Genomic DNA, 72,089 nt, shown 5'->3' on the forward strand with positions numbered 1-72,089 from the left:
TTTAAAACCAAGAACTTTATAAAAATGTCTCTAGATGATAGTAAATTTTATTATATTCATAAATGTAAAACCGCCAAGAAAATGTGGGATACTTTTGAAATGATATATGGAGTTTCTCCAAGTATCAAACAAGAGAAGATGAACAAACGAAACAAAGAAGATTAAGATACTACTTTTAAATGTTTACCAAGTTTTAGAAATGTTATAAATTACATTGGAACCTTCGTCACTAACCAATATCTTAGAGTTAAGAATCAGAAATTTAATCGAATTCTTAAATCAAAAGATGGGAACCTTCATGAGTTTAAGGAAAAATCCAAGAAGAAGGAAATTATAGATAAATTAAACGAACTAGTTCAATTACTTAAAGATGAAGAAGTAAAAACTGAAGAATCACCAACTTCATCATACTCCTATCATACAAATTTAGTGGAATCCTTCGAAAGAACATACTCAGTAGTTGAATGATCTTCAGAAGATTCGAAATCAAATGAAGGAATCTCATGTGTGAGAAAATGCAAAGAAGAAGAAGTATCTTCCAGTGAGATCTTCGAAAGAAGAGATGTATGAGAGACATAAACCTCGGGGAGAAACATGAAATAACCTTCTTCCAACGAAGAAGATGAAGTTGCTTAAAGGAAACCTATGAGGTAGATACTATTTCAAGAATTAAACCAAATTACGAACAATTATTTAGAATGAGCACTTAGTTAGTAGAATAAAATGATAAACTGAGATAACACACCTTAGATCTTAATAAGTCTATAAGATACCTTGAAGGGATTAATATTATACAAAAATAACTAAGATAAAAAATTCAAGAGAAACGTGTGATAGATGCCTCTCACTGAAAAAGGAATTAATTGATTTACGTGAGACCCTAGAGAAATTTACCCATTGGAAATAAAAGCTTGACTTGATCTTAACAAGTCAAAGATCTCCCTTAAATAAAAATGGAATTGAATTTAAAAATAATAATAAACCTAGAAAAGGTGTAGCTCACAAGGAAAAGAAGTGTCCAGTTTATAAATGTACACATTGTAAAAGGTTAGGTCATTTAGAACCATTTTGTATTGATAAACTAAAAAGATCTAAAGGTAGAAACCTTGGATATTTTAAAACTAATGCACCTGGGGCCAAGAAGATATGGGCATAAAAGGTGAATCCTTTATGTTTTGCAGGTATGCTTTGAATCTCGGAGCTTTGGCGATTATTAATGAAGTTGTGCAAAGCAAGAGTATACTTTTAAAGTATACAACTTTTGTAAAGTCTATGACCCATGGATAGACGATGATGGAAAATATCAACTATTATGATCAAAGCAAGTGTTCTTAAGAATATCTCAAGGTTTATGATCCTTAGTGATGAGTTGAATGATTTTGTTCATTTTGTTATCTATACCAACTCTCCCACCCAACAATGTGTAAAGAAGAATACATCATAACATGATTGGTGTTCCCCTTTAAATTTTTATCAAGAATTCTTGATAAAAAAGGTATAGACCATTTTAAGAGTAAATTAATCGCAAAAATCTAATTAATCCTTTAAAATGGAGAATTTAATTTTTCTCATATTAATAAAATTTCTAACTCAAAAGATGAGATTTTCAAATATTTTTAGAAAAATGAGTGCAAACTAAAGCGTCGCAAAAAATACAGAGTCGCCACCGGATTTTATTTATTCCAAAGGAAAGGGAAAATAGCAATAAAATCTCAAATGAGAGAAACGGTCTCGCAACCAAGAGCGGATTCGGAAGTCAGTTATGCAAGGGGAAGGTATTAGCACCCCTCACATCCATGGTACTCCATGGGAACCACTTGCTCGTATCAATGCGTATGGATGCTTATTTATCTGTAAATTGCTTGCTATCGGGAATGAGATGAAGGAATAAGATGGGGGGAGAAAATAAGTTGTAAGTTAGTGTGCTCGCCAAGGATTTGGGTCCTCGTGCCTACGCATCCCCATACGTGCAATAGGGAAGTCAGAACTTTGGTTCCTTAATTTTGACGACTTTTGGATTTTTGTTGGCCCTATTCACTTTTGCATAGATGACAATGATGACTAGGATTTAAAAATTATTTTTAATTACGTGGAATCACGGACTAGGATTTAATTTTTTTTACATCATTAATTAATAATTTTAATTAAATCTTTTTAGAAATTAATTAATTAAGTTTTTTTTTTAAATTAGTTAATTAAAATTTTGAAATGTACTATGGGTCTTAAACCCATCTCATTTCAACACCATACTAATATTCAAGTTTGTAAATAGTAGTATTAATGAGATATATAAACACTAACTACATTTATTAAAAAAATAAATATGGGACTTTAATGAGAAACAATTATATGACTTGGATTGGACTATCATTTGTTTTCTATTTTCTGGATTGAAGAATTTGACAACAATTGTTATACAAGCTTCCTTACAAGCTGAACAAATGTGAACATTAACTCTCATTTGTAAGATTTTTTCATCACATAATTGTTGGTGAAGGAACACCTTCATATTATGGTGATAATAGTATAGATATTGAACTTGGAGATATGAATGACTCGATTTCTTTACTCTTTTGAGGAGTTGGAGCTGATGCAGAAGGTGATAATGGCCCTGGAAAAGTGATTTTCTTTTGCAAATCAAAACCGTTTCATTAACATCAACAAAGAAATGTGAAGATTAAGGAAGCACCTACCTATGGATCCTTGGGTTGCCAATACAAAACCTATGATAATGATGATGCAGAGCTTCAATAGTTGTAACATCAGTGCCAAAACCACTCCCATCTCATTCCAATATCCTCAAGAGTGATTCAAATCAAATGATTCTCAAGTTGGTAACTAGAAATAGCATAGAGCAAAAGAATATGTTACATTGAAAAAGGTACACAACCACATATATAGCAAGACTGTCACATTGAGACCAAAACAATGATAAGACATTTTATGAAGAACAACCCATAATTGGTTTTGTTGTGAAGGACAAAACCCAAAAGGCCAAAACAATATGTCTCTAGCGAAAATCAACACTGGCATCGGTAGTGTTTAGAAATTTCCATGTGAAAGCTAAAATATGAAGTCTTTTTCCATAAGGTTATTTTAATGAACAGAAATACAACACGTAAATTCACAGTCTAAAAGCACTCTTAAGAATCTCAAAAGAATTTAAAAATGGTGAGTAGAAATTACATATGAGAGTTAATGTCCACATTTGAGATGCTTTTTCTCTAATGCTTATTGTCAAATGATAGTTCATTCCAAATCATACAATTATTTTTTCATTAAAGTCCCACATTGATTTTTAAATAAATATAGTTAATGTTTATATATCTCATTAATACCATTATTTATGAACCTGATTGGGCTAGTGCTAAAATGAGATGAACTTAAGGCCTAACTTAACTTTTCAAAATTTTAATTAACTAACTTCTAAAAAAACTATTTAATTAATTTTTAAAAAGATTTAATTAAAATTAGAGATTAATTACTATACACTGTCAGTGTAAAAAGTTTTACACCGATTCATCACCATCATCCGTTTGTATTACTTTATAGATTTTTAAAATAAAAGTCAAACTTCTTTTAATATCTGACGTCTATGATTAACTGACGGTGTAAAATCCTTTTACACTGTCAGTGTATTTCAATTAAACTCTTAAAATTATTAATTAATTATGTAAAAAAAAAAAAAATTATCCTAATTAGGCATGACAATATAACCCGTACCCGCGGGTACCATTTTAAAATATGGGGACGGGTCGCTGCCCCGTTTATTTTACTATGTACATTATTATTTATTTTCGATAATTTAAAATATTAAATATGTGGTGAATGTTTTGATATTTTAATTTTAATTTATTATTTAAAATATTTGAAATGTATGTATGAAATTTTTTTAGATTGTTTTATTTTATTATTTGTAATGTAATTTTACCCGTTTATTTTACTATGTACATTATTATTTATTTTTGATAATTTAAAATATTAAATATGTGGTGAATGTTTTGATATTTTAATTTTAATTTATTATTTAAAATATTTGAAATGTATGTATGAAATTTTTTTAGATTGTTTTATTTTATTATTTGTAATGTAATTTTATTTTGGAAAAATAAATATTTCTATTAAAAAATTGATTTTACTAAATGAATGGTGACGGGACGGGGATATCCGAACCCAATCCGAACCCGTTTGGGACGGGTTTGGGTTTGGGAGAGGTAAAAACCGTCCCCGACCCGCCCCGTTGTCATGCCTAATCCTAATTAGTGATTCCATGTAATTAAAAATGATTTTTAAATCTTAGTCATTTCACCTACGTAAAAGTGGAGGGGACCACAAAAACTCAAATACCATCAAAATTAAGGGACAAAAATAACTAGTTTTGTAATAGGGGATCAATTATTTAAAACGGGGATCAAAAGTGCATTTAAGCCTAATTTTTTTTATCAATATTCTAACTTGATGTCACTTGATATTATGATTTGTTTTTTTTAAAATAACCATAATCTTCAAAATAAATTCCGAAATAATCATTTTTTCAAAAAAAAATCAAAAATAATCACCTCCATAGGCATTGGTGCCTCCTATGCAGGTGGCATATGCATTTGCGCCTCCACTTGAGGCACAATGCAGATGTCATATGCATTGGTGCCTCCTCATGAGGCTTCTAATGCATGCGCCTTAGGCCTTGGCGCCTCCTCCTGATGGAAAGTGGATGCGTCAGTTCATCTGGCGCATCTTTTTTTAAAGGTGATTATTTCTGAATTTTTTTTGAAAAAATGATTATTTCGGAATTTATTTTAAAAATTATGGTTATTTTAAAAAAACAAATCATAATATCAAGTGACATCAAGTTAGAATACCTCACACTGTATGCAATATTTTTACACAAAATCTTCCCCTACTACCATATTTTCTTTCATTCAACTCCACTCTCTTTCAAGTTTTCTCCTTCAAGTTTTTGAGTTTTAACCATGTCTGAATACATTCATAAGCGAAATGTTGATTTAATATTTCCCGCCGTTGCGTCTCCGATAAAGATTCGACTTTGGAATATAGATTCGTTTGAACGTCTTAATCGGACATTGAACAGTTGGTTAGATGAAGAAATTGGAGATGGTGAAAGGATTAGAAGAATCCAATGGCTTGTGTCCACGTTCAACCAAAATGGAGAAGTGCGTGAATGAGTGGATATTAAGACTGACTGAGACGTTCATAGGATGATGCATTACATGTTCAAACTCTATCTAGTTCGACTCTATACTGTCCCTTTGAACATGCCGCAATGACATGGGAGCAAGGCATACGAAAGACTTGGAACTTTCCGCAGTCGCACCAACCTCTATCTAGTTCGATTCTGTACTGTCCCATCGGCATGCCCTCATTGTGATCCATGCACTCGTCAACACTATACCAACCTTTAGTGCGGTCAAACACCGTGACCACATGTGTGTTTGCTTTGGCAACTTCATGTATAATGAATTTCATTGAAGCATCACTGAACAACTGCCCAAATTGCAATACTGAACTCCATTTGGAACGTCTGGTCTCAAATAGCGCCCCTAGTCTGAAATATGTTGCTTGCACTAAAGCGATTATTTATCATCTAATTGTGTCGTATTGTTGTACAAATTATATGAAGGCCATATTTTGGTCTTGATCATCATGTGAACCATGACGATGCTGTAGTTTGGACAACAAAGACACCAATTATCCAGTTCACTACTGTGGAAATGCACTAGAGTGACCGGGTAAAACTGCAATTCGACATGCAACAACAGATTCCAGAACCTCCGACGTGTTTGGGGAATTGGCATCAAAAAAGAGTTGATGCCCAATGAGATTATTCCGACTGGAGAGACTTTGCGAAAGAGACGTATCGTCAATGGAGGAATCGACGACAACATATCTTAAACGAATCAGTCATCCATGGTGCAAGACCAACTCAACAATATATGACATGGTTTAGGTCGGTAACAACGCAATAATTTGTGTCTGAGTCGTGGTATTTGATAGATCCACGCCAACTAGCTTCGTCATCGTACGCCCAACAACAATGTCAAACCACACAAACCCAACAACCAACCTCACACCATCAACCTACCACATACACCCAACAACCAAACACCCAACTTCGTAACTCATTCATGTCATCCACCCCGACAACCAAACACCCAACGTTGCAATCCATTCATGTCACCCACCCAACCATAAAACCAAGAATCAAACCCTACACACCAATAACCATACGCTTCAACCAAAACCGTTTATAGCCCAGATGATTCATATGGGCCACTTCATCGTGGCCCCCCCACCAATGACCACCAAAACATACAACCATTGTTTAACTATAGTACGCCCTAAGAACCATTGCTTCGTTTTCAAAATGATTCAATATCCTAATTTGAGCAACTATACCGTCCACAATCCACTCAATCCCATCGACCTAACTACGATGACATGGGCACCGAACTCCATTACGGATGCACCGTTGTCCAGAGCCCCCCGGATATTGGGAACAAATGATGACACATCTGTCAAATACCGCTGGAACTTCTGCCGGACCTCCACACCAACCATCATTCAATCAGGTCAACACGCAAAGACCCCAAACACCTCAGAAAAATCGTTGGAGATCCCAGAGACAAACTAACGCACCTGGATGTGGAACAGGGGGACGTTTCGATCGGGCAGGTCATTAAATTTTTGTCAATCCCATGTAACATTTATTATATCATGAATAAATTGTTTTTTTAGATTATTTTTTATTATTTCATAAATAAAAAAAATTTAAAAAAAATTTAAAATAAAAAAAAGTACAATGGTGTATACGCTAGATGAATTGGCTCATACACCACATGCAATAAGCAGGCGCCATAAGCATTGACGTCTCCTCATGAGGCACAATGTAGACGCTATAGGCATTGACGCCTCCTCATAAGACTTCCAATGCAGGCGCCTTAGGCCTTGACGTTTCCTCTTGATGGAAAATGGATGCGCCAGTTCATCTGACGCATCTGTTTTTAAAGGTGGTTATTTTGAATTTTTTAAAAAAATATATTTAGTTTAGAATTTATTTTGAAAATTATGATTATTTTAAAAAAAAAATTGATATCATAATTGACTTTTAAACCAAATTATTCGATCTAATAGATAGATTCTGGTGATTAAAAAAAAACAATTTGATTTTACATTAGAAGTAACTACACTAAATTAAATTGTTAATGAATTTCAATTTACTCCATAAAATTTAAAATAGAATCATAATAAATTAATCATGTTAAATTAGGTTATTATTATTATTTTTTTAAAATAGAATCATAATAAACAATAGAATAATTAAGTTATTATTATTATTTTTGTAATTAGTGTGGCTGAAAAAAAACTATGTTAAATTAGTTAAAGAAACAAGTATGCTACAATAATGCAAAAGTACAAACAAAAATATGAGCATGATGGAAGCATGAGGATCCAAATCCAAAAATATACAAGGTCGGTAATCTCATCCATAAGAAGAAGCATAGACTGCTCCTTTATGTAACTTTCATTCATATCGCCTTTTATTAAATACAAATAAATAAATAAATAAATAAATAAATAAAATTTCCACAACATTCTTCTTCTTTTCTTCTTCACCCGTTTTCCCGTAATCCTTTACTTTCCCATTCAGAGTTTGTTGAGCCATTTTCTCCTTCTTCAAAAATAGCTTCACCATTCCAATTCTCTCTCTCTCTCTCTCTCTCTCTCTCTCTCTCTCTCTCAATTTTCTTCCCTCTTTTTTTCTTTCGCTTGCAGCTTTTTACATCCATTTTCTTAACCCGATCAATTCTTTCTGAGTCATGATGGAAAATTCCTCTTTCTATTGCATGAATCAATCTCTTTTCCTTTCTCGTTTTCCTCGTTCTAGCTCTTGTTGTAGAATTCCGAATTTCTAGGTTTCCCGTGATCCCCAAATTTCAATTCGGGACAATCCAATTTCTCTTTTGTTCCTCTGCTTCTGTAATTTTTTTGTTATTATTTTGGTTATTGCAATAGGACCGTGGGTTGGATACGTGAAGGGGGTGTTGATAACTGGTTACAATTTGTGAATTAGGTTATTGTAAATTGTAATTGTTGATCTGATTTGGAAGATAGTTATGCGTATAGAGGAATTGAAAGGAGGCGAGGTTGAAGAAGGTGGAGAGGAAGGGAAATGGAGCTTTGTTGGTTCCGATACGAAGAGGGTTTTGGTTGGAGCAGGCGCTCGAGCGCTATTCTATCCCACGCTTGTTTATAATGTCGTTAGGAATAGGCTTCAGGCTGAGTTTCGATGGTGGGATAAGGTTGACGAGGTATGGTTTCATATTGGGTTGCTAATTTGCTATTGCTTTTTGTAATTTTTTGAATATTGTATGTTGTTATCGTGTGCTGGCTAGTGTTGTTGTTTCTCTTTGTTTTTTATTAAGAATTTTCAGACCCAGCTTGTGTTAGTTTAGAACACTAGATGCTGGCAATAGTATTGAAAGTAATTTCTCTTTGGATGAAAGGATTTGCAAATTCCATTGTAGATTTTCAATCTACCAAAATATGTTTTTTTTGATGAATTCAATTCTTATATTAGTATAATTCAAACAAGTTCCATATACTATATCTTATTTTTAAAGAAATGAATTGTTCTAGTTTTGAAATTCCAAAGGCTCTTGATAAAATTACAAGATTTACTTAGGTTTTAAATGGAAATAGAAACGGAGACTCTAATTTACACTGTGGCTTGGTTATCTGTTTTAAAATATAATAATATACTGATTTTTTTTACCTTTCTGTATTTTTCTATAACAATGAATTTGCTGCATGATCTTCTAATAGTTTATTTTAAATTCATTTATTTGTACACATGCTTCATTAATGAAAGAATGCTTGGTTCGTTTTGTTGCTATCATCTACTGCTTATCCATGGCCATGGATGGTTTATTTTCTGTCCCTAGTGACATAATCAAGTCATCACTTATCATGGTTTAATGGTGTCTCCTTCATGCATGTTTTTATTTGATTATATGTGAAAAATGTCTTCTATTGGTTGGGAATAAGGATGTTCCGAATCTGATGCACTTAATTTTCAGTTTGTATTGTTAGGTGCGGTTCCATTTCCTATTGATGTTCCTCGCTTGAAAGATCTTGGTGTTCGTGGCGTCATCACATTGAATGAGTCATACGAGACTTTAGTTCCAACCACATTATATTATGTGAGTATTCCTGGTTTTGGCTGTTTTAGTTTTTTTGAGGGGTTGATTTAGATTAATTTTTTTCACTTGCTTCCTAGCTTGATACTTTTGAGTACTAGATTTATTTTATTTCCTAATAATGGGTGGTGTTATATGTTCTCCCTCTCTCTGCTGAGAATCTGGGATGCTCTTGTGCTTCAGGAAAAGAGATGGAAGGAAGGAGTAATACTTGTTTGTGCAGATAATTAGGAATATTGGGTTTCTATAGTTGTTATGCATGCATATTCTTGCTACACAGGCATTATGGCCTGGGGTTGTTATAGCATCTTGGGTGTTTTCATGATAAATTTCACGTGTTCTTAAATATACTCAATGTTTTAATTTCTTGTTTAAATTTGGCAGGCTCATGGGATTGATCATCTGGTGATTCCTACTAGAGATTACTGTTTTGCTCCACCACTAAATGACATATGCCGCGCTGTTGATTTCATACATAGTAAGTAATATACAATTTGGTTCATGATAATATCAGAATGATTGCATGTACAAGTTTTTTTCTGTCATGGGGAAAATGATAATTGATGATTAGACTTAACTGTAAATGTTGTGTAGTTCTTAACCTGATTAGATATTATGTGTTGGATGCTTCTTTGTATACTTTGTGCAATGTATTTTATACTCTTGAGCTCTACTTCTTTCCACCATCCTCCTCCCGGGTAAAACTAATTATAATAATAATAATAGAAGTCAAAAAAAGTTCATATGTATGTAGAAGTTGTAAAATGCATCTACCGGTAGGCTTATAATAGCAATGTTTCTCGTTTTAACTTTAGTAATTATGCTCATTTGTAACTGTATTTTTCTACCCTTGAAGTCTTTTCACCTCTCACCTCCGGGTAAAACTAAATAGAACTCAGTAGTTATAAAATTCATCTAATTGTAGGCTTGTAATAACTATGCTCCTCATTACAATTTAGTTATTATACACTTGTTTGTTATTGTTTTTGACGTTTTCCCCTGATTTGGTTCTTTTGATAAAGAAAATGCATTGTCTGGACGTACTACCTATGTCCACTGCAAAGCTGGACGGGGTCGCAGCACAACTATTGTTATTTGTTATCTGGTTAGTTCTCAATCATATAAGAGAGTAGAAAAATCATAGTATGAGAGGTTAGTGCTGTTATTTTCTTACATTGTGATCTTTTTTGGTGTAGGTGCACCACAAACTGATGTCACCTGATGCTGCATATGAATATGTAAAGTCAATTCGGCCAAGGGTGCTTTTAGCTTCCTCTCAGTGGCAAGTAAGTGTGAAGCTTGTATTTCTCTTTATCATTAGTACTATTGAAGTTTTGTAGATTATGAAGCTCTAATTTTACATATCATAGTTTTGGGCAAGTTTGTTGCGGAAAATGAACAAAATTTATATTTACTATGAATGGGAATACTATTTTTCCGAATGGGATCCCCAATTTAAAAAACTAATCAATATTATTATTTTTGAATCCATTTTTTATTTCAATAATTTCTTTTTGTGTTGGCAAAACAACAAGGAATTGTGATGGTTAATCATCATTCATTTAATTTTTGAAATTTCAGGCTGTCCAGGACTACTACCGCCACCTTATTGTGAGGAGGGTTGTTGGATTTTCGCCTGTAGCTGATCTATTAGTAAAGGCTTCTGAGGTCTCAGCAGCTTCACAAGATCTTGTAAAATTTGATGACAATTCTGTAGTTGTGGTAACAGAGAAAGATCTTGAAGGATACGACCCAAATTCTCATTCAGTAACCATGTCAAGTGAAATATGGGCAGATTTGAGTGTTGTTTATCGTGTGCGAGTTGCTGGAGAGGCCGCATTTGCAAGAATATCATGCCTTTGGCTGCGATATGGTACCGACCAGAAGATTTCTGCAGAAAAACTAAGCAGAGAAAGCAGTTGCTCCATCAGAAGGAATCACTTGGGAGGAATTAGTGTTGACATCCATGTGTACTGAAAAATTAGCTTAAGTTTCCTCTAAGTTTGACATGTTTCCCTTGTTGTGCCCAATAATAATTCATGTATATGATGGGCTGAATCAATAACTCGTGTTTTCCTCTGTATATTCTGATACTTTGCTCATTTGAATGCAAATGATGAGTGTCATACGAGTCAATTAATCGACATGCTTCCTTTATATTGTCCTAATAATGGGTTAGTTTTTCTGGGAAGTTGGTAGGTGAAAGTGTTTCCATTGCAAGAATGCTTATGTCTGCTCTCAAAACTTGAGGAGAATTGCTCGAGTTCACTCTTGTGAATATAGGCATGTCGCAGCTTTTAAATTTTTGCTTAACTGCTACAACTGTCAATGCCTGATCCGAGACAGTGTAAAATTTCAGTTTAAGCATGCAATTTGCACTTGTGGAATAATAATTCCAATAAAATGCTCATGACTTTGAGGACCTATTTGGACATAAACTTTGTTAACACAATTTGAGAGCATAAATAGTGCTGTATAAGTTATCAATTAATTATTTATTCAAACAGATGTCAATTAATTATTTATTCAAACAAGTTTTAATATTTGTACTGCTATAATCGTGTTAAGGTTAGTTCGGTTATTTCTGTCAAGGTTAATAGTAGGGATAACAATTGTATGTATCTATTAAGATAAAATTCATTCAATCTATCCATTAAAAAATTCATCAAATTCATCTTTCATATGAAAGTAATTTCTTTTTCATCTCTATACCTTCTTACAAATCATTGGTGAAAATCCAAAAAAGTCTTTATAATTTGGAGATGTATTTTCAGACACATCCATTTTTTATAAAATTGAACACAAACGAGTAAGATATTCTTATTATACTTAATTTTAGTCCGGATTTACTTCTTCGAAAGTTTATTTGATATATTTCAGAGATGCATATTTGAAAGTGATAGTGATACCTCAAACCAAAAATAGACAACTTGACATTAAATTAAAACACTAAACATTACGTAGATAATTGTTAACATAAAAATATTACATATCATTATAAACGGGATAGTTAAGGACATTGCAACATATTGATAATATCTTCGACGAATCTTGTAATCTTCACATTCACTTCAATCAGACCCTTTGATGCATAATGGTAAAAGATCCTCTACATAACCTTTAAATCTTCATCCGTCTTCAATTCAAAGTTGGTGAACCGTATCTTTCTTTCGCTGTCAAATGAGGATAAACGATACTAGAGCTTGACAACTTTGATTTTTTGGATATCACATGAGAGTATTCGGTTTGGATATCAGATCAATGAGAGGCGTGTCTTCGATGACCCTAAATTGAAGTGGCGGCTTCGTGCCATTGATGCACATCCTGACTTAATGTTCATTTTTTCCGCTCAACAACAATATTAATGCAAGCAATGACGGATGAAATGAGTGAACTTTATCTTAAATTGCAGATTCTTTTGTTTCCTATGATGTGATTAAACACAAGAATGATGATTTGGAGTCGAAAAGTTGATTGAGAGTGAAAATTTTCTTTTAAGGGGTTTGGGTTATGGAGGTGATATGAAGTGTAAGAGAGAAGATCATGCAAGATAGTGATATATTCAATTTTCCGCTTGACATCTTTGAACATGCTTCTTCTAAAATATCACTGAATGGTTAAATAATCCAGCTCAATGAAAAACGCGTAGTAAATGAGTTCAGGATTGTTTACAGAGATGCATATCCGAATTCACCTCAGAGTTTCGCAGATGCATCTCCGGATAAATTTTTAGCAAAAATAGGGTGTCTGCTCAATTTAAGGAGGATAAGGAGATTTAAGGCGTCTCCAAAGATGCATCTCCGAAAACATCTTAGAGCAATTTTAGATTTTCAGAAGTGTGAGCCACACCGTAAGGATGAAAAAAGAAATCACGCCACATGAAAAGTAAGTTAATGGATTGGACTCGATCCATCCATTTATATGAGATTTTATTCTCACACCTCCAGTTACATCTAACACCCCCACAATTTTTCATGATGACAAATATCCCTTCTTATTATTTACCTTCTTAATTTTCACATTCTGTAAAAAATTGTCTCTCTGTAAAAATTAGAAGAAACAAAAAATCTGATAATTTTTTTCAAAATCCGGTACGATAAATTTTGCAAGAGGGGGTTTTATGCATTTTACCAAACATTTAAAAATTCGGTATGAGGTTTTATCAGATTTTTTGCAATAATCTGAAAATCTCTTGAAGTTTTATCGGATTTTTGGAAAAATCCAAAAACATTCTAAAGTTTTACTAGATTTGTAGGAAAAATCCGAAACTGACTGGATTCTAACGTTGTTGTTATCGAAGATTTCAAAATTTAAAATAAATAAATTTAATTTAGGAAAAATCATGTATATCAGATTTTAAAGATAAACCTAAAAATTCGGTATAGCACTTTTACATGTATATGATTTATTTCAAAAAATTTGGTGCGTATCAGATTTTTCAAAAAATTAAGTAGGTTTTAAATGTTATCGGTTTTTTTTAAATATTCGACAACTTTGTTCTGGATTTTTCAAATATCCGGTATTTCTTCATATTTTTTCAGAATTCTTTAAATTTTTACCGATAACTTACAAAATTTATGGTATTTCTGCATAGTTTTGCAAAATATCTAGTACATTTGAAAAAAAAAAAAAAATCCATAAGTTCTTTATCCACACAGTAAAATTTACATAAAAATCTGATATCTGCATTAAAAATTTGATATTTACCTAAACTTTTAAAATTCCAGAAATTATTTAGTAAAGGTCTAAGCGTAGTCGCAATCCTCTGATAGGAAAATTTTATTTCATACTCCTACACTCAAATTAATATCCCTACAACTTTTTAAAAATACTAAATTTTAATTGTTTTTAACCAGTTTACCATTTCATTTTTAACCATTTTACCATTTCATTTTTAACCATTCAATTCAATTGATACTTTCGAAAATTACACTTACCCTCGTACCGGAACTCCTTGAAAAAGACATCCGGCATGTATTTTTTTTAAACAGAAAGACTTTGTAAAAGATATCTGGAACAATGCAAACAATATACCGGAAGAGTTATCTAAAAAGTTCCGGTTCTTTTTGAAAAAAACCGTTCCGCAACACTTATCATATGTGTTTCGGTTAACAAAGTGACATAAACCGGAATTCTTCATTGAAGACTTTCGGTATAGTATTTTTGTATTCTAAAAATTGCAGCGAACCGGAATTCTTCTGGAAAGTGTTCTGATATATGTTTTGTGAACCGGAAGACTTACTCTTATTCTGGTTTACACGGCCAAAAACGCTGATCTGGAAGTCTTGAAGCGAAAATGAAAAAAAAATCAATATTTGAAAAATATACCCTATTTATACAAGAGTATTTTGGTCCAAAAAACTAAATAGTAGGGATATGAGTATAATTGTAGGGGTACGAGGTAAAACTTTCCTCTAATGGGGTGTCAGGTCAAAATTTCCTCTGATGGGGTGTCGGGTCAAAATTAAGGAAGTGTAGGATAAAACTTTCATTTATATATATTTATCTAATATATTTTAATGATATTTAACATATTTTAATGATCCAATAAATTATTTATTTTTATCCTATAAATTAGATATATTTTTTAAAAAAATGATAATTTTTTTTTAAATTATAAAAGTCAAATACTTATAATATAAATAATATATTTTTTAAAATAGTTTTTTATTAATAAGATCCCATTGACTTCCTGTTTTAGAGTATGTGCTTTCCACATCTCCATAATTTTGAAATGAAAATAACAATTTTTGGATGGAGGTGTCCACGAAAAAAATGTCAGTTAAATTTTCTATCTTTCCTAATATTTTCGGAAAATTCTCAAGACTTTTACAATAGAGAAGTTTCAATTTTTTTAAAGATGTTAATTTCAAAAACGGACAACCAGAAGCATATAAAATTTCCAACTTATTGAAAAAGAATCATGAACTGTGGACTAAATTCTCACATTTTGGAAATGAAAATTCTTCTAAATTTTGGAGACCAGATACATCAAGTTTTGTGTTAGACATTTAGATTTGTCTAAATTTAACTTTTTCAGATGTAGAAACCTCTGCAACAGAAAAAACAAAAGAAAAGAAACAAAAATTATTAAAGTGATGAATAAGTATATAGAATGAGGGAAATGAAATCAATATATCAAACTTTTTTAATGAGCCACACAACTCAAATGAAGTAAAGCCATTTTAAGGGAGCTTGCATATGAAAAGTTTATATAGAAGATAATAGGTAAAAGTTGTTGTATATAGTGAGAATATAATTATTATAATTAATTCTCTCTTTAATGGAGGATAAAGGTAAATGAATGAGATTTTCTCTTATTAACATAAGAGAATTCTAAATTATGGTAGTGAAAATGAATTTTCTATAATGCATTTCTTTGAAGAGACGAATAGCTTGCATACCTTGATAACAACATTGTGTGAGCTTCGATCTATAGAACACTAGTTGAATATGAGATAAGTATCAAATCAAAACGAAGAGAATTTAGGGATTCTTATCAATTTTGAGATAACAAGTTTTTTTTCTTCTTCATGTTACTGTCTCCTTATATTGTTATATGTCACTTTTAATATAAATTATTTAATTACAAATTATTTTAAAATATTAATAAATTATTGATGCTGTTTTTTTAATTATATTCTTAAGTAAAAGACAATTTATGATTAAAATGTTAGAATTATAACTCAACAAAGTATAACACATAATTTAGTGTGGAAATCAAATAGTTATATATATATATATATATATATATATATATATATATATATATATATATATATATATATATATATATATATATATATATATATATATATATATATATATATATATATATATATATATATAAAAGACTTACTATTAGATTAATTATTTAATTAATCAATTATAAATTGATATAGTCGATTATTAATAAATTGTATTATGGTCAATTATTATTAAACACTAATTATAGATGAATTATTTGATTTAGTTTTGTAGTTGAATGAAAGGGTTGAGAATGTATCAAATGTGAGTAGTATGGATAATAGTCTCACATTGGTTGAAAAAAATATGGAAACTTGAGTATTTATAAGTGAGAGAATCCACCCACCTATCACCTTAAGGTTTTAGGTGAATATGTGGTGTTTCTCTCACAATAATGTTTCTCTAGAAAAAGAAGAAGTTCCACAATATTAAATACTCCATTTCTTTTCTTCACCTAGTATTCCTAATATGTTGTTCTTCTTCACCTAGTATTCCTATACAATTAGCCTTTGTTATGTTACCTATTTTTCCGCTGATCTCTGATGGTTTTTTGAAACATGTCATTAAGTTTGTTTTCATCTCTGTGAGTTCAAAACATGAGGAAAAGATATGGCACAAGATGTCCCACATATTGAGGAACATCCCGCCTCAGATACCAGATGCGCATAAGTGAAATTTCACGCCTGATTTGTTCCCATATTTATTCGAGTGTTTATGCATTTTTTTGAATTATGAAAGATTTCTCAAAAAGATCAAGGATCAAACCGATTAATGGAGATTTGATTTATTAAAGAATGTAAATCAAATTAAAATGGGTTATTGAGTGCTATTTAATTTTACTTCAACCGCAAGTTTGTTAGAAATCCAAATGGGCCATGCAAATGGTTCTTTACTATTTAAGGAGAAGCTCTACATACATAAGTTTCAGACATTGAGATAACAAGTCATGCATGTTTTGTTTTATGAGTCTTTTTGTTTTCTTTGTTAATGTGTGAGAACTCTATTCGCTATAATCTTTCCTTTGTAAAGGGATAGGGTTTGTTTGAGTTGTATTCAGTTTCATCATTCGTTGAACTTTGTAAATGATCTAAACACTTGGAAAATGATTGAGAGAAAGTGAGAGGGATCTCATATTTAGGAGAAGTCATAAATAGAAATTTATGGGTAGTATTAAGAAAAAAACATTAAACTATAAGATTTCAACGAAGACCGATTTGTAATTTTACTATTAAGAATGGATTTCTTTTCTTAGATTAATGCCTTTTAAGCGTATGTGTACTTGCACTGAATTGAATTACCAATTACTTGTGTTCATCTACTTTATTTGCAATTTATTTGTTTCTATATTAAACTTGTCAAACACATTGTTCAACTTATGTTATATCTTTCCATCATACAAACAAAATTTCATATTAGATATTACCAACCCATGTTGATGGAATTGAAATTATACCTAGTGTAAATTGGACGGGAGTTCTGACTCCATTGATGCTAGAGGCTTCATCGGGTTACATAAAGCACCCTTAATAAATGATATCAAAACCATCAACCCTAGTATGTTCTAACTTTCTTTAAAAAAGGATAAACAAACATTAAATCGTAAAAACTCTCAAAAGATAAGCAGTTAAGAGAAAGTAAAGACAATTAACTGTACTTTATTTTACAACATATGAAGTTCTTATACTTGACTGATCATCAATAAATCAGAATATTTGGGGCAATGTTTGAATTCCTTCTCAGTTTTAGTTTTTAAAATTTGTTTTATAAATCTATTTTGCAAATTTGTTTTTGAGAAAAAAAAATTTATTTGGTAATTCAAGTTTTGAAAATTATTTTAAAAATTAAAAAGTAAAAAAATATGTTTGATAGTATAATTTATAAAAACTGTTTTTTATAAATAGAATAATATAACGTGTTTGATAATCTATATTTTAAAAGTCTGTTTTACTAAATAAAAATAATTGTGATATATTTTTTGAAAATATAAAAATTCAGCTAATATATATTTAAGTTCATTAAAATATTTTTAATAATTAATAATAAAATATACAATTCACTTAATGCATAAAAATTATATTTGAGTGTTAGTTTTATATATATATATATATATATATATATATATATATATATATATATATATATATATATATATATATTACTTAAAATTTGATAATATTTTATAATAAAATTTTAAACAATTATATTAATATGTTGATTAATTAGTCAATGTTAGAATTTGGAACCACAAAAACTAATGAATAATGAAAAAAATGAATGTAGAAAGGGAGAAAATTGTAATTAGAGAAAGAGTGTGAGAGAGAGAATTGTAATTAAAGAGAAAGAGTAATTGAGAGTGAGAATTTTAATTTTCATTAACGATTGATGAGGATGCCATCCCACTTACATTTATATACAAAAATATAAAATAATTACTTGTAAAAAATCCTGTTCAAATAAGATCTTTTATATGTATCAGTCACAGTTAAATAATTTTTTGGAATAAATTTATGTTTATTTTTTTAAAACAATTTTTAAAGTAATTATCAAATATAAAAAATTGTAAAGGTTTAATTGCAATTCTGACCCCCTTGTTTTTTTTCCCTATTTTAAAAATCACATTTTTTTATTTTTTTTAAGTTTTTGTATTGGATTTTAGTCTCCAATAAGGGATTAAAATTCAATCCAAAACTTAAAAAAGATCAAAATTATGATTTTTAAAATGGGGATTAAAATTAAAAAAGAAAAAGAAGATAAAATAGGAAGATCAAAATTACAATTAAGTCAATATAATTAATAAAATCAATTTTAAATATTTGTATATTAAAAAAGTTAAAATAATTTCGTTAAACCAGCGCACTTAATAAAAATAAAATTTAAGGCATGATTAATTTCCCATTTCTATTAACATATGTGTAAAGTGATGAGATTAAATAAAAGTCAAAATTATTGAAAATTTGAATTCTGATCTTACCTGATCAGGAGGGCCTTCCAAGGTTTTGGTGAATGGGCCGGAGAATGAAATGAGAGGGGGGTGTACCTGCAAGGTGCTCCAATGCTTAAGTCAGAAAAGGTACAGAATGAGGTTATCAGAGTGTGAGTTAGAATACCTGCCCCTTTGCCATGAAAGGGGTATTTATATTGAGCCCCCAGCGCTGGGCCAAGGCTCCTAATGGGCTGGATTAGCTAGGCCCAAGGAGGAGCTGCCAGGGGACGCGTAAGAAGCGTTAAGACCTAGACCAAGGTCTGCCCCCTGGTCCAACTGCCCCTATCCCTAAGGAGACAATATAGGGGAGTTGGGTGACGTGGTGAGTGAGATGCCGTTATGGCTCTGCCCGACACAACTTAGGTGTCCGCGACGTGGGTTGACGATGAGTGGATGGAGATCATATGAGGAGGACCCGCTCGTTGTCCGACACGTATTTAAGGGGCCGGGGAGACGTTCGTCGGGCGGACGGTCGTTCACCTGACGTGTCCTCGTGGTCGTTTGGACACGGTCGTTTGGACGTGGGCTTGGCGAGCATTGGGCCGTGCCGTGCCTAGTGTCACGGCCCAGTCCGGAACAGGAGCCCCCCAAGTCGAGTCTCTGAGCCAGAGAGATGACTTATGTTTCAACTAAGGGTTCCCCGAGACGATGGGGAAGCTTCATCGTTAGACAGGTGAGGTCGTAACAGACCTGTTCATGACCGACCCTTTCTCCGGGAATGTCGGGGATGGAGGTGATCGGTTGGTCCGCACCTTCCTTGTGGTAAACGTGGGTATGACGCGGGGAGGTGGCGTCTTGGTGAGTCGAGGAGACTGATAGGTGCTCGGGTCGTTTCAGTTTCTTATCTTTGATAGACGTGTCTCAGAATCAGTGGGGTCGCTTCGTTTCGTGTGCAAAGACGGCGTAGGCAGGCTAGGCAATGATGACCTAGCGTGTTGGTCCACGTGCCAAGCCCTATAAAAAAGGGGTTGAGTAACTTCATTTCCACTTTTTTCGCTCACACGTTCACCGGAGTTCTCCACATTCTCCCTCGTTTGCTCGCTCTACCGTCTGGACCGCCGTCTCCGCCCGTCCTCCTATCTGAACCACCGTCTTCTGCTCGGGCACCACCGTACCCCTTTCAACTTAACTATGACAGGTATGATTTTCCACTGTGACCCACTGTTTTTCCTTGCTGTTTTCTGTCAAACGCATGCTATTTTTGTAGAAATGTGGTTAGGTTTAACTTAGGAACAGTGTAGTGGACTGTAGGTGTATATTAGATGGCAGAAAATAGGGTTGGGATCATACTGTACCGGGCATAAATTTCATATGCCGGGCAATACTTGCATAGGCTGTATGAAGTTTATGCCCGGTCTCCATAGAATGCGCGCGTCACCGAGTTGAGCACGGTTAGTGTCCGTCGCCGCTACGCCCTTTCACTTGACCTGCGGTGGAAGGGTGGATTTGATACGACGTCGAATTCACTCTTTCTGTCTGCGTTTCAGGTGCTACCGGGCGCTTACGACCGAGGAGGGAAGATTCTGGGTCCTCCACCGAAGACGCGACAATCGCTCGTCTCCCTGTCGGGGATGGGAGTGCCCGAGATGGTACCGAACACGCCTCCTCTTCCGGGCAGGTCGACTTCTCATGGGTTGCGGACGAGCCCTTGGAGGAGGAATCAGACTTCTGTGACGAGGCCGTCATTGCTTACGCTATGGTCGAGACCATAAGCCGGGAGGATCCACCAAACTGGTATTGCTGCGCCCCCAAGGAAGAGGACCGCATTTGCCATCATTTCCCGGGGAAGCAGTTCACCATGTATGAATTTGCTTTCCGTGAGGCGGGGATTAGACTGCCCTTCAACTCCTTCCAGATGTCGGTCTTCAAGTGGCTCCGGCTGGCGCCGTCCCAACTACATCCTAATGCTCTCGCATTTATGCGGGCATTCGAGTTAGTTTGCCAGTTCCTCGGCATTGGTTGCACCCGGGCTCTCTTCTTCCACGTTTTCCATCTCCAGAGGTCCGGTTCCCGTGGTCGCCACAGTTGGGTTTCTTTCAAGCAGCCCGTGCGTCTGTTCAAGACGTACGAGGATTCTGTTCGCCATTTCAAAAACCGGTGGTACGTGGTGATGCCGATTACCCGGGCTGCCCTTCACTCTCTATACTACTATCAGCGGACACCCAATGGGGAGGAGACGCTGATGTCGAAGATACCGCTGAGGTGGCAGCGTGATCATTTCGATCTCTCCACGGCGCATTACCGAGTCAAGTATGCGATGCTCGGCGAGGAGGATAGGCTCGCGTACAAGAAGCTGGTCGATTACGTGCAGAGCTTCAGCTTGGGGTTCTGGGCGAATCGACAGGGCGTGCCCTACCTGGATGAGGCCGGGGAACTAATCACCGAGGCGCGTTATATCAATACGAAGGCTCTGCTCGAGTGTGATACCGAGGAGGAAGCTCTGGCGTTATTGAGTAGGCAGACTTTGTTTAGCTTTTTATTTCTGTTTATGACTTCGCTCGCTAATGTTGGTGTGTAATTTATTTGCAGGTGCCATGCCCAATGCTCGTGATCGGGTGCTGAAGCTAGCGAATCAGGTCGGCGCTCCTGACCGGGTGCCCAAGAAGAAGAAGAAAACTGTGGCCCGTCCCTTGGAGACTGCTGGCGATGCCGGGGCTAGTCCCTCGCAGGCGGCGAGCGTGATTCCTTCCTCTCCTCCTCGATCTAACCCGATCAACATTCCTGATAGCAGTCCGTCGCCAGCGGCTTCTCCCCTCCATAAACGGAAGCGTCCGGCTGGGGCCCTTACCAGGTCGTCTCCAGGAAGTTCGCATGGACCGGGCAGCTATCTTCTACCTCCCTGCTATGTGGAACGGTCGTTCTTCAAGGCCGAGGAGTCGATTGCTGTGCCTGCGCCTGAGGCCAAGGCTATTCTGGACCAGGATGTTGCTGCCCGGAGGAAAGATCTGGCCAGGGATATTGCTGCTGTCATCCGGGTGATGGAGACGGCCATGGTTTTGTCCGACACTTCGGTCTCCACCGCCTCGCTGGAGGATGCCCTTTTGCAGGTTCGGACGGAGAAGGAAAGACTATCTAAAGATCTGTCGGACTACAAAGAAGAGCATCAGCTGCAGGAAGGGCTGAGCCAGAAGCTGGAGGAGGTGGAAAAGGAGAGGGACCAGTTGAAGGCTGCTAAGGCGAGCTTGGAAGAGCAGGTGGTCGACCATCAGAAGCTGACCGAGGACAACGCTTGCCTACGGGCTCAGGTTGAGTCTCTCGAGGGAAAGGTCCGTCCTCTGGCAGATGAGACCGAGGAGGAACGCGCCCTTGGTTCGCGCGGTGAGCTGCTAGGGCATATTCGGACTCTCAACCAAGATCTCGTGGCCTGCTTCAAAGAGGGTTTCGACAATGCTGTCGAGCAGCTCGGGCTTCTGAACCCTGAGTTGGTGACAGTAGGGTCGGCCTATAACTGCTGCGTCCGGGACGGTGAGATTATCTGCCCGTTTGAAGCGGAGGAGGAGCTGGGGGGAGAAGAAGAAGAAGAGGATGAAGAGGTGCTCCGAGCGGAGTCTTAGTTTATTTGTTTCTCTTTGATTTTAGTTATCATGGCCTGCGTGCCTTATGTATTTGGCCTTCGGGCGTTGTAATATGGCCTTCGGGCGTACTTGGCTTCGGCCGCTCTTATCGTTTTTAATGCATGAATATTTACGTTATCATTCATTGTGCTCGTTTGTGTTTGATACTTGTTTGTATGAATTCGTACTCTGCTCGACTTTGTTAATCTCCTCGGTTTAGGGAACCGACGGAGTGTCGGGCTTTGTGCCCGTGGGTATCGAGGCCCGGGTCCGTTGTTCGAACCCTGGTCCCGAGGCTTGGGCCCTCCCATCGCGAGCTGGGTGCCCTGCCAGTCCTGGTACTTCGACGTTGAGTCTTGGTCAAGATCCCAACCGTCGGGGAGGGTTGTGTTTGTCATGTGACCCCGGATCGTTCCCGGGTCTCGTGGTTCCTCCCTGGGGTTTTGGGGACGAAGAGCGTGGTCGTACCTGCCACGTCTCCCCGTGGTGTATTTAGCTGTAATATTGTCTAAGTTTTTCTGCGTTCCATGGTCGAGCGAGTTGTTCTCCTTGTAGGTTTTCCAGGTAATAGGCCCCGTTGCTCGTTTTGTCGCGGACGCGGTAAGGGCCTTCCCAGTTGGCCGCCAGTTTGCCCTCTCTCGGGTTTTTCTGGTTTCTTCTGAGGACCAGGGTGCCGACCTGGAACTCTCTTTTTATGACTTTCGCGTCATGGCGTAGTGCTATTTTTTGTTTGAGGGTTGTTTCCCTGAGAGCTGCTTCGGAACGTATCTCCTCGACTAGGTCGAGCTCGGCTCTAAGGGTTTCATCGTTCATTTCCTCGTCTAGGGGCTCCTCCGTCCTCCTCGTTGGCGCCCGTATCTCCACCAGGATGACTGCCTCGGTGCCGTAAGTTAGTCGGAACGGGGTTTCCCCGGTGGTAGAATGTGGAGTCGTGCGGTAGGCCCATAGCACGCTATGTAGCTCTTCGACCCATGCCCTCTTTGCCTCACCGAGTCTGCGTTTGAGGCCACGTAAGATTACCCTATTGGCCGCCTCTGCTTGCCCGTTCGTCTGCGGATGCTCGACAGACGTGAAATGCTGTGTGGTGCCCAGGCTGGCGATGAAGTCCTGGAATCCTCCGTCCGTGAATTGTGTCCCGTTGTCTGTGACAAGTGCCTGGGGTATACCGAACCGAGCGAGGATGTTGCGTTTGAAGAACCGGAGAATGTTCTGCGCGGTTATTTTAGCCAGTGCCTCCGCCTCGATCCATTTGGTGAAGTAATCCACCCCGACGATGAGGTATTTATTCTGATATGATCCGGTGACGAAGGGTCCGAGGATGTCCATGCCCCACCACGCGAAGGGCCATGGGGAAGACAGTGATTTGAGGTCGTTCGGGGGTGCGAGGTGCATGTCGGCATGTCGTTGGCATTTGTCACATCTTTTGACGTGCTCTTTCGAATCGTTTTGCATGGTCGGCCAGTAGTAGCCTGCTCGAAGGGCTTTTCGTGCGAGCGATCGTCCGCCGAGGTGTTGAGCGTTAATTCCCCGGTGTATCTCTCCAAGTATGTCGGGGACTTTCTCTTCCTCGACGCATTTGAGTAGTGGGATGGAGAATCCTCTCCGGTAGAGTTTGCCTTCGAGGAGTACGTACGAGCATGCGCGTCGTTTGACAGTGGTCGCCTCTTTCGGGTCAGCCGGGAGTTCGTCTCGTGTGAGGTAATTGTAGATGGGTGTCATCCAACAGCGGGCATCTCCAATAGCGTTGACCTCGAGTGGAGGCGGTAGTTTGTCGATGCTGGGCCGACGGAGAATTTCTTGGATTACTGATTTATTCCCACCCTTTTTCCTCGTGCTGGCTAGTTTCGAGAGAACGTCTGCCCGTGTGTTGTGCTCGCGGGGTATGTGTTGAACTTCCCATTTTTCAAATCTATCAAGTTTTTCTTTGACGAGGGACAAGTACTCGAGGAGGTTGTCGTTCTTGGTTTGGTATTTTCCTCGCACTTGTGAGGCCACGAGCTGGGAGTCGGTGGATATTTTTACCTCTTTTGCTCCCAGGTCCTCGGCTAACCTCAGGCCTGCGAGGAAGGCTTCGTATTCGGCTTGGTTGTTTGATGTTGGGAACGCTAGCGCCAATGATACCTCTATCAGGATCCCTTCCTCATTTTCGAGGATGATCCCGGCCCCGCTGCCTGATGTGCTAGAGGCGCCATCGACGAAGATCGTCCATTTGTGGGCGCTTTCTGCTGGAGTCGGGCAGTGGGTCATCTCCGCGACGAAGTCGGCCAGTGCCTGAGCTTTCAAGGCTTTCCTACTTTCGTATTGTATGTCGAATTCGGAGAGTTCTAGTGACCACTTGAGCATCCTCCCGGCCATATCAGGGCGCCCGAGCAGTTGTTTGATTGGCTGGTCGGTCCTCACCTTTATCGTGTGTGCGAGGAAGTAATATCGTAGTCTCCTCGCTGTGTTGATGAGGGCCAGGGCGACCTTTTCGATTTGCTGATATCGGAGCTCGGGACCTTGGAGTGCTTTACTCGTAAAATAGATGGGCTTTTGTCCTTCGTCGGTTTCTCTTATTAGAACGGCGCTGACGGCCTCGGTTGCCACGGATAGGTATAAGTATAGAGTTTCCTTTTCTGATGGCCGTGATAAGACCGGGGGTTGGGACAGAACCTTCTTTAGATGGAGTAGCGCTTGCTCGCATTCATCGGTCCAGTCGAAGGTGGCCTCTTTGCGAAGGAGTCTGAAGAATGGCAATGCGTGCTGGGCGGACTTGGCGATGAAACGGGAGAGTGAGACGAGCACTCCATTGAGTGACTGGATCGATTTTTTGGTTTTCGGGGTCGGAATTTCCGAGAATGCCCGGCATTTGTCGGGGTTGGCCTCGATTCCTCTTTCGGTGAGATAGAAACCGAGGAACTTGCCTGCCCGGACTCCGAACGTGCATTTTTCGGGGTTGAACCTCATTTTACACTGTCTCGCCTGCTCGAATACCTTCGCAAGGTGTCGAGCATGGGTTATCTCCTCGTGTGATTTGACGATCATGTCGTCCATGTACACTTCGAGCATGTCCCCTATTTCGTCCTTGAAGATTTTGTTCATCATGCGTTGGTATGTAGCGCCAGCGTTCTTGAGCCCGAACGGCATCACGTTGTAATAGTAATTGCCCGTTGGGGTCATGAACGCTGTGTGTTTCTTGTCTGCGGGCGACATAGGGATCTGGTTGTATCCACTATATGCGTCCATGAAGGACAAGAGTTTAAAACCTGCAGAGTTGTCAACGAGCAAGTCTATATTAGGGAGGGGGAAAGCATCTTTCGGGCAAGCCCTATTAAGATCAGTATAATCAACACACATACGCCATTTTCCATTATTTTTCTTAACGAGGACTACATTAGAGAGCCAGGTTGTGTACTGGGCTTCAGAAATAAAGTTTGCCTCTAAGAGGTCTTTTACAGCCCGCTCGGCAGCCTCTGCCTTTTCGGGCGATTGCTTGCGTCTACGCTGTGCTATGGGCTTGGCTGCCCGGTCTAAAGCTAGCTTATGACACGCGATCTCGGGGTCCAGCCCGGGCATTTCTGCGGCATTCCACGCGAAGAGGTCGGAGTTCTCTTTGAGGCATGCTACTAGCTCTTCTCTTGTTTCCTCGGGTAGTCCCTTACCTATCTTCACCGTCCTTTCCGGATCGTCCCCAAGAGGAATGAGTTCGAACTCCCCGTCGGGGATTGGTCGGACCGGGTGTTCGAGAGAGCGTTCCTTGGGGAACCTCCCCTCTTCGGTCTCGTCCAGCCCGATGCGACAGTCGAGGTCGATGGCGTTGACTCCTCGGGCAGGATCCTCGGTCTTGAGTTTTTTGTTGTCGCAGTTGCTCTTCGTGCTGACTACGGCCTGTCCTTTTACTGCGGCGTCGTAGCATCGCCGGGCTGCTTCGATGTCACCATGGATGGTGACCACACGTCCCAATTTGGTGTAGTATTTCATCTTCAGGTGGACGGTGGATGGGACCGCGGTGAGTTCGGCCAGTGTCGGGCGTCCAAAGATGCAATTGTAGAGAGACGGACAGTCTACGACCAGGAATTGGATTTTGACTTCCCTGGCCGTTTCTTGTTCGCCGAAGGTGACGAGGAGCTCAACATATCCCCACGGTCTGGTTGTTGCTCCGTTGAATCCTTGGAGATCTGATCCGACGTAGGGGGCTAAGTTGGTCTTGTCTAGCTTCAGAGTCTTGAAGAGGTGGACGTACATGATATCCACTGAGCTGCCTTGGTCGACCAGGATGCGTCGTACGTCGAATTGGGCCATCTTTGCCCTTATCAATAGTGGGATGCCTGAGTTCGGGGATCCGCCCGGGAGTTCCTCCAGGAAGAAGGATATTGGGTTGGATTTTCCCCGGTATTTTGTCAATGTCGCTTTCTGCTCGGGGGCAGTCAGTAGGAGTTCGTCGAACTTACGTTTGACGGAGAGGGCCGCGGATTCCCCGTTAGTTCCTCCTCCTGATATCACCAGTGTGGCAGGGAAGTTTTCCCAGGGGCTGAGTGCAGTGATCTTGCCCTCGGGCAATGGTTCGGGGAGGAAGAAATCTTCCGGTCGTGACACGCAGAGGGCCACTTGATAGGGAGAGTTGTCAGGGGGTGTGTCTTCCCGGGGTCTCTTCTTCTCTGGCTCGTCGTGTCTGGGAGCTTCGTTCTTCCTCGTATACTGCTTCAGGTGCCCCTCTTGGATTAAAATTTCTATCGCATCCTTCAGGTGGACGCAGTCTTCGGTCACGTGCCCGTGACTTCTGTGGAACCGGCAGTACTTTGATTTGTCGGTGTGGGGCTTTGGTGCAGACGGTTTTGGGAACCTGACCCTGCCCTGCTTAAATTCAGAGTTGATACATTCTGCGAGGATGCGCTCCCGAGGAGCTGTCAGTAAGGTGTACTCGCTATATCTGCCCGCGGGGCCTCTTCCTTCCCGGAGCTCGCGAGGTCTTTCTTCTCTTCGTTTGTCTCCGTTGCGACGGGAAATGCTCGTGTCCTCGCGTTTTGAGTGCTCGGTTTCCCCAGCGTTACGTCCGCTGCGGGCATTGTGTGCCACCTGCTTTTCCTCGTATCTGATGTAGGCCTGGGCTTTATGCAGGAGCTCGTTTAAGGTGCGGGGAGGCTCGATCCCTACGGCTCTGCTAAGTTCACTGCCGGGCAAGAGACCTCTCTCGAGGAGATACTTCTTCATGTGCTCGGTGGTATCTACCTCGACAGCTTCCTGGTTGAATCGCTCGATGTATGAGCGCAGTGTTTCATTCTTCTTCTGCACTATGGCTTCAAGGGTCGCCTCAGTCTTGGGGTGACGACGGGAAGCTGTAAAGTGCCTGGTGAACATGGACCTCATGACTCTCCACGACGTAATGGACTCAGGGGCCAAGCTTTTGTACCAAGCCATGGCCCCTTTCCTGAGGGTCGTTGAGAACAGTCGGCATTTGAGGTGCCCGGTTATATCATTGCGGTAGTCGAGCATCGCGTTGACGTTGTCGACGTGATCGTCGGGATCTGTAGTCCCGTCGTACACAGCTAGATTTGGTGGTTTCTCCATGCCTTTGGGGAGCGGGGCTTCCATTATTGCCCGAGATAGGGGGCAATGCAAATCTTCCTCGTCGCTCCTTAAGGGAGACAGTTCGTTGTTGTCGGGGCTGTGTCCGCGCCTTGGTGATGTTCCCGCTCGACCACCGTCACGACGGGCGCGTGCCCTGCTGACGTGGGGTTCTGGAGAGCGACGTCCTCGCTTCTTCGTTGGCTCCGAACGTTGTTGTATCCTACTCACCGGCTGGGGCCGGGCTTCTTGTCGTTCGGCTTCGAGGGCCATGATTCGTTCGTGCTGCTGGTGGAGCATAGAACCGGCCTGATTGAGGGCATTCACCATGGCAATCATTACGGCGTCTCCTTCAACGGGAACGGGAATGGGATGAAATGTCTCTGCCCCTAAATTGTGGGCGTGAGAGGCATCCCCGTTGTTTTGGGGCTCTGGAGACGGGGTGGATGGATGACCGTCCCGAGCGTCCGTTTCATGGGATGGCGGGCCGTCGTTCATATTGTAGTTGACGAGGGGACGGCTGTGATCGCTATGTTGTTCTCCGGCCATGTTGGAAGGACAGAAATAAATGAGCTTTTGATCCTCGTTTGATGAAGATGGGGATAGCTATTCCCACAGACGGCGCCACTGATCTTACCTGATCAGGAGGGCCTTCCAAGGTTTTGGTGAATGGGCCGGAGAATGAAATGAGAGGGGGGTGTACCTGCAAGGTGCTCCAATGCTTAAGTCAGAAAAGGTACAGAATGAGGTTATCAGAGTGTGAGTTAGAATACCTGCCCCTTTGCCATGAAAGGGGTATTTATATTGAGCCCCCAGCGCTGGGCCAAGGCTCCTAATGGGCTGGATTAGCTAGGCCCAAGGAGGAGCTGCCAGGGGACGCGTAAGAAGCGTTAAGACCTAGACCAAGGTCTGCCCCCTGGTCCAACTGCCCCTATCCCTAAGGAGACAATATAGGGGAGTTGGGTGACGTGGTGAGTGAGATGCCGTTATGGCTCTGCCCGACACAACTTAGGTGTCCGCGACGTGGGTTGACGATGAGTGGATGGAGATCATATGAGGAGGACCCGCTCGTTGTCCGACACGTATTTAAGGGGCCGGGGAGACGTTCGTCGGGCGGACGGTCGTTCACCTGACGTGTCCTCGTGGTCGTTTGGACACGGTCGTTTGGACGTGGGCTTGGCGAGCATTGGGCCGTGCCGTGCCTAGTGTCACGGCCCAGTCCGGAACAGCATATAATTAAAAATATAATAGTGTTATGAAATATTGCAATTAAGAAATAGGGATTAATTACTATGCATTAGATTTACACTGTCGATTCATCACCATCACCCGTTTGTATTACTTTATAAGTTTTCAAAATAAAAGTCAAACTTATTTTAATATCCAACATCTAAGATTAACTGACGGTGTAAAATCATTTTACAATGTCCGTATATTTCAATTAAATTCTAAGAAATATTACAGGTAATTACTATAACGCGATTAATGAAAAGAGTGTGTTTTGCGTGTGTGTTTTCCCAGTTTACCCCAATTGAACATTGAAAAATAAAATAGAGAATTGAAAATCAAAATATATTTTGATAGTTTCAGTTTTTTAGATTTTAAAACACTGAAATTTAAAAGTGTTTTTAGAAATAATTTTGAGAAACAAATATATCAAACAAATTTTTTGTTTTTAAATTTTTAAAATTTATAAAACAGTTTTTAAAACAGTCTCAAACAATCCCTTAGTACTAAGTTTTTAGTTTTGGCTCACCGGTTCTGTCAATAAATATGTGAGTTGATTGTCGGTGGCTTAAAAAGGACTATCGATTGATAGTTTAACAGAAAAGACCGAATAAAGCATAATATATGACATATGTCGGGACATCTCTCAGGAATAAGACAATGATAGAGACTTCGGTAATATAGCTAGAGTGTCAAAGTCTTACATCGAGTAGTATGGAATGCGAATTTTGGACTTTTGCAATATTATGTCATTCTTTTGAATATAAAATAACAAAATACCATATATTTCCAATTAAATATCAAACTACATGTTTTCATAAAAAAATTCATTGGATGGAAGCCACTTTTTTTCACACTATCGTTCATTCGGATGATAGCTCTATAACAAAAATGATTTTTTTTGAAAACATAATAGTTTGGAATTTTGCACTATTTTGCCATTATTTTGCCATTATTTTGATTAGAAAATACAAAATATTACGCATTTTCAATTAAATGTTAAACTATCATATTTTTTATAAAAAAATGTTTTTATTATAGAACAACCGTCCATTGAATCCGTCCAATGAATGACGACAGTGTATAAGAATAAAGAATATATGTTTTGAAAAAGTTGCACACTACCGTCCATTGGAAGTTACTTTTTTTTTTACATAGTACTGCCCATTTAACAACAAAAACGATTTTTTTAAAAGAATATGATAATTTAATATTAATTGAAAATGGAGAACAGTGTAAAATTCATGGAATACTACATGGCTTACTTATATAATTTGTCTCTTCATCCTTAATTGTTAGGTTTAAGAAAGGATCACCAAAAGCTAATAGTGTTATGATAGTTGAAAAAATGAGAGTTATCCTTAATAGTTAGGTTTAAGAAAAAGGCCAATCTTTAAGACTAATGACAGAGGGAAAAGAAATATTTCAACAGGGGCATATATCATAAATCAATCCTGACATATAATATAATGAGAGATCTTCAATATTAATAGAAACGATGAAACTCATAAAGTATCACATTTGAATGCAAAGTGTGTGGATACCTGTGCCTAATGCACATGTGTTTACTATATTATAGTGACAATTAAAGAAAATTCATTCAATTTATCTACTAAAAAAATCATTAATTCTTCGGATCCTTAAAATAATAAAAATTCATTCGATCTCTTCTCACATAAAAAATAATTAATTTAATAGATTAGACTCAATTCATCTATTTATAAATAGATTGATCCAATTCATTCAACATAGATCTAATTGATTATTTTTATCAAATACTTCAAATCTATTAGATCTATTTTTAAAAAATAATTAAAAATAGTTTTTGAAACTATAAAATCAAATAATTATAATATAGATCATATTTTTATTTTTTTACAACAAATTTTTATTAAAAATAATATGTGTGTAAGTATGTGTGCGCACCGGCGGATCCATAAATTTTTTATAATGGGGGCAAAAATTAATCTATAATCTATTTATAAGGAATTAATTTTTTTAATTTTTTAATATAATATATAACATTTTATAAGAAAAATATATTTAAATAGTTTATAATATATAAGACTATGTTTTCATTTCCAAATATTACTATTTTATATTATGGTGCTTTTTTAATTATAAAATATAATTATTTTATAATATAATTAGTATTAATGTATTCTAATAAATAATTATATAACTTTTTACGTTTTTTAAACAAATTAAATTGGAAAATATATCATATGTTTTCAATAAAATTGTTTCTTGGATGAGTATGTGCGTGTTTAAAAAACGATTTCTTTATAAAATAAAAAAAACATTTAAAAAAAAATAAAATCGATTTTTCATAAATAAATAAAATGATTTTTTCCAAAATTAAAAAGCATTTTTTTTCAAATATTAAAAAAATGATTTTTTAATAATTTTTTTTAGATCAATTCATTATCCATTCAATTCATATTCAATTGCAAGGTTAATTCATAGTTATTTTTCTTCATCAGATACCTAAGATTTGGCATACCATATTAATCTTTATTTTTAGATTTGCCATTTCTAGAAAACAAATCCTGTAATAAAAAAAATGAGATGATAGAATATCAATTCACACGAATACACTTATAAGTGTCTCCTACATTATGATCAGATTAACTGCATATCAGATCAATTTTGTTTGTACCTTGAAAGCATTTATTTACAGCACAAGCCATTCCATTTTGAATCATATAACATACAACACACACTACTATTATGTTTGTAACTCAAAACATGTTTTAGGATCTCCAAATATTTCAGCTGAGAAAATTCATTACACTCAAAGATACAATTGAAGGATGTTAAAAAGAATAAAAATTATTATTAATTAATTAATAATAATAATAATAATCACAATTAAGGTAACTCGAGAAATATCATTCGGGAGCCTCTGGTTTTTCCTTTATAAATGAGACAACACCACTCTGTGGTTCTAGCAAATGGTGATTCGAATCTTCCTCTTCACTATCATCTGACGCAGAATGCTCTTCAGATTCTGTTTCCTCTTCATCTGCAATAACATAAATGTTAGCCTAAAGTGTTTCTTTCCAATAACATAAGATTGTAAAACAATTTGTTGCTATATAGTTGTCTTCATGCATAGCTTACCGGAATGTGCAAGAAGATCGGGTTGATGTCTGACAGCCTCGACCTGAAGGCTTTCTGGCAGAAGACAATTGCAAAAAGAACCTGAAATTTAAACAGCGTTCGATCACACGATTCATAATAGTCTGTTTGAATTGACTTATTTGAGTTAATCTCATGGTATAAACCCAAGTGAGATTGTTTGGGAGAGCTTAATGATAATCATAAAAAATATATCAGAGACAAAGAGAGTCCTCACCAACACGGGCCAACCGATTTACCCATGCAGGGATAGGCTTTCCGGTTAACTCTTGGCAAACTTCATCTGTAAAATGGTTGCAATTCTTAGCAATCAGATGGTATGTGTCTCCGTGATATTTAGTGGATAGGCGCTCGATGAAAGAACGGAATTGTGAATAGGACATATCAGTGCTGCCTAACAATACTGAACGTCGGAAGATAAAGCCAGGACAACTTCTAGGTTCCACCTCAAATACTCCACTCGTCGAGTACTCATGAGCTCCAAACCCATATTCCATGCCATGCACTATTCAAGAAAAGTCAAAACCATGAACGAAGTTAGTCGCAAGTTTGACGAACTGAAATACCTCGCCGTTTGACACTTACCAATATAGCCAAATAGGGTATACACGATTCCACTTTATAACCATAGCCATTCACATTTATAAAATAAATGGAACCAATAATCAACAAAAACTCAAAATTTTGAAGGAGATACTTAAATCAAATGCCGTAAATTCATCCAAATAAGAAACCTCAATGAATAAGTGGATGACCAACTATCTAATCACATATTCTCGCGCCATTCTTCGTAAACAGACCAATACATACATAAGCTTCATAAATATAAACCATAAAAATGTTGCATTCAATGATAAAACACTTCACCATTATGTCAAAAACCAATTACCTACCAACAAATACAAAACATAATTCTCTTACCAAACCAAACTCAAAATTAAAAATTTGTCATGAATGGAAGTACAAGGATGAAGCAGACAAACCTTCTACACCAGAATGAAAGACCCCGACGCCAAACATGTAAAGATAATTATTTGCAGGCGTAAGATCATACACATTAAGGTACACCATAGCATTACTCTTTTTCTCGCTCTCTCGCACCCTTTCCAAGCTACCATTCCTTCGCAAAGACGGCATTGTGTAGGATTTCCTCCTTCTCTAATCCCCCAATTCTCTAATCCTCTAAATACATAACCCCATTCTTCTTCGCGTAGCCTAAAAACGTCATACAAAACAATATCATCATTTTCAAAAAGCAAACAAACCCATTTATATATACATAGTTTACAGCTAAAGGGTATATGAAAAATCCAAAATTTTCATCTGGGGTTAAAAACATCATACAAAACAATATCATCATTTTCAAAAAAACGAAAAAACCCATTTACATATACATAGTTTTCAGCTAAAGGGTATATGAAAAATTCAAAATTTCCATCTGGGGTTAAAAACATCATACAAAAACTATCATTATTTTCAAAAACCAAACAAACCCATTTGCATATACATAATTTTCAGCTAAAGGGTATATGAAAAATCCAAAATTTTCATCAGGGGTTAAAAACAAAAGCTTGATTGAAATCGTTGGAATTATTATAATGGGGTTTTACTGAGAAATTGCAGGTGAGGTTGAAATTAAGATAAAAGTGAAATTACCGAGTAATTATGTGGATTAAATGGATAGGAAAGAGTTGAACAAAGTGAATTAGAAATTGAAAACATGAAAAGATGGATGATAGAGAGAAGAAGCAATGGAAGAAAGAGAAACTTACGAAAGGAGAATGGGGAAGGGAAAGGGGTTGGAGAGTAATTTGGGGTGGAAGTTGAGGAAGAAACGTAAGGTGGCTCGAATGCGTTCCACAAAGCCTAAAATCAGACAAACTCTTCTTTCGCTATGCCTTTTGGGCGTTCCTCGCCACACTTCTTTATCATTTTTTCTTTCAATGTTTTTAATACAGATTCTTTTTTTCTTTTTGATTTTTATCCATTATTATTAAAGTTTTTATAATATTTTTACACCTATATTAGTCATAGTTTTTTAATCACTAAAGTTGGTCATATAAGTTTATGCAAATATTTACACAATTAATAATATTATAAGTAAATTACACTCTTCTATTTTGAGAAATACGCCTATTTATATATTTTTTTCTTTCTTTCAAATATACAACTCCTCTATCCTTTTATACAAAATATACTATTCTTTTATTTTAAATAGATACTCATATTATTAAAATACACAATCCCTTTCTCCTCTTATGTAAAGTACGATAGATTTTCTTCTCCTGAGAGATATTTATATTACACTATCTCTCCCTCTTATTTTTCTTTTAATAATTTAGTTATAGAATTTTATCTACCTCTTAAAGATGAATAAATAGAATATCACGAGTATGAACATGCACTCATGTAATCACATGCTTCTTGAAGATGAACAAATTATACATTTACATCTCTTCTTCGACAAAACATATTAGAAAAAACTACTCCCTCCTCCCTTAAAAGATAAATTATATTAGTCCTCCTCCTTAGATTAAAATATATATTTTTGTCATTCTTTTATAAATTACTCTTCAATCTCTTGTTTCTTTCTTAAACCCTATGCCATAAATTTCCTTATTGAAGACCAAGTTTATCACGTATTGTATAATTTTTTTTTGCCATCGCTAGTAGGATTTTAAAGATTTTACGAGTCTTGATTCAAATACTTTCAGCGAATTCGGGCCCTTGTTGGAGTCTTAGACATATCATGTACTCCTTCATCTTCTCATCGGCGTCTGTGACTAATATCGCTTTTCCATTGAACATATATATGTAGGATCGTAATTGTTCACCTTTTCCTTGTCTGATGCATCTCAAGCTTTCCACTAATATGGGTTGTCTTTTTGACGCCGTCAAGTGTGCGAAAAACAAGCTCTTCGTGGGGCCCAAATTCGCTGAAAGTATTATAACTAAACAGAGATATCTTTCATGCACTTCATGATGTCAAGAAGGCAACCCAAGTCGATGGTAAACCTTAGATCCATATGAAAAGGGAAAGACAAGCTGATATGATCCTACATTGAGAGGTTCAACGTAGAAGTAATATTAGTCAATGGCGCCGATGATGAGAGAAAGACATTCATATTAAGTCTAGGACTCTAACTAGGCCCCACATTCTCCAAAAGTATTTGAATTAGGCCCCCTAAAACCTTCAACAACTTAGGCGAGCTTCATAGACAAGGTAAAGATGAGGCACTAAGAAGAACGAAGAATGTAATTTATTTATCTTTTAGGGGATAAGAGTGCCATTTTTTTTAATATGTGTTGTCAAAGAAAGGATGTAAGTGTATAATTTATTTCCCTTTAAGTACCATTTGATTGAATGTGATTGAGTTTGAAACCCCATCTTATACTTATTCCCCTTTTAGGGGTGAAAACTATGCTACTAGGTTAAAAAAAAGAAAAACATAAGAGTGGAAGATAATGTAATATTATCTCTTTGTTGAGCTTTGACTTGTTAGAGTAATAACTAACTTTAAGTTAGTTATGAAATATTTAGTTAGTTGAGTTTATTTGTTTCTTACTATGTAAGTAACTCGTGTTTGTATATAAACCATTTGTCGATTGTAATGCAAGATAAGTCTTTCACATTCTAACTAGTGGTATCTAGAACACTGGTTACCGATAATTGCTTGTACTCAATCTCAATCAAGAAATGAATTTCTTGATCCTAGGCGGGAAAGGTAATGAAGTTTACCATCTTCTTCCTTTGATCAACTTCATCCTCTTCATGCCGTGTTCACATCTTTCAAGCTATTTCCATAGCGGGTTCTTCAAAGTTCTTGACCCCTACAATCCCAAAATTTGACGGGTTTTATGATCATTGAGCCATGCTAATGGAGAATCTCTTTTGATCCAAAGAGTATTGGGAGTTAATCGAGCATGGTGTGACGGTTACACCACATGAGCAAAGAAAACATGTAGATGGAAGTAGACTCAAGGATCTCAAAGCCAAGAATTATTTGTTTCAAGTAATTGATCGAACACTTGAAACAATTTTGACACGTGACACGACAAAAGAAATATGGGATTCCATGCGCTAAAATATCAAGGTTCTACAAAGGTGAAGATGGCTCATTTGTATGCTCTACAACGTAAATTTAAGGTCATAGGCATGAGTGTCCATGATCTGCAGGAGGTCATCATCCACTTGCATCGGAGTCTTGGATTTGTCGTCAAATTCCAGTCTTTGTTCATTCGGTGTTCCTTGCACCAGATCCCTGAAAAGAACTCAATGAAAAGTTTTATGACCAAGAAAATTGTGGAACTTACTAAACCCTATTTTATTTCGTTGCTCTAAATGTGACGTTTTTAAACCCTTTTGGGACTATAATTTGGCCGTCGGTAACTAAAAGATCAAATATCTCGTCGCACTTAGTTACTTTGAATGTATAATTTTTTGCGACAATTTTTTTTTTGGGTTCGACAGAATTCTTCCCATCAGACGATTTTAATAGTTTACAGACATAAGGAGGTCCTAGTTTTAATTCCGACACATTAACATCAATTTATTCGACCTTTTCATACCTTATGTCACATTCTTGGTCTTTTTCGGCTGCTTTTATATAAGCGACTTTTTCTTTTTTATGAAATTTATTCGACCTAGCCTTTTCAGCTTTTAAGCGTTCAGCCTGTCGAACTCTATCTGCTAACTGAGTCATGTCTCTTAGATATTGAATGTATAGTTTCTTCCTAATGAAATAAATTAGCCCACCATCAACCATTTAGACTAGTTCATGTTCAAGCACTTGGGTGAAACACCTTTCCTTCAACAGTCTGAATCTATTCAAATAACCGCCTATTTATTTGGGCGCTTTATGCCTCATGCTGACCGATTCCTTGAGGCTGATCTTTAACTACCCCATATAGAATTATTCATGAAACACTCTCTTTAACTGACTCTAGTTATGTATGGAATGTGAAAGGGGTGTAATGAACCAGGTGAAGGCATTTTTGGTCTGAGAATTTGAAAAGTATTTCATCTTCAAATTCTCGTTGTTTGCCATATCGTATGCCTTAGTTAGGTATCAAGCGATGTGTTCGATAGTCGGTTTTCTTGTATCGCCTGAAAATTTGGTAAATTTGGGAACTTTCCATCCCCTAGGGAGTTCAACTTGCAATACATATTCTAATAGTGCATACACAAAATTTGGCCTATGTAGGCTTATATTGAGTCGGTTATGGGCTAGGATGTTTCGACCATATCAGCCAAATTATTTTTCCCTCTTAAGTTTTTTGTTGAACATTTCTGACAACTTTCTTGATATCTTGGTTTCTATTAGCGGCATCACTCTCGAGTTATTTTGACCTATATACTCTTCGTCCTCTCTATATGTGAGAGGTTTTATAGGTCGAAACCCCAATTGTGCCCGCCCTTGGTAAATATAGGATGCCCCATTGTCAGGCATTTCCACTGACCTATCATTTGAGATTTGAGGAGTTGGTCAGCCTGGGCCTGAGGAGCGCCTAAGAAATCGACCATTCGACCTATTTGGTTGACAAATAATTCTTAACTCTGGTTGGCGTTCTGAATCAAGATATTGAACACCATACCAATCTACTAGGTCAACATGTTAATCATCCAATGGTTACTCTCATCCATTTGTTGCCTCATAGACATGACAAACTTCGTATTTAATATTGGCATCCCTTGAGGGATATAACTTAATCCTCCTGGTGGTGGCATCGTTCAACTAGGATTATTTATAGCCAAAATTGACGTAGGATGTAGATTATAGGGTGACGCGGTAGCCACTGCATTTTCTGCGTACGTCAACGCACAAATTTGTAGACCTGCCATCATTGTTGGTGCCATACCATAAGGATACTCTCTTCTACCCATAGGTAATGAAAAATTCAGAAGATAAGGTAGCCTAGGCTCTCTGAGAGTTGGCCTTATGACCGTATGGTTAATTGGAAGACTCGCTGATTGTGGTGAGGGAACCGCCCCATCAGATAGTATCGATGATATTATAGCCGATGATACTGTAGGAGCAGTTGTTCCAAAAGGGGTCGAAACACCCACATCTCCGGTCCGATCGATTGCTCTCCTGCATTTCGAAAATTGTTCTAGGGGTTCCTCTCCTTTGTGTAACTTCCAATCTTTCAACTTATTCCAACGTGACTTTGCTGTCTGGATAATATCAGAAAATAGTTATCCAATTTGATCCTTTTATCTTGTTTCAGACGTCACGATTGATGGTTCAACTTGTCGAGTTTAAGGAAAAACATCCTCGGAAAAAATACTAAATCCAAAACTCATGATCAGGATGTCAAACTCAACATCAATGGTTGAACACTATTCTTGTCGCACACATAACCACATGTCTTCATATTTGACTAAATATTGTTTTAGTATCATATTCTCTTCTTCGAACTCAGCACGTCGAAAACAACGAAAACTCTATGTTAACACATACCCTCTGTCTATACATATACTTCTACATTCCAAACTCATGGTCAGTATGTTGAACTTAACATCAATGGTCAAGCACTACTTACCGTACACATAACCACATATCCTCATATTTGATTGAGTACTGTTTCAACATCATATTCTCTTCGTCGAGAATTCTATGCTAATAGATACCCTCTGTCTATACATATACTTCTACATTCCAAACACAAATTAGGAATAAGTTTAATGTTCCCTCGTGTTCATATCAACTCTGTCATTGATATTAGCACACTTATATACATCAGGAAGTAAAACTGCACTTAATTATATGTTACAAATTACTCTACAGGATATCTATACTAGTATAGTTGTTAGAGTCTTATTTTCCAACACAGTTTGCATCATCATTGTCAATGACATTGTAGTATAGAGAAGAAATTTTGCCATCAAAATTGGAAACTACTTGATGAGTTGATAGGCCGCAATAGCGCTTCCCGAGACGCGCAATAAAGATATCTACAATCTTCTTGAACATGGAATCTTCTTGTATTAGTGGTTGCTCTACAAACTCAACCAGTGGCATCCATTTTGCTGCTTCAATTTCATGATCATCCACAGTGATACTAGATGACAGTGGTCTTAGCATGCAGATGAAGAACAAATCTGATTTCTCAAATGCCACATTGTGTACATGCCTATAATTTACCATAAAATGACTGATACTTCTAATAAAAATTGTGTCAGATATCTAACATGCATGCATCAGTGTCTGACACTAACACGATACTGATAGATGTGATTACGTATTTAAGTTTCTTGATGACATAATTGATGCTGTTACCTGAATGCTATGACTTCAATAAAATCTGTATCAATCTGCACAACATCAAAAGAAAGTCTTCATTTTAAGCAATTGAAACTTGTAATTGCAACTTCATGAATAAGTTAAAAAATATCAAAGTTACATGAAACTTACCCCAGTTTCTTCCTTCACTTCTCTTACAGCTCCTGTATATATCTCCTCTGCCTGAGATGATTCATACAAGTGATTATATTCATGTTGCAACATGATTTTACATTGCATGAATGAAAGTACATCTCAACACTATCTCTAATCTAGCTTTTTACTCGCTACGGTTTAAAGATACATACCTCATGAATGAAACCAGTTGGAATTTTCCAAAGGCCAAGAGTTGCAGGAGAACAATGCTTCTCTTGCACCACAAGTACCTTTACAAATTCAATACAAGAAATTACACAAACTTTAGAGCTTGCACGAATCAAACCAGATAAGAACTGTCTCGAAATCATGTAGAGGAAACGCAGAAAAGTTCATAAAGAGAAGAAAAAAAATCATACTTCATTGTTATCATTGATGACAAATCCTCCGATTCCTACTTGATGCGAAGCATTTCCCGGAAGCATGCAAGGTCCTTCCGGAATCCAGTAAGTTAGCATCACATAACCCGGCTCGGCATGATGGTATTCAAACCCTTCCTGAAAACAAAATCATACTCATACATTCAACATCTCTTAAGCTGTTTTTTTAAGTTATTCCGACAAAACTACTCAAAAATAAGCCGATCCAAACAGTCTCTCGTAATACATTTCAGAAGCTAAATTACCTTGACAGCAATTGGAACAAAATCAGATTTCTCTAAGGGTAACTTAAGCCAGATTCCTTTCTTTCCCTACAAAACCTCATAATGTAAGATTTTCAATAATCTAGAAGAGACATTAATAATAATAAACATGGATTGATGAATTTACCAATTTTTTCCAATGAGAAAGAGACAAACAAAGAATAGACGCAAAAGCATATGAATTTTGTGGTAAACTATTTGGATCAATGACAACCCCTCCATACTCATCATCAAAAGCATCAAGTATAAGATTTCTATAATACAATCTCTCAGTTGAGCCATTAATTCCATCAACACTATGAGAACTTGTTGTTACTGCTGCAAAATAAGACTCATCTGAAACACTATAACTCTTGAGAAACAACCCTGAAATCAAACATGAAAAAGACCAAACTTCATACAAGAAAACAGACAACAGACAAACAAAAGAAGAATCTAATTCGGTTGTTGTTACCTCTGCTGCAGTTGAATTGGTTAGAGTATCTCACTCCAAATTTGTGTCTAAAATTGGAGAACAAAGTGGTAGAAATTTTTTGAATCTCAAATGTGGACATAGAATTGTAAGAGAAAGGTTTCAGCTCCATCTTAATCACTGTTCAGAATCCAAATCTCACCAATTACACAAACTGACACTGTCCAATGAGAATATAAAACATAGAATCTTCACAAAAATCAAGGAAACCGACCTTAGCGTACATCGAAACTATATACATAAACTAAAGAAACATCATGGTCATGTGATTCATCATCATCTTCATAGTGTATAGTACATGTGTTTCACATATAGTAGTATAATAATACTATGATTTTGAGTTAAGAAGGTTTAGAATCTAAGTAGATAGACACAAACAAATGAAATTATAGGTGATAATGCTGTATGGATGACACGTAGGAACAATTATTATATAAAATCACTAGTAATGGCAAAGTTTGGTTTGTAGGAAATTACCTTTAAGGTTGTGGTTCATAATGGACGATTGGTGAACATGTACAAAATATCATCCAGAAGATACTTATAGAAAAATGCCAAATTGGAAAGTTGTTCATATTATGACAAGTAAGTGTATATAAATAAAATGAAGAAAACGAGGGAAGTTATGTGTCACAGCTAGTTAATAATTGATAAATATTTGCACTAGAAGAAATTTATAACGATGGAGATATTATTATTTGTTTCTATTGAAAAATTATTGAGAGAATATTGAGTTTTTTCTGCAAGTTGAACAAAAATTTGGTGAATTGTCAAATCAATTTGGGAAACCATTTATTTGATAAAAGTAAAACAAGCACTTTTTTTTCTTTCTCAAAGAGTAGCCTATTTGATTTATCAATGAAATAATTTGCTTAGCTTTTTACTTTTGTTAAAGGTATCTTCCTAATCTCATAATAAATCTATGACAAATTTTAAGGGTTGTTTCTTGGTAAATTTACAATGTCCATAACCATAAACTTGGGGTTCTTAGTCATATTACACTAACTTAATTTATGACTACTACTTTTTTGAGACTAGTACTATTTTTATGTATATAAAAATGGTGAGTTTATTACAACTAGTTACCATTCACTTGGGAGGAACGTTATCCAAAGGTGAGGTGAGGGAACATGTTCACAACAAGAAGGATATACTCTTCATCAAAATTTGTGAAATCTTTGGCGTGTAGTGTGTGGAAACCAACTATAAGGACAAATGCGATCAGCGTTCGCACTTAACAATTTTTTTCACATGTAGTATCTAATCTTGCATAGGATATAGAACAAATGCGAGCAACATTTGCACTTGATTTTTTAAGGGTGAGAATTGGATGGCCAAATTATGCTATACAATGTCTAAGTATGATATGGTCAAAAATTTAAAAATCTAGACACCATGTTTTCAATTTCGAGTTATCATCTTAGATCCTTTTGTCTATATAATTTTGTAAGGTAATTTTGTAAAAACTCATCTCATGACACATGATACTTCTCATAATTGACAAGTTGTTGGAGAAGAATTCTCATTGCTGCTACTTGAATTGATGTTGCTTTAGTGAAGGAGACTTGGCACTTTGTTTGATTTGCATTGCACTAAAGTCTATGAATGAGGGAAAATGCTTTGAATAGTCAGGGCTTACGTCCCGTTCCCAAAGTCACTCTAGACAAGGGTAGGAGAAACTTTGTCTCATCATTCCTCGTTACTTAAGTCTCATGTCATACAATTTGAATTGTATTTACCAAGTGTTGATCTTTGATGTATCATGTATAATCTGCTGCTTGATGTGACTGAGATGCCTTGTATGAAAGTCTGGACTTGAAGCTTGAAGATCCACATAATTAGAAATTGTCATATCAAGTGATCAAATGACTTTTGATCACTTGATTAGACTGTGGGGTTATACATGATCAAAAGATTTAGTTTATCAAAATTTCTTTTGATCAACTTGAATCAAGGGTTTGAATTAACTTGAAAATATTAGCCTAAAATTCGAAGTAAAAAATTAGTCTTACAGAAGCATGTATTTATATGGCCTAAACAACAAAATAAACCCCTACGGGCAAAACGATCATTTTCCACAAAATGAATTAACAAACTTAATGGTCACTTGCAATCCAAACATAGCAAAATTAACCCAAAAAGGAATCATGGAAAAAATCTATACTTAAGCATGTTAATCAAATCATGAATAAAGTCAATAAAATGGATTAACCAAAATCTAATGGCAAGAAACAATCTAATCAAAGCATGGCTAAACTAATATTGAATTAATTCTGAAAAATTAAGATCAAAATTAACCTAATTTCTAACCAAACCTAATTAATCCTAACTAGGACTTAATCTAATTACCTAATGATGAAAACTATATTAGTTCCTAATTAACCAAGATCAAGAATTAATCCTAATATTTCTATCAAGATTATCAATCAACATTATGATTAAACACTAAAAATAAGGATTAACATAAATTAAAATAGGAGATTAAACAAAACTAATGGGGATTAATAAAACTTAATCATGGGCTATGGGTATAATTCATTAGAGGGAGGTGTATGAATAGGGAAATTGCTTGGAATTTTGCATTAGGTCATATTGTAATTGTAACCTGATTGTAATGCTATAAAATTGGATTAGTGTATTTGTGATTTTGGATCATGTTGTAACTTATATGTACTTGGATTGTAATTGTAATTGAATGTATAAATTGGTTTGGAATTGAAATGAATTTGGTTTAATGGTTGTAAATTGAAACAAATGGTTGAATATTATAATGTGAATAATGGTTGGAAGTTGATTTTAAGTTTGAATATGGTGTGACAAGATCAAAATTATTATGGGATTTGAAATGATATGTTGTAAAGAAAATTATGATGGTTGGTTCAAGATATGGCTTAAAATTGAAACTAACTCCAATTGTTTTTGTATGGCATTTTTATATGAAATTTATCTTTGAAATGTGACTTGGTTTTGTTGGAAAGGGAATGTACTGTAATGGATCAAAATGAACATGGTCCAAGAATGGTTTAAAATAAAATTGTGAATGAAGATAACTTTGTTTAAAATAGATTATGAATTCAAATAAAATGGACTTAGGTGATTAATGGACAACAAGAACAAGGTCAAGGTGATTGAGGGATGAAAGTACAATAAGTTGACTTTGGTTAACTGGTTGACCAAAAGTCAACTAATGCAAAAAGTTGATGAAATAGACTTCTCTGATTAAAATGCATGTTCAAAATGGAACCATGAACCAATTATAATGTAATTTATGAATGAATGATAGTAAAACCTAGTTATCATGCCATGACCTGACCAAAATGAATTAATGAAATTTGGATCATTGAAGATCAATGAAATCAATGGATGAAGTGACTTAGATCAATTGAGACCAATGACAATATGCAAGGGAATATGAATGTAAGCATGCCTTAAACCAACCAAAACAACCCATGGACTAGGGTTCACTAGTCAATGTTCAAAGTCAAGCAACAACCTATCACTTCTAATAACCACTTAAGGTTTCCAAACCTTCAAAATAACCACAAGGCTTACCAACTCCAAGATCAAGGATTAGGGTTTCAAACCAAACATCAAGCTCCTTAAGCTAACTCTCAAACCATGGGCCCATAATTAGGGTTTAAAGCCCTTGAAGAATACCATAGTGGAACCTTGTTGAATTCAATCTCCAAAGAGGTCAAGCCACTAGGGTTATACATCCCTGCCAAAAACCTTAGCCTTGCAAGCCAAGAATTTTGAATCCATAATGACCAGCCACTAGATATGAACAAATGATTGATGCATATGCATGGAGCATGAGGGTATGCAAATGATTCTCAAGTTAAGGATTGAATGGAAAGATAAAAGGGGAGGACAAATTTTAGGGTACAACACATAGTATAAACTTATATGTTACCATAAATACATAAAAATCAACTTATGTGTTACCATAGAAAAACAATATTTATCGTGTTATCATATAATAAAAAATAAATTTATATGTTACTATAAATACATAAAGTTAAATTCAAGAAGGAGGGAGGTTGCTTAATTCCCGTGTGCATGTTTAACTTGTCAGAAGTCAAAAGTTGGGCATCAAAAGTTGTTGGATTTGATGCAGTCGTTGCCTATTCCAAAGTGAAAATGAGACAATATTTCGATGGACTTTGTGTCTGGTTTGCTGAGGAGAGCAAAAGGTTGTGATACGATTTGGGTCATCGTTGATAGGTTGACTAAGTCGGCACATTTCCTTCCGATGAGACTTAATTATCCATTGGAGAAACTAGCGGAGATGTATATTGAGAGGATTGTCAGTCTTCATGGTATTCCTTCCAATATCGTATCTGATAGAGATCTGAGGTTTACTTCAAGGTTTTGGGGGATCTTGCAAAAAGCATTGGATATGAAGTTGTGATTTAGTTTCGCTTATCGCCCATAAATGGATGGTAGGACGGAGAGGACTATTCAATCTTTAGAAGACTTGTTGAGAGCTTGTGTGCTCGAGAAGGGAGGTACTTGGGATGGATTTTTACCGTTGATAGAGTTTACCTACAATAACAGTTTCCATTCGAGTATCAGAATGGAACTGTTGGAGGCTTTGTATGGTAAGAGGTGTCTGACACATTTGAGTTGGTATGAATCAGGAGAGGGTGTTGTAATTGGACCCAAGATTATCCAACAAACGACATAGAAGATTAAAGTGATCCGGGAGAAGATGAGAGCTTCTCAAATTCTCTAGAAGAGCTATCATGACAAACTAAGGAAAGCACTTGAGTTCTAGGAGGGAGATCATATATTACTGAGGGTTACTACAATAACTGGTTGCAAGAGCATGCTGAACATCAGAGAGTTGTGTTGAAGTTGTTGAAAGAGAAGCAATTGTATGCTAAGTTGTTAAAGTTTGAGTTTTGGTTGAAAAAGTGAGTTTTCTCGGGCATGTTATTTCTAGTAGAGGTATTGGGTGGATCCGTCGAAGGTTGAGGTTGTGTTACAGTGGGAAACTTCTAAGTTCGTCATTGAGATCCAAAGTTTTCTTGGGCTAGCTGGCTATTATCGTAGATTTATTGAAGGCTTTTCTAAGTTGGCATTTCCATTAAATCAACTAACTAAGAGGATTCAAGCTTATGTTTGGGATGTGAAGTGTGAAGAGAGTTTCCAAGAGTTTAAGAAGAGGTTGACATCAGTTCCAGTGTTGATTCTTCCGAGTACAACCGAACCTTTTTTTCGTGTATTGTGATGTTTCTAAGATGGGCCTGAGTGGTATGTTGATGCAGAATGAACAAGTAGAGGCTTATGCATCGAAGTAACTTAAAGTTCATGAGAAGAATTATCCTACACACTTTATATTGGCTTCCGTTGTGTTCGCACTTAAGATTTGGAGACACAATTTATTTGGCTCTATATTTCAAGTATTCGATGATCATAAGAGTTTGAAGTACCTGTTCGATCAAAATGAGTTGAATATGAGACATAGGAGATTGTTTGAGTTGTTAAGAAACTGTGATTTCGATTTGAATTATCATCATGGTAAAGGCAATGTCGTAGCCGATGCGTTGCACGGGAAGAAGTTGCATATGTCGACACTAATGGCTAAAGAGTTAGAGTTTGATCGAAGAATTTAGAGATTTGAGTTTGGTTTGTGAAGTCACGTCACAAAGTGTGAAGCTAGGTATGTTAAAGCTCATTAATATTGTTCTTGATGAGATTAAAGAAGGACAGAAGGCTGATTGGAGATTTGTTGATCGATTAGTTTTAATAAACCAATACCATGGTGGTGAATTCAGAATCGATGAGAATGGTGTGATTAGATCCAGAGATAAAATTTGTGTTCCTGATGTGCCTGAACTTAAGAAGAGTATTCTTAAAGAAGGACACATAAGTGGTCTAAGTATTCATCCTAGTGCTACAAAGATGTATCAAGATTTGAGAAAGATCTTTTGGTGGCCTGGAATAAAAAAGGAGGTTGCTGAATTTGTGTATGCATGTTTGACTTGTTAGAAGTCAAAATTTGAGCATCAGAAGCCATTGGGTTTGATGCAGTCGTTGTCTATTCCATAGTGGAAATGGGACAACATTTCAATGGATTTTGTGTCTGTTTTTTCGAAGAAAGCGAAAGGTTATGATACGATTTGGGTCATCGTCGATAGGTTGACTAAATCGGCTTATTTCCTTTCGATGAGACTTAAATATCCATTGGAGAAACTAACAGAGATATATATTTAGAGGATTGTCACTCTACATGGTATTCCTTCTAGTATCATATCTGATAGAGATATGAGGTTTACTTAAGTTTCTGGGAGAGCTTGCAGAAAGCATTAGGTACGAAGTTGCGATTGAGTTCCGCTTATCATCCACAAATGGGTGGTCAGACGAAAAAGACTATCCAACCTTTAGAAGACTTGTTTAGAGCTTGTGTGCTCGAGAAACAGGGTTCTTAGGATGGATTTTTACCGTTGATAGAGTTTACCTACAACAACAGTTTCCATTCGAGTATTAGAATGGTGCCAGTGGAGGCGTTGTATGGTAGGAGATGTCGGACACCTTTGTGTTGGTATGAATCGGGAGAAGGTGCTGTAATTGGACCTGAAATTATCCAACAGACAAAAAATAAGATTAAAGTGATTCAGAAGAAGGAGAGAGCTTGTTAGATCCACTAGAAGAGTTATCATGATAAACTAAGGAAAGAACTTGAGTTCTAGAAGGGAGATAATGTATTCATGAGGGTTACTCTAGTAACTGGTGTTGGTCGAGCTTTAAAGTCCCGAAATCTTACTCCGTGTTTCATTGGTCTTTATAAAATTTTGCAGAGGATATGATAAGTGGCCTATCGGATTTCTTTACCATCGTTGCTTGCTAATCTTCATTATGTGTTTCATGTGTCTCAGTTGAAGAGATACATTCCGGATCTATTTCATGTGGTCCATGTGGATGATGTGCAGGTGAGAGATAACATGACTATTGAGGCATCACCCATGAAGATAGAGGATCGGGAAGTAAAACGGTTTCGTGGTAAAGAGATTATCTTAATGAAGGTAGCTTAGGGAGGACCGACTGGTGGCAGTGTGACTTGGGCGTTTGAGAGCCAGATGAGGGATTCGTATTCGAATCTGTTCACTTAAGGTAATTTTTTAGGGCGAAAATTATTTAAGTTCGGGAGAGTTGTAACACCCCAATTTAAATTATTTATGAATTTGTATATTTAATTAATTATTGAGATATATTAATTAAATAAATAAATTGTGATTCTTGTATGAGTATGTGGGTCATGGGAAGGTGTATGGAGAGTTTTATGGGTTGGTAGAGTAATTAGAAGCAAATAAAATTTAAATAATATTTTAAATAATTTAAATAATTAATTTAGTTGGTAAATAAGAAAAATAAAATAAATTAGAGTTAGTAGAGGAATGAGGGGTATTTTGGTGAATAGTAGAATAAGTGAGGACATTGTGGAGATACCAAATTAAAAAGAGGTTAGGTTTCTAATAAAAAAGGATTCGTATTAAGTTTTTGGGTTTAAAACATGAAAACAAAAGTTTTGGAGAAAGAGAAAAAAGGGGTGAAGAACAAGTTTAGGGCTCAAACAGGGAAGAATCAAACTTGAGTAAGGAGTTTACTTACTGGAAATTTAAGGCAATGGGGATAATAACCTTCAATAAGGTCTTATGTATGATGGATAGGCTAGAGGAGTCCTTAACCTCCTATAGGATTTGTTATTCCTTTGAGTTATGATGAATGTTGATGAAAATTTGATGATAATTCTGTTTATACATGCCATTATGTGAATTGAAACTGTGTGCGTTGACATGTTGTTGTTGTGTTCTTGAAATCAATTGAATCCATGAAAATTGATATGAGATTGAGTAACTTGAGGCATGAATCTAAGTGTTTAATTCATGAGAAAAATGGATAAATTGATGATAATTATTTAGATATATGTATTGATCTTGTTAGAAATCTATAGGGATGATTTTGAATGAACAAACTTGGAACTTGTTGGTGGTTAAAGTTGGAAATTGGAGGAAAAATCACGTAATAGAGAAAATTGGAATTAAAAAAAAAACAGTGACAATCGATTGGATTAGTTGAAATTTTGAAAGGACATAAGTGCAATCGATTGCATCAAATAACAATCGATTTCCTATCACACAAAAGTGATTTTTTATGAAGTCAATAATGAAATGTGTTTCAGTGACAATTGATTGCATAAAATGACAATCGATTGCATCAGGCTAAATAGTGAAAAATACCTCTTTTATTTTGTTGCATTGTCCGACAAGTTTGGTTGTGTCTTTTGATCCGTAGGTCCAAATGACACGCCCAACGCAGAGCTACCTCATGGTAATACTTGGTGAAATGTTTGGTTTATAGTCATTTACCTACTGTATGGATGTGTGTGATGATTTATATGATTGTTTAGCAAATTGTTGTGTTTATACGATGACGTGTTATGGTTTTGGTGAAGTAAAATGAATAAATTCTATGATGAATTTGCCTATGATTTGTGAGTATTAGTTGATAAATTGTACATGTTAAGATGTGTATTGTTGAGTTAAAGGTAAGTTGCATGTATGTGAGTTAATAGTTCTATTGAGTTGAATTATTATACGTGCCAAAGTTTTGTTGCTATTGTCATACCCCAAAATTTACCCTCCCTTTTTCCTATTTTACATATCTTATTTTCATATATCAAATCATATCAGCACGACCATTGCATTTGGTCATGGCATCACAAGCATGTCCAAATTGTTGGTTTGTATCTTAACACTAGGGTTTCATTTTGTTTTGCTTGTTAACTAACCCTAACTTCATTGAGAGATGGTACTTGTTTGTTCTTGTTACTCATGTAGGTGATCATGCTTCAAATCAAGGCAAGAACAAGGTCTTTGGTCAAGGGAATGCAAGATTGCTCCATGTGATTCAAAGGTGGTTCATGTGTTTATTTTTATGCCACATCACCCAATCTTCAAGCTATCTTCAAGATAACTCAAGCACTAATCAATTTTTCATCAAGGGATGCTCATTATATCATCATCTTGGCTTGAAATGCAAGAAAACATCAAAATTGCACAAAGGGGTACAAGTTGGTTTGACCAAATTTGCAAGTATGTCATGCCTTTGTTCCAAACTCCACAACTCCTTCATTATTCATCCAAATTCCAAGCTTCTTTGAGTCAAATGTGCCTTTTGGTATCCTCTACAACTTTTCTTCAAGGTTCAAAGTTGCCAAAATGGGCCAAAATCTTGTCATGACCCCTACTTTCCACCCTTGCCATTTGCAACTCAAGCACTCTTTTGATCCCATTCCTTTTGCAATTTTTTAAGCTTATGTTAAAGATCATTTAGCCCAAGTTTGGATTAAAATTCACAAGGGAATCAAAAGTTATAGTGTCATGAACATGAGACCTCAAAATGACCAAACATGCTACAAAGTGCTTGACCAACTGCCCAACCTAAAAACCAGATCACGACCCCTACTTCACAAGCATGTAACTTTCACCTCAAAGATAATCTTAACTTGATTCATTTTTCATCTTGTTCTACTCCATGAAGTGATCATTTAGCTCAAAGAAAATCAGAAAACGCACGAGTGGATTGGATTTGGTCTAAGCATGAACATGGTGACCTGAACTCTATTTTGCACCATGACCTATAATATGGAAACATGTCAAAATCAACTTGGGACCACTTCTCACGTGTGCAAAATTATTTCTCATGACCAAACACATCTGATGATAACATGAAACAACTTGCAAAACTCCAAAATCACGAGTTTGAGACCAAAATTTCACACAGTTCGGATCTGAAATTTTCCAAGTTGGTTCACACGAATTCAGATCCAATTCACACATATTTGAATCCAAACACATTACCTATAAATAGAGGAATATTTTGCCTTCATTCCCAAGCTTTGAAATCTAAAAAAACGCTGAAACCATTGAAGCCTGATACCCCAAATAACAAGTCACTCTCTTTCTCGATTCAAGTCCTTTTGCTTTCATTTCTTTGCCCCGAATCCTTCATCGGCATCGTCTGAAGTTGTCTTAGAATTGTTGTGGTCTGAATCCTCCTGCAACCTTACCTCTGAATCCATCATTGTTGACTTCTGAAGCTCTGACCGAGAAGGTAGTTACGAGTTACCATTTCAAGCAAACAAGTTATCATACTCCTCGCCTTGTTCCACTTATCAAAAGCCCTCACTTACTTGGAATTTATTTTCAGTATCCATCATTTAATTTTACTTTGAAGAACTAGGGTTCTTCTAGTTCTTGAGCAAATTCTCCCTGCTCAGAGCAAATCAATTGCTCTGATGTCGGGAGACATGAACGATGAGATGTTTTACAACTGAATCCATGTTTGGTTCGTGTTAAAAACAAAAGTTCATGAATTTGCAAAATCAAAATCCGGAGGTTGAAGATGAAGTTGCTTCGCATGCTTCAATGCCAAATTCAAATCTCCTGGCCAATCAGAGCGCGCCACATAGCTAGCTATTGCATTTGAATTATTTTATTTTCTTTTTATTTCATTTAATTCCTTTTTCTTCCAAAATTAATTTTAAATAGCTCCTTTATTATTTTTTATTCCACCTTTTTTTTTATTGTTTCATAAAAATATTTTCTATCACATGAAAGTTTTCCACATTTCTTAAAATCATTTTTGCATTTAATCCATATTTTCTCTTTTTTCATTTAATTTTCTTTTAACATTTTTATTTTAATCATTTTAAAATATTTTTTATCCCAACTTTTTAGGTCAAGTATCTCATATTTTTTCTCACATTTTTCTTGGACTTTTATTTTATATTTTGACCCCTCTTTGACATTTTCTCTTTTATTTTCCTTTATTAATCATTATTAATTCATTTTAAATTATTTTTATTTTATTTTTGATATTCACTTGATGTTTTGAATTGAGTTGATTGCTTGATTGATGATTTCTTCCATATTTCAAATCATTGATAGATGGGCTTGAGGTTGACCCGACCTTCTTTGATCCGAAACTTTTGATAGATGATCATGAATCATCTTCAATACTTTGCATCAATAATAGGTTAACCCTCGATGCGCCATATTTCGAGTCCTTTGATTTGTTAATAGAATGACCCATATGTGGTTTCCTTGATTTGCCTCTTCATTCTTTCCATTTTCATATTTTCTTTTCTTTTTGATCATTGTGTAACATTGTTGCTTGAGATTAACTTTGTGTTAATTCTCTAACTTATCGGACACATACATTGTTATTGACCGGCCTAAGATAGGTATGGCTTCTACATAAGCCTACTTACGATTGCTTAACATAGCGCTAAATTGTCCTGACACAATTCATTGACCATTAACTATTAACATTACTTCTTGCTCTTTACATTATTGTCATTTAATTCTCGTAATCTAATTCAAGTCATTTAGTTTATGTCATTTGCTTAATGCACTTTAATTTATTGTCCCATTAATCATCATATCATTTCATACTCTATTTATCTTGCTTTATTCATTTGTTGCTTCTTATCTTGTTTGATGGATCTGCTTGTTAATATTAATGAATCAAAACATGAGAAAGCAACTTGGACTTAATCGTAACCCTATGCTTGACTTGGAGTTTTGAAGACTTCTTGGACTTGGGACTTTGACTTAGGTTTAGGCCCTTTGCTTGACTTGGAGTGACCTTGGATCCTTGAACCTTGTGCACACTTTGACTTGCTTTGCTCATGTTGAACTTTTGAGCTTGTAGATTTATTCATCTGTTTCATTCATCTGCTTTATGCCTGTTGCATTCATCTGCTTAGGTTTAGCATACTTTTACACACACATGGATTTCTCTTGGGCTACCTAACAATGAGACATAGGATAGTACACTTTGCACCCACATGACTTTCTCTTGGGCTACCTAACAATGAGACCTTAGGCTCGTTTTGTATGATCATGCATCTTTGTTTGTTAATCAACCCATTTCCTTTGATTTGGCTTGATCAAATTCCCATTTGATCAACTAGATCCCTTCACCTATTACACCTCCTCTTTGTCTTTGTCAAGTGACCGTAAGTCCCTTGGTCACTTGATGGGACTTGTCTCTGTTACTTTGGAGCATCATCCTCTCAACAAGTTCAAGACTCCTAGTGGATTACGGATCTCCTCAGTAGATCTCAGTCATCTGACTTATCCCTACAAGCATCTTTGGGAACCTGCTTTAACAACTTGTCAAACCTTGACTAGGCTTGCATGCCATGAGCCTTATGCAATAGAGAATGATGAGAGGGGATCTTCCTACACTTGTCTAGAATATCTCTGAGTACGAGACAAATGACCCAGTTTCTTAGAGTATTTTCCTATATTCATAGATTTTAGTGCAATTCTAGTCAATTCATTATCAAGCCTGCAACTTGCCCTAAGGCTCTCTTATCTCTCCTTTTGGTTTAAACGCCATTGCAATCATTTTCCTTTTAGGGTTGACACCTTCATGGTTATTCCCTGGGTTGACACCTTCATGGTTATTCCCATTATCTTTTTAGGGTTGACACCTTTGTGGTTATTCCATGGGTAGACACCTTCATGGTTATTCCAATTTTTCTTTTAGGGTTGACACATTCATGGTTATTCCCTGGGTTGACACCTTCATGGTTATTCCCCTTTCTTAGTTTAAAAACATTTTCCTTACAATGTTAGACCCAGTGCTTTGGTAAGACCCTTGTCATGTGAGTCTCCGACTTTGACAAGTTATTGCTTTCTTCCTTACCATGTTAGATCCAGTGCTTTGGTAAGACCCTTGTCATGTGAGTCTTCGGCTTTGAAAAGTTCTTGTTTTCTTCCTTACCATGTTAGACCCAGTTCTTTGGTAAGACCATTGTCATGTGAGTCTCCGGATTTGACAAGTTTATTTTCCTTTGGTTTAAACACCACCCCCAATCATATCTTTTCTTTTAGTTTTTATCCTCCAAACTACGGAGCTTTGACTTCCTTATTGCAATATGAGGATACATAGGCACAAGGATGCAAATCCTTGGCGAGCATATTTCTCCATCCTTATTTCCTCTTCCCCCTTTTCTCTCTCTGGTTCCGCATACTACAAGGCTTTGACTTTCTCATTGCACCATGAGAATACGTAGGCATGAGGGACCCAATCCTCCTCGAGCACCCTTTTTATAACCTTTTTCTATTTTACAGGTACATGAATATAGAAACATCCATCCAAGCAAAATCATTTAAAACGGTTCCCATGGAGTACTACGATATGAGAGGTGCTAATACCTTCCCCTTGGATAACCGACTTCCTTACCCGTTCTCTGTTTCCCCTTGGGTTTTATTGATGTTTTCCCTTACCTCTTTTGGGATAAATAAAATTTGGTGGCGACTCTGTTGTACCTTCGAGCGTTCGATACGTTTGGTGGGCATATTTCAGCTAGCTTTAGCTATGACGAGATGTTAAGCATATAGAATAAGTATGAAATATGGGAATGTTGTGAATATAGATTATTTTGAGTTATGTGTATTGTATTGTTGCATGTTTGAAATATAATTATGTTGAAATGAATTATTAGCATGAATGTATTACACTGTTGATTAATAATGTGCATTTTGTAATTTTGGTGTAATGTAATCTAGTTAGGGGATTACTTGAGTTGTCAATGCATTTATGTTAGGATCAAATAGGAGTATTAACACATTGATATTTATGATATGATCATGAATCATAAGAGTTATTTCACGAGGCGTGTCTTCTAGTTCAGAGAGGGGACTAATGGCTTGTCCCAAGCTCATAGAGGGGGCTTGGAGCTCAGAGAGAGGGCTCATGGGTTCAGAGAGGGGGGCCGATTCCAGAGAGAACCGAACATTGAGTTGGTACCACATGTATATGCATTGAGTTGCATAATTGAGTTACATTTTAAGTATGAGATGCAGAATGAGATAAATGCATATGATATCGATGTTGTGTGTAATTGGTGTGTGATTGGTATGCGAATGAGTTGTAATTAATAAGTTGGTGTGAGAATGTAATTGATATACTATGATTTAAGATTGTGTAGATTATGCTATATGTGGATATCCTACCTTTCAGTATATGCATGTTATTGTTGAATGTGATTTCTCACTCCTTCTGTTTGAATGTTGTCTTTATATGGGCATCATGCAGATACTCGAGAGTAGAGTCGTTGCTATGAGTGGAAGCTTTTTCCTGGAGCTTTTCCTTTTAATTCCTTTATTTTAGCTTTGGTTATGCTCTTATATGTAGCACTGGGGGGCGATTTCTTTGTTTTATGTTGAGATTTCTGAGACACCATGTATGCTCTTGTATTTTATGTTTCGGCGTGATAAGCATTTGGAGAAGACTTATGAGTCAATGATTTTTAATTATGACATGAGGTTTATGATGAAATTTAAATTGGTGTGTTTTAATTGATTATTTCTGCTGCGATGATACCCAAAGTGAAGGTGATCATGCGATGACAGATGTGTCATGTTTATTCAAATTAAGTGTTAAATGGTTAACATGTGTGTGTTTCGAGATGTGTAACATCCTATGTGTGAATATTGTGAAAAATATATGATTTAATTATAATTATGCATTATGGAAATAGGGTGTTATATAGTTGGTATGAGATACGGTCGGTTCATCCTACCAGGTATTTGTAATTTTATATCTTCCCTAGTGTCGTGTCGCGAAAAATATTCGAGCGCATCGCACGCTGGAAGATACAATAGAGTCGTCACAAAACTTTATTTATTCCCGAAGGAAATGGAAAATGTCGATAAAACCCAACGGAAAGAGAAAAAGAGTAAGGAAGTCGGTTATACAAGGGGAAGGTGTTAGCACCCCTCACATTCGTTGTACTAAACGGGAACCATTTTGATTGTTCTTTGGGCGAATGAGTGTTACTATCTAAAGGTTACTTGCAAATGATTAAATGAAAAAAATAAGTTTATTAATTAGTGGGCTCGCCAAGGATTCAAATCCTCGTGCCTACGTATTCTCATAGTGCAATGAGAAAATCATAGCTCTGTAGTTCGTGGTAGAAAGTACGGATGTGTTGGTTGTTTTTATTGAACAATGTTAACATTTGCATTGTAGCAGTTAAATGTTCCTTGTATGCTCGCGTGTGGGAAACTCAAGCATTTGTTTGTTTGTGGTACAATGGATGCATTTGGATCTCATTCTAGCAGTTAAACATTACTTGCATGCTCGCGCATGGGAGGCTCAAGCATTATTCGTATTGCGTAGACAGGAAATAACGTGTCCTTTGTGAAAAGGTTTTTGAATGCCCTAAGGCGAAAAATTGAGTTTGATGGGTTGTGGTTGATTTTAGTTTTGAAAAAATTATCTTGATTTGAATTGTACTAAAGTCTATGAATGAAGGTGAATATTTTAAACAACCGGGTCATGTGTCCTGTATCCAAAGATATTCAGAATAGGGGTAGGAATACTCCCTCTCATTACTTTTCCACCTCTTAATGCTCATGACGTACAATTCAAATCGTATTTTTAAGTGTTTTTGAATTTATTTGCAAAAAAGACTTTTCATCTTAAATGGATAAGGAAAGAAAATGGGTGAAGATTGTTGCATTGTTCTCTGTGGAAAGATATTAGATGTGGGGAAGAAGACTTGACATTTATTCGATTTGAACTGTACTAAAGTCTATGAACGGAGGCAAATACTTTGAATAACTGGGGCCTACACCCCGTACTCAAAGATACTCAGAATAATGGTAGGAATAGTCCCTCTCATTCTTCTCTGTTACTTAAAGCTTGTTGCATACAATTTGCATCATGATTGATAAGTGTTAATAGGAGAATATTTTTGTAGTGCTTTATGTCCCTTTTGTCGTTAATGTCTTGAATGTGAAGTGTGACTTGAGTTGAGATCCAGTGTAGTTCCAATACAGAGGACTAATCTTATCAAATGATCAAGAGACTTTTGATCACTTGTTTGGATAGAGGAATCAACCATGTATCAAAGGACTAATTGATCAAAGATAACTTTGATCACTCAGTCAATCAGCAATAAGATCAAAGTACTCAAGCATATGAATTTTATTAAAGGATTAAATTCAAGAAGAAATTAAAATATTAATGATGACTTCTCGGAAAGTGTACTGATACTGTTGAAGTAATAAAAAGATTGAATCCACATAGACTGCCTCCAAGCAAGACAAAATGTGTGCAATTTGGAAAAACTAGTAAAGGGGGGGGGGGGGGGTCAAAGTTTTAGTGAAAAGTAAATAAACGCATAAAACATATCAAGAAAATAGTCATGTTGTGTTGTAGAATCCCCTATTCCTCGTCACCTACTTCAACTATTTCTGGTTCTGGTACGAAATAGTGGCGCCGTCAGTGGGAATCAACTTCTGGTTCCTACAAAATTCTACGAACAAGATTATCCTCGATCTAGAGTTATATCTATACCAGTGGCAGAGTAAATAGAATAAGTAACTCCATTAGTCTTGTCTATAAGATCCATTCAAACTTCTGATTCAACACTCTGAAAATTATCATAGATCGATGTAATACACGATATGACAACATCAAATACATGTTCGTCATCAAAATGCCGTCTACTAATGGAGGATACTGACATTCATTTGAGTGTAGATTTATTAGATTTAGGATTTCTATATCACGATATGTTAAATGGAAATATGAACTCCAATCTACATATGATTCTAGATGTCACCATCATTGATCGAAATTTGAAGAATTCCTCGTATATGATGGAAGCTCTTGCAACATCCTTTACACTGGTACGTTAGAGAAGTTAAGAATTCATGAAACATATATGAATCTATATTATAGTGGATATATGTTAGCCTTCAACGATACAGTGACAAAAACTTGTGGATGGATAGATCAGACGGTAGAATTGGGAGGAGCGGAGCACGAGAGAAAGGTAATCCTACACTTCTTCGTAATTCCATATAGAATCGCCTTTAGAGGCATCTTGGAAAGATCCTTCTTAGCGCAAAGCTAGATGCAGTAGCATCCCCGGTCCACCTTAAAGTGGTGTATCATTATATGAAAGGAAAGTCGATCATAATTTGTGCCAACTTGGGAAAAGCAAAGCGGATCAAAGAGCTCATCCTTAAGGACACACTTGTGTTGGCAGTAGGGGTGGAAGGAGATCCAGCATATGTCGGGGCGTGTGATATAGACGCATGTGAAAACAAACTTAGGCATGTCCTAGACAAAGAGTTTGAGTCCGTCCAACTCGGAGATAACTCTATGCGGTCGATTAAAATAGGGTATAGGCTTCCGTCTAGAGTAAGATCCACCTTAATTGAATGTCTTTAGATTAACTCATGCCTTTTTGCTAGCTCCCCGTATGAGATGCTTGACATTGATCCCATCATGGAGTGCCACCAATTGAGCATGGACTCCCATGCCCGTTGTGTCTCCCAGTGGCGAAAGAGGCAATCCCCAGAGAAGGTTGAAGCCACCGCAAGCATATTCAAGAGTTTGTTAGATGCCAACTTCATTTTCGAGGCGAAGTATACAAAATGGTTGTCCAACATTATTCTAATGAAGAAAGCCCCAAGAAAATGGAGGATGTGTGTTGATTACACGGATCTTAACAGGGCCTTCCTAAAGGATTTTTATACACTCCCAATCATTGTCAAGCTTGTGGATAATTTAGTCAGGTATCAACTACAATCATTCATGGACGCCTACATTGGGTACAACTAGATAGATACCTGTACACCCCATAATTTTTAAAGTTGAGTATGCTTCCCGGATTTTGATATGGTCGGGATGACTTACCTAGTTGGGATAGACTCATCTCGGATTCTAGAAGGTGGACCTAAAAGTATTTTCCATTACAACACCCAAGAGTCAAACAATAATTATCGATCCATTATATTATTAAATCCATTGATAAAAGTAATTGATTAGACCATTAAAAGCTATTGAAATCATAATTACCGATGACAATATATAGAGACCATGGAATAACAGAAAGGGCATCTGATCCATGAATGACATAAAAAAAGAGGAAAACACTTGAAAATCCTAGACCACCCTCAATGGTGGTCATTGATCATTTTCCAACATACCTCCTACAAATAGGACGATTGCGATCTCACATGACCGACTTCAGGGGATTTTATCTCAATAATATTTATAATGAACATTTGACACCCACCGTAGGACTCCGATAAAACTCTTTCGGACCACACAATCAAATCTAAATAATCACTTTTTCATAGCAGATTAGTTTTCAATTTCACAAGATTGGCCGCTTGAGCATACCACTACAATGTGTACATAACTCTGAAACACTTTCTCTTCTCGTTGAATTCATCCATCAAACGCCGTCATAATGAAGTTTGTTCTCCCGATGCAGAGAAACCTCCCCGAAAAACTCGCAACTCATTTCAATCTCTTCAGACTTGGGAACTGTTCTTCAATCGAAGCCTTCTCCAAAATGCATGCCGATTCAGTTTGCGCATTTGTTGCAACGTTAAATCCATAGCTGATGCTAAATCTGTCAACTTTCTTCCGTATCTAGAGACCGTTTCCACTAACGTGAAGTATATCTCAGAAAATACAGAGATCAGAGACTGATACGGTAATCCAGCGCTTAGGATTCAAATTGGAACTCGGCAGCTCGAACTTTGGAATGTTAATCCAGATTTGTTATCGCTCTCGGCTGTGTGACACAACCTCACCAATCTGTTGAAGAAATCATAACGTAGCTGCATCGGATGTCGGAACTTGTTCGCAGTGCGTGGTGATTTTCCAAGGCAGATATTTCTCTTGTCACAATCGTATCCTCGAACGGCCGAGCAATAACCTAGGAATACTGTTTCTCATGTTTATCATTTTCATTCTCTGTCAAATGCCCTTTTTAAGGTGAGTTTCTATATTACTTATAAAAATAGTTAACGGTAATTCTCGTTAATTTTTTTGTCGGTAATTCTGTTGTGATATTTATTTTCCCTCACTAATTAAAGAACATGCATAATGTATTTGATATCAAAATTTTCAACTAAATTTAATTCAAGATATTAATAATGCAAATAAATTTACAATATTAAGCAAAATTAGGTAATACACAATAAGAAACATTTATTAAATTATCTTAGTGAATATCATAAGAAATTGTCCTAAAGACGTGTTCTTGAAAATAGTCATTACAATCTAAATAGTACTAGCATTGTTCTTGAAACAAAATATTACAGTTGAAATAGTACTTTTATTGTTCTTAACTAAAATATTACAACTTAATAGAAGTAAGGAAAGACGGAGTTGAATTTGAAGATAGAAGTGATGACCTAAAGGAAAACTTCCCATACATCAAAATAATTGATCTCTAAACAAGCATGATCGCGATTTTATGAGTTTATCAGATTAACTAAATATAAGTGTACGATCTATCGTATAATCTTAAAAGATATCGATCCGACAGAGATCAATAATCAAATATATCGTTTCTAATTGTTACGGTGTTTATCTAAGGCGAATGAATTAAGAATGAGAAAAATAAATTTTAATGAATTCGGGGAAGAAACACTAGAACGTCGTTTACATCAATTAACAATACTCTTGATTGTTTCTAATAGGATTACAAGTATAGGACAATATTTTCTACCTAGAAAAGAATTCATTTAAACGGGAATTGTCGCTTTCGCGTATTCAGAACCAAATTTTACTCCTTAATTTATACCGTTCATTGTCACATATGACCGGTGTTTATTGCGTTAAAGTAGTAAATCTTATTTTAAGGAATTAGACTCTTTACTCAGTTGAAAAATGATGTTGATTGGTAAGTTTAAATAAAAAGGGTCATCAGCTTCCGCTCAGGTGACCGGGTCCTAACCCTATAGACGCGTGCGTTCGCAAATAGTTTTAAAATCACTTTCTAGAAATATTAAACCTCCTAGATAATTAATAAAGTGCTTTCGCGGTATTTACTAACCAAAAATAAATCAATTTTAATCTTTAGTTTCATACGGCTTTCGATCTTACCTGACGTTATCACTATTCTACATTCGTAGTAACAAATTAGATTAAGTTTGGAAAAATTGCATTAAAACCAAAACAACTCACAATTGTAACCCCAAAGAAATAACGGACAGAGTACCGTCAAATGACGGTCTTCACATTCTAGTACGAAAGAATTAGCTAGACATGATTACGGTAAACAAAAAAGCATTTGGTTTGGATTTAGAATTAAACATAACGACAAATTTAAATAAAACAGTTTAAAGCAATTAAAGCGTAAATAAAACTGAATAAAATAAGAAAATACTCCAATCAGACAATTGAATATGATATAATGCGGGTAGACGGAAATAAACTTCGACGGAATATAAATGCGGGAAGATAAATAACCTCAAAATAAAGGTGCTCCAAGTTTGATACACAAACAAAATGCGATAACCCTTTGATGTAAGGAGTTAAAGCTCTAATGAATTTATGGCTTATGTTGGTGTTAAGCTTGGATACCCTAAAAAGAAAAGTAAAATCACTATTTATAATAATTCTAAGTCCTAAAATGTTATGTGAAATCTTCTCAATTTGTGGGAGAAAAAAATAGGGAAACATGGGAAGAGTGGAAGACCAAGCAATGCCCTTTTCCAACTGTAGCGCAAAAATAAAGGATGACAAACACCATCCCCTACATGGCGACCGCCATCTTCGTAACGTGGGTGTGACTAAGTCTTTGGACCGTTGAAACGTGGGACACATCATTCTCCTAGTGACAATCTCTATGGCGAACGTCATGTAGGTCGCCTTGTGTGCAAATTTCCATTTTTTTCATTGTTTTGTGTCTGAATTGCTTCCTTTTTTCGCACATGACCCCTTTATGGTTAAATACTTGAAATATAGATAAAGTACCGACATAACACTGAAAATAGAGATAAAACAATAATAAATAATGTACAAAATGAATCAAAATAATGGTATAATCTAGTGTTATCAAAACATGAGTCTTCTTGAGATGAATGAATCAACTCTTCGTGAGTCTTTATTTTCTCTTTAGAATCATATTTTCATTTAAAGAAAGTAAGGATGCATTGAGTCTTTATTTTCTCTTTAGAGTCATATTTTCATTTAAAGAAAGTAAGGATGCATTATTATAAAATTGAACAAATGCAAGTACCTTAACGATAACAATGTATAAAATGCAAGTGTGATAGTTAACCTATGGTATAAACCTTAGTAATAAAAAAACCCAAATCTCCAAACAGGAATAAAGCACTGGTTAACATTAATACCAAGCAAAACATAATGAAGCAGTTTTAACATTAATACCAAGTAAAATAGAACATTGATATTTACACTCATCAAGAATAATATTTTAGATGAATCAACAATACAACAATATGGCATATCTAACTATCATATCTAGCTATCATATATAACTATCCATTTAATAAAAATAATCAACAATCATATCTAACTATCATATCCTCATTTTTGTTAATAGAATAACTCAATAATATTAAGAAAATAAGTATGATCCTATAGAAAATTGTCTACTATCATATCAATTATCAACTCATTTAAATCGGAAAAAGAATAACATAAAAAAAGACTTTTCCACCAAAGCAGCATTGTCACTTCACAAACAATGACTAAAGAAAAACATGATATCCTCTCATCAATTATATATGCTCAATTAGAGAACACGGATATATACTTACATATGTGGTATCTCTCACCCTCATTTCTTGTAGTGAATATGATCAAGAATTATTTCTACTGTAAGTACAATTTTATTTAGATGTATTTTGTATGATGTCAAAATTAGGATATTTTAATGTTAATGTATATTGGACGGTATCCTCTGATTCTCTATCTGCATCTTAGAATTAGGAAGCATAAAAGAATTTGGAAACAACTTGGAAAATGTCTCATGTATAAAAAATGCATGAAAAATAAGTTTTCATCACAAATACATGAAAAATAAGTTTTCATAAAAATGCATGTAAAATAAGTTTTTGTGAAAAATTGTATTATAGGTTGACACATGTTGTTTATAGGTTGACACATGTTGTCTACTGGTCGACAGATGTTGCCTTCAGGTCGACCTATAAAAACATTTTCACTACTATAAGTCGACACATGCATTCTATAGGTCGACGCGTATGATGCAGTATTAAATCTTGTAACTTCTGTTTCATGTACTGACTCCTCAGGTCGACATATAGGAAACACATAACTGTTACAGGTTGACGCATGACCTTGAACAGGTCGACGCATGCTGTTTATAGGTCGACGCGTATATCTTACAGGTCGACGCATGCTGTTTAAAAGTAAGGGCATACATTTTTTGAAAAATTCATATTTTCTCTAAGTTATTTGCATTTCCTTTTGTCCTAAACCACCAATGCATATAAATACTTCATACATTCATCATTCTCTAGTAAGGTTTCTAGAGTGAGTCAAACCTACATGAATCCAGGATTTCAAAGCATCTTATCATCTTTAAATCAATATATGCATACCCATAATCAAACTACACATAATCATCTTTTGATTGGATGCCATCTAGATTAGGCTTGATAACGTCCAATTAGGTTTGTTGTACCGATAATATTGGGTTGTGATCTTTGAGGAATTCAAATAAGAAAATCGAGGTGGGTTTTTCCTTCCAGCTCTTTAGGGTTTTAAGGTTTTGGAAAAGATTGTACAATTAGGATTCGATCGAGTGAAAGCCTTGAGACTAAGTGTGTCGACAAGGGAGTAGTTGAAACGGTGGATCATGTTGACAAATCTTGGATTCAACAATTGTGCGCTTGGGATTAATTCAGTCGGGTGAAAGCCTTGAGATAAAGAGGTAATGCAAGGAAGTAGCAACAACAGGTAAATTAAAACGACATTGTTGGTTACATGATCATGCGCTTAGGATTAATTAAGTCGGGTGAAAGCCTTGGTACAAGGGGTGCCTTGCAAGGAAGTAGCAACAACGGGTGAATTGAAGCGACATGGTTAGTTACTTAATCAAGATTGTTCAAGGTTTTTGGAGGTGTTAGGGTCAAGAACAAACTTAGGGTTTGTGGGATTTGATTTCTCATATCTTGTGTTCATATATTTGCAAAGTAAGATTTATTATATTAATATCTCAATTCGAATTCGAATTAAGGGTAGACGTACCCATAGCGAGGTCGATTGGGGAACTGCCTAAACAGATCCTTGCATACTCTCTCTCTCTCTCTCTCTCTCTCTCTCTCTCTCTCTCTCTCTCTCTATATATATATATATATATATATATATATATATATATATATATATATATATATATATATATATATATATATCTTTTATTTTTCTACTCACAAATTTTTATTGCTTTGATCACCGAATCAACATAGTTTGGATCATAATTTTGATTACATTTTGAATCTTGTGTTTGTTGTATTGATCATTAACCATTTGGTTGTAATCGGTTTTCTTAGAACAACAAACACCATATAAAATTCCAAACTTTTTTTGTACACCAAGTGTTCGAAAAAATTGCTTGACTTAGTTTTGTGTGTGTGAATATCATTGGAGATAGACTTTTACTATTTTAGAATATTCAATTAGTTGTTCTTAATAGTTGTTGATCGACTTGTGGATTATTATCATTCTATTGGTACTCTTACACATATCACCCCCCTCTAGATCTAGGTCTACCGTCTAACAAGTGGTATCATAGCCTGGTTATTTCTGGTCTTAAGATTTTCTTATTACATAATGGCTACCGAACCTAAAGGAGCGTATAATATAGCACCTATTTTCACCGACGAAAATTATGGCTATTGGAAAGCTTGTATGCGTATCCATATTAACTCCGTTGATAAGAGTGTATGAGACGTCATCGCCAATGGTCCTAATGAAATTACAATAATCAATGGTGAAGGCGTCAACGTACCAAAACCAGAAAATCAATGGAATGATAATGATAAGTAGTTGTGGTCTCATGATTGGAAAGCACAAAATATTATCATATTCACATTAGGTGTTGATTAGTATTATCGTGTCTCTCATTGTGAAACCGCCAAAGCTATGTGGGACGCATTAGAAGTTTCTCATGGGGGAACTAATGAGGTCAAACAAGCTAGGACCAACACATTGAACCAAGAGTTTGAACTCTTTCGTTTGAAGCATGGTGAAACCATTATGGACATGCAAATGAGATTTACATATCTTATCAATAAATTGAATGCTCTAGGTAATCCTATCTCCAATGCTATTTCTTCTAACAAGGTTTTAAGATGTCTTAACAGGGAATGGAAACCCAAGGTCACCGCAATTAAAGAAGCGGGTGATCTTAAAACACTTGATCTTACTATTTTGTTTGGTAAACTGGAAGAACATGAGCAAGAACTCACTTGCTTGGAAAAACATGAAAAAAAGTATGAAAAGATGATAAAGAAAGAGAAAGGTAAAGACAAGGAAGAGGTGAAGAAGTTTATTTCTAAAAAAACTTATAGTTTCAAGTTCTCAAAGAATGAGCCTAGTGAGTCTGAAGAAAGGGACAACAAGAACTCTGATGATGATGATGATGGGCTATTTGTCAAGAGATACCAAAGGTATATTCAGAAGAACAAAGTAAAGAATTCCTAAGGAAGCTTAGCCAAATTTAGAAGGGAGTCCAAGTCTTCAAAAGATGGTGAGAATAGGAAAGGTAAATTTAGAAGCTCTTGTTATAATTGTGGTGAAATTGGTCATTATAAACCGGAATGTCCCATGATTAAGAAGGACAAAGAAAGAGGACATAACAATAAGTCTAGTAAATCTAGAAGAGGTTATGTAGCTTGTGACAATGCAAGTGATTCCTCAAGCGATGAAAGCTTCACTTCAAGTGTATAATCGACCCAAATTTGTCTTATGGCAAATGGAAGAAAGAAGAAACAAGTAAATCCTTCTAAAATTGAGCTTACTAGTGATTTATCTTATTCTCAATTACAAAATGCCTTTGGAAATCTTCATAGAAAGGCCTTAAATTCTTTTAACAAATTAGCTTCACATGAAAAAGTATTTTTACACTTAGACGCTAAAGTGTTAGAGTCCGAAAGGAAGTTGGAAACTATTAAGATATCTATGATAGATACTCAAAGTGACAAAAATGAGGTTGAAAAACCTTCTAGGTTTTGTTGTGAATCTTGTCATAATTGGCAAAAAGAGATAAATACTCTTCAAGTAAAATTAGACAAAGCTTTACAACCAAAGATTGCTTATGTGAATTTTTTTTCAAAATAACCAATTTATTAAAAAAATAATCCAAAATAACCAATTATTCGAAAAAAAATACCAAAATAACCAAGTTTGGTAGAGGATGCGCCAGATGAAATGGCGCACCCTCATACCACTAAGAGGCGGCACCAATAGCATTGGCACATGCATTGGGCTCCTCATGAGGAGGCGCCAATGCTAGTGGCGTCTGCATTAGGTCTCATGAGGAAGCGTCAATGCTAGTGGCGCCTTAGTGTGTTTTGCTTGGTGGGTATATGCGCCAATTCATCTGGCGCATACACCCCCTCCTATTATTTTTTAATTTTTTAAATTTTTTTTAAATTTTTTTTGTTTTTTAAATTTTTTAAGTTTTTAATTTTTTATTTTTTAATTTTTATTGTTTAATACATGAGACATAATAATGAAAAAAATAAATTTATTAAATATGTAATAATTGGTTACATTGGACTGACAATAAACTAATGACCCGCCCGATTATAATGTCCCCCAGTTCCACATCTCGGTGCGTTAGTTTGTCTCTGAGGTCTCCCACGATTTTCTTGAGGTGTTTGTGGTCTTTGGGTGCTGACCTAATCGAGCAATGGCTGGTTGGAAGGTCCAGCGGAAGTTCCAGCAATATTTGACAGATGTGTCATCATTTTCTCCCAATATCCGGAGGGGCTCTAGCCAACGACGCTTCCATAATGGAGTTCGGTGCCCATGTCATCGTAGTTAGGGTGTTGGGGTTGGGTGAATTAGGGACGATATAGTTGCCCAAATTGGGCCATTGAGTCGTTTTGAAAACGAAGCAATGGTTCCTAGGGCGTACTATAGTTAAACAGTGGTTAGGTGTTCATTGGTGGGGGGCTACGATGAAGTGACCCATATGAATTATCTGGGCTGTAGACGGTTGTGGATGCGGGATTTGATTCTTGGTTTTGTGTTTGGATGGATGGTATGAACGGGGTGCGACGTTGGATGGTTGGTTGTTGGGTGGTTGGCATGAACGGGTTGCGATGTTGGGTGTTTGGTTGTTGTGTGTATGTGGTCGGTTGATGTTGTGTGGTTGGTTGCTGGGTTTGGGTGAGTTCACATTGGTGTTGGGTGGTGAATTAATGTGGGGCATACGATGACGAAGCAAGTTGGCGTGGATCCATCCAATACTGCGGCTCAAATACAAATTGCTGAGTTGTTACTGACCTAAACCATGCCATATATTGTTGAGTGGGTCTTGCACCTTGGATGACTGGTTCGTTCAAGATATGTTATGTCGATTCCTCCATTGACGACACATGTCTTTTACAAAGTCTCTCCAGTCAGAATAATCCCACTGTGCATCGACCCTTTTTTGATGCCAATTCCCCAAACACGTGGGAGATTCTGGAATCTGTTGTAGCATTCCGAACTGCAGTTTGACCCGGTCACTTTGGTGCATTTCCATCGTAGTGAATAGGATAATCGGTGTCTTCGCTGTCCAAACTGCAACATCGTCATGGTTCACATCATGATTCAAACCCAGATATGGCCTCCAAACAAACTGTAAAACAATACGAAATGGTTAGATGGAAAATAATTTGACAAGTATTTTTAAATTAAAATATAGTTCGGTAGGATTATTACATCGTCATGTCCAATGTGGTCCAATAGATTTTGATAGACTACAATAGCGTGTTTCGGACACCTGTTGTAGTTCATTCCCCTTACTATTGTAGTTCATTCCCCTTACTGTCAAATGTTGTAGTTAGTTTGTCTCTGAGGTCTCCCACGATTTGCTTGAGGTGTTTGTGGTCTTTGGGTGCTGACCTGATCGAGCGATGGCTGGTTGGAAGGTCCGGCGGAAGTTCCAGCGGTATTTGATAGATGTGTCATCATTTGCTCCCAATATCCGGAGGGGCTCTAGCCAACGACGCTTCCGTAATGGAGTTCGGTGCCCATGTCATCGTAGTTAGGGCGTTGGGGTTGGGTGAATTGGGGACGGTATAGTTGCCCAAATTGGGCCATTGAGTCGTTTTGAAAACGAAGCAATGGTTCCTAGGGTGTACTATAGTTAAACAGTGGTTAGGTGTTCATTGGTAAGGGGCTATGATGAAGTGACCCATATGAATTATCTGGGCTGTAGACGGTTGTGGATGCGGGATTTGATTCTTGGTTTTGTGTTTGGGTGGGTGGTATGAACGGGGTGCGACGTTGGATGGTTGGTTGTTGGGTGGTTGGCATGAACGGGTTGCGATGTTGGGTGTTTGGTTGTTGTGTGTATGTGGTTGGTTGATGTTGTGTGGTTGGTTGTTGGGTTTGGGTGGGTTCACATTGGTTTTGGGTGGTGAATTGATGTGGGGCATACGATGACGAAGCAAGTTGGCATGGATCCATCAAATACCGCGACTCAGATACAAATTGTTGAGTTGTTACTGACCTAAACCATGCCATATATTGTTGAGTGGGTCTTGCACCTTGGATGACTGGTTCGTTCAAGATATGTTGTCGTTGATTCCTCCATTGACGACACATGTCTTTTGCAAAGTCTCTCTAGTCAGAATAATCCCACTGTGCATCGACCCTTTTTTGATGCCAATTCCTCAAACACGTGGGAGATTCTGGAATCTGTTGTAGCATTCCGAACTGCAGTTTGACCCGGTCACTTTGGTGCATTTCCACCGTAGTGAATCGGATAATCGGTGTCTTCACTGTTCAAACTGCAACATCGTCATGGTTCACATCATGATTCAAACCCAGATATGGCCTCCAAACAAACTGTAAAACAATACGAAATGGTTAGATGGAAAATAATTTGAGAAGTATTTTTAAATTAAAATATAGTTCGGTAGGATTATTACATCGTCATGTCCAATGTAGTCCAATAGATTTCGATAGACTACAATAGCGTGTTTCGGACACCTGTTGTAGTTCATTCCCCTTACTGACCACCTAAGATAATAAAAAGAAGTGAAAAATATTATTTACTGTTAATTATAATAATAAATATAATTAACTAAATGGTGAATGGTAAAGTGTTAGACTTACTTGGTTGCAAACAGGAACACAAATGGACGCTCATTTATCGCGGCGAGCGACGACATTCTCGACCACCCCCAAGCTTGAAGCAAATAAGCACATGAAAAAAAAGTACAAGTATTCTTTTTTGCAGTTCTACACATTGCACTATATAGATGGGCCAACACAGCTGAACCCCAACTATAAGTGCTTACCTTATTAATATTGCGTAATAAAGGTAAATACATTATATTCACAAAATTACCTGTACTTTCTGGAAACAAAAAGTTACCAAATAAAATCATAATATAATACCGAGCTTTTATTATTTTCTCATACTCGGTTGAATCGTCGGACAATACTATACTGGCATAATATTGTTTTAGGTATTTTAAATTTATACCTTGCCCCCTTGCTTGACCGAATGTGTCTCCCTTAGTTTCGTCATCTAACAAATGGGCACCCAATAATTCATTGCATATATTGTTGTCTTCGTTAACTCGACCATTCACTACCTTTCCGTCTATACGGAGACCCAACAACATGTACACGTCCTCAAGTGTGACGGTACACTCACTAATCGAAAGGTGAAATATGTAGGTCTCGGGTCTCCATCTCTCCAACAAAGCCAGAATGAACTTGTAGTCCACCGAGTACGAAACAATGTTTAATAGATTTCCAAATCCACATCCTCTAATATATGGTTCTATTAAAGGATCTTGGGGTACATATTCTTGTACACAACATCTAAAACGCTTCGGATCCTAATAACAAAAAAGCAAGAAAATACAATTAGAAGAAGAAATACATACTCAACAAACAGACATCTATAAGAAGTAATTCAACAATAGAAACTAAAAAGTGAGAGATAACAAAGTTATAACACAAAAAATATATCTATAAGAAGTAATCCAAAAATAGAAACTAAAAAGAGAGAGATAACAAAGGTATAACAAAAAAAAAATCTATAAGAAGTAATCCAAAAATAAAAACTAAAAAGTGAGAGATAACAAAGGTATAACACAAAAATGATATCTAGAAGAAGTAATCCAAAAATAGAAACTAAAAAGTGAGAGATAACAAAGGTATAACACAAATAACATAAAAAATTAAAAGAGAGAGATAACATACGAATTCCGAGATATTCTCGATTGTGCCTCTGTGTTCATCGCCCATAGTCAACAAAGACATGATTTGAATTTGTAAAGCTTGAGTTTGGTAGATGAAAGAAGTGTGGTAGAAGAATATAATTGAGTATTGATGAAGATGATTTGATATTGTTGATATGAGAGACTATTTATAGATGAATGAGTGAGTAGGTTTGTAACCTAAAAAGAGTGTGATTGGTTGCATGGAAAGGCAAGAGAAGACAAGAGAATGACAAAATTCAGAATGGAAGACAAAGCTAGCATGTGAGGAATCTTCTTGGCGCATGTGAAGAAAGCACATGCAAGGGAAGAGGAGCCCTTCCTCTTGGCGCCTACATGTGATTTCTCACATGCAAGGAAGAGGTGCCCTTCCTCTTGGCGCCTTAGTGTAGGGCAATTGGAAGGGGCGCCCTTCCTAGTGGCGCCTAAGACTAGTTTGTGTGAAGAGGCGCCCAACCCTTTGGCGCCTCAGTTACTTTATGGCGCCTAGGTTGGAATCTTAGGGCACAGAGCTCAGAGATTCTTTGATTCCCTGGCGCATGTGTATTCTTGTCAATCTTTTCTCTGCGTGTTGGATTCCTTCTACTGCATGCATGGTCAAGTCTGTACAGACAATGACCAAGTTATCAATGCAACAACCAACTTACCAATGACCAAGCTATATATGCTATGCAGATAAACAACTTAGCAATGCATTCAATTCCATTCAAACTATCTACATATTTAATATTTCAACATAATGTCTTCCACACAACATTACATGATCAGTGCCCATGTCGAAGGTGAAATATTTGATCATCAGTTGTTCGGTTTTTGTTTTTGAAACACAGAGGTGACTCGGTTTACACTAAATCGACGATAAAATTTTTCACATCTGAAATAAAGAATAGAAAAGAAATTGCAGTGCAATAATGTGGGTCAGATCATCTATAAAAATCCGGTTTGGTTTGCAGAAAATCAGGTAAAATTTTATCAAAAGAAGATTCGAGATGATGATGACATTCAACATATGTTTGTCAGTCACGCACAATCTGGTTACAACGATATAGAGTTGTATATATTACAACATCAACAACAGGTGTCTCAGTACATTGATCAGTCACAAGTGTTTTGTGAGACTGATGACGAACAAGCTGAGGTGAATGTTCCAGACGACGAAGAAGAGGAACCTGAGATCATGGTGTATTCGATGGTGAACGCTGAAGAGGAAGCGGAGCCAATACCAGTAAGTCATGTATATTGCCCACCCCAACACATGACAAGGTTAAATTTGGGTTCAGATGAACCTTCGGTAGATGTATGGTACAGTCCTTACGTGCAAATGCAAGGATCTCTGAAACAAGGAGACATATTTCGCACAAAAGAGGAATGTGTAAAAGCCATTAAGAAATTCCACATGCAACTATCAGCTGATTTCAGAGTTGACAGAACTAACGCATCGAGGTATAAAGTTTATTATCCGAATGAGCACTGCCTTTTTAGGTTGTCAGCTTCGTACCAGAAGAGGAGCGAGTCTTGGGAGATTGGATCAATGGGTCCATATCACACATGCATGCTGACAAACCCAATGCAGGATCATCGTAAATTAATCTCTCAGCTAATATGCGATAAAATATTGTTTGTCATTGGCGACAATCTGTCGTTAAAGGTGAGTACAATAATCTCGCATATTAGGGCAGAGTACGAGTACACTCCATCATATAGGGAGGTATGGATAGCTAGAACAAAAGTTGTTGAAAAAGTGTTTGGTAATTGGGAGGAGTCTTACAAACAACTTCTAAAACATTTGTTGGCTCTAAAACAATATGCTCCCAAGACAATTGTCAATATGGAAATATTGCC

At 36.5% G+C, this 72,089-nt stretch overlaps 5 protein-coding genes across 7 annotated transcripts; 2 read left to right on the forward strand and 3 right to left on the reverse strand.

Moving 5' to 3' along the window:
* The first annotated feature begins 7,554 nt into the window (after positions 1-7,554).
* On the forward strand, positions 7,555-11,359 carry LOC127074208 (phosphatidylglycerophosphate phosphatase PTPMT1). The gene is made up of 6 exons (XM_051015514.1): positions 7,555-8,327; positions 9,096-9,218; positions 9,600-9,693; positions 10,238-10,320; positions 10,412-10,501; positions 10,797-11,359. The coding sequence occupies exons 1-6, from the start codon at positions 8,133-8,135 to the stop codon at positions 11,190-11,192; spliced, it is 981 nt and encodes a 326-aa protein (XP_050871471.1). The 5' UTR covers positions 7,555-8,132; the 3' UTR covers positions 11,193-11,359.
* An 8,717-nt stretch (positions 11,360-20,076) lies between these two features.
* LOC127136454 (uncharacterized) lies at positions 20,077-22,499 on the forward strand. The gene is made up of 3 exons (XM_051063008.1): positions 20,077-20,083; positions 20,433-21,398; positions 21,475-22,499. Exons 1-3 carry the CDS (start codon positions 20,077-20,079, stop codon positions 22,497-22,499), a joined length of 1,998 nt encoding a protein of 665 aa, XP_050918965.1.
* A 492-nt stretch (positions 22,500-22,991) lies between these two features.
* Positions 22,992-28,592, reverse strand: LOC127136455 (uncharacterized). Its single transcript, XM_051063009.1, has 2 exons — positions 24,621-28,592; positions 22,992-23,654 (listed from the first exon to the last, which is right to left on the reverse strand). Exons 1-2 carry the CDS (start codon positions 28,590-28,592, stop codon positions 22,992-22,994), a joined length of 4,635 nt encoding a protein of 1,544 aa, XP_050918966.1.
* Positions 28,593-31,853: 3,261 nt separating this feature from the next.
* On the reverse strand, positions 31,854-34,352 carry LOC127074209 (deSI-like protein At4g17486). Of its 2 annotated transcripts, none has more exons than XM_051015515.1 (5): positions 34,184-34,352; positions 33,395-33,626; positions 32,629-32,916; positions 32,394-32,474; positions 31,854-32,295 (listed from the first exon to the last, which is right to left on the reverse strand). In XM_051015515.1, exons 2-5 carry the CDS (start codon positions 33,546-33,548, stop codon positions 32,162-32,164), a joined length of 657 nt encoding a protein of 218 aa, XP_050871472.1. In that variant the 5' UTR covers positions 33,549-33,626; positions 34,184-34,352; the 3' UTR covers positions 31,854-32,161. The 2 variants fall into 2 exon arrangements, with proteins under 2 accessions (XP_050871472.1, XP_050871474.1); XM_051015517.1 differs by having other exon boundaries at positions 34,068-34,342.
* A 4,604-nt stretch (positions 34,353-38,956) lies between these two features.
* LOC127074210 (nudix hydrolase 8) lies at positions 38,957-41,595 on the reverse strand. 2 transcript variants are annotated; one of them, XM_051015518.1, is made up of 9 exons: positions 41,443-41,595; positions 40,948-41,085; positions 40,621-40,859; positions 40,476-40,541; positions 40,210-40,347; positions 40,003-40,080; positions 39,827-39,877; positions 39,692-39,726; positions 38,957-39,545 (listed from the first exon to the last, which is right to left on the reverse strand). In XM_051015518.1, the coding sequence occupies exons 1-9, from the start codon at positions 41,459-41,461 to the stop codon at positions 39,230-39,232; spliced, it is 1,080 nt and encodes a 359-aa protein (XP_050871475.1). In that variant the 5' UTR covers positions 41,462-41,595; the 3' UTR covers positions 38,957-39,229. The 2 variants fall into 2 exon arrangements, with proteins under 2 accessions (XP_050871475.1, XP_050871476.1); XM_051015519.1 differs by lacking the exon at positions 41,443-41,595 and adding an exon at positions 41,180-41,359.
* Positions 41,596-72,089: the final 30,494 nt, after the last annotated feature.

This window comes from Lathyrus oleraceus, chromosome 4 (assembly GCF_024323335.1).
Source record: "Lathyrus oleraceus cultivar Zhongwan6 chromosome 4, CAAS_Psat_ZW6_1.0, whole genome shotgun sequence".
Taxonomy (NCBI): domain Eukaryota; kingdom Viridiplantae; phylum Streptophyta; class Magnoliopsida; order Fabales; family Fabaceae; genus Lathyrus; species Lathyrus oleraceus.

Excerpts from the sequence above, each read along its gene's own strand:
- LOC127136455 (XM_051063009.1), bottom strand. The coding sequence starts at position 28,592 with ATGGCCGGAGAACAACATAGCGATCACAGCCGTCCCCTCGTCAACTAC. Across the intron at positions 23,655-24,620 it reads AGGAAGGGATCCTGATAGAG|GCACTTGTCACAGACAACGG; the intron begins GTATCATTGGCG and ends GGTATACCCCAG.
- LOC127074210 (XM_051015518.1), bottom strand. Across the intron at positions 40,860-40,947 it reads CCAATTCAACTGCAGCAGAG|GGTTGTTTCTCAAGAGTTAT; the intron begins GTAACAACAACC and ends GTTTGATTTCAG. Across the intron at positions 39,546-39,691 it reads ATTGAAGTCATAGCATTCAG|GCATGTACACAATGTGGCAT; the intron begins GTAACAGCATCA and ends GGTAAATTATAG.
- LOC127074208 (XM_051015514.1), top strand. The coding sequence starts at position 8,133 with ATGCGTATAGAGGAATTGAAAGGAGGCGAGGTTGAAGAAGGTGGAGAG. Across the intron at positions 8,328-9,095 it reads GGTGGGATAAGGTTGACGAG|TTTGTATTGTTAGGTGCGGT; the intron begins GTATGGTTTCAT and ends CTTAATTTTCAG. Across the intron at positions 9,694-10,237 it reads CGCTGTTGATTTCATACATA|AAAATGCATTGTCTGGACGT; the intron begins GTAAGTAATATA and ends CTTTTGATAAAG.
- LOC127074209 (XM_051015515.1), bottom strand. The coding sequence starts at position 33,548 with ATGCCGTCTTTGCGAAGGAATGGTAGCTTGGAAAGGGTGCGAGAGAGC. Across the intron at positions 32,917-33,394 it reads CTTTCATTCTGGTGTAGAAG|TGCATGGCATGGAATATGGG; the intron begins GTTTGTCTGCTT and ends TTTCTTGAATAG. Across the intron at positions 32,296-32,393 it reads CGATCTTCTTGCACATTCCG|ATGAAGAGGAAACAGAATCT; the intron begins GTAAGCTATGCA and ends ATGTTATTGCAG.
- LOC127136454 (XM_051063008.1), top strand. Across the intron at positions 21,399-21,474 it reads GGAAGCTCTGGCGTTATTGA|GTGCCATGCCCAATGCTCGT; the intron begins GTAGGCAGACTT and ends ATTTATTTGCAG.